The sequence below is a fragment of the Ranitomeya variabilis genome, chromosome 1 (genome assembly GCF_051348905.1).
Source record: "Ranitomeya variabilis isolate aRanVar5 chromosome 1, aRanVar5.hap1, whole genome shotgun sequence".
Lineage (NCBI taxonomy): Eukaryota > Metazoa > Chordata > Amphibia > Anura > Dendrobatidae > Ranitomeya > Ranitomeya variabilis.
In genome coordinates, this window is record NC_135232.1 from 270542312 (window position 1) to 270614400 (window position 72089).

General features: G+C 43.5%; 1 protein-coding gene across 1 annotated transcript; it reads left to right on the top strand.

Moving 5' to 3' along the window:
- Window positions 1-2695: 2695 nt before the first annotated feature.
- LRRC75B (leucine rich repeat containing 75B) lies at window positions 2696-28684 on the top strand. Its single transcript, XM_077293640.1, has 4 exons — window positions 2696-3216; window positions 3329-3457; window positions 19570-19682; window positions 24726-28684. Exons 1-4 carry the CDS (start codon window positions 2980-2982, stop codon window positions 25198-25200), a joined length of 954 nt encoding a protein of 317 aa, XP_077149755.1. The 5' UTR covers window positions 2696-2979; the 3' UTR covers window positions 25201-28684.
- Window positions 28685-72089: the final 43405 nt, after the last annotated feature.

Genomic DNA, 72089 nt, shown 5'->3' on the forward strand with positions numbered 1-72089 from the left:
ATGTGTCATCTTTAACTTTAGGACACCTGAAAACGCTTTGCTATCTTCTTATAGCTTTCTGCTGCTTTGTGGGCCTCCACCATTTTTATTTTCAGAGTGCTAAGCAGCTGCTTAGAAGAACCCATGGCTATTGTTTTTTGGCACAAGGTTAGAGGAGGCTGGGTTTTTATAAAGCTGGGAAATTTGCGTCACCTGGTCTTCCCTAACGATGATAGTGAACAAGCCATAACCCTAGCAGGATAATTAATGTCTGAAAACTTAGTCAAAGTTATCTGAGCACACAAATCTCCAAGGGTGCCCAAACTGTTGCATCAACTCATTTTCCTTTATGCAATTTTTAAAAATGTAAAAGATGGAAATATATACAGGGGTTGGACAAAATAATGGAAACACCTGGAAACATCAACAAAAGTTAGTTTAATATGGTGTAGGTCCACCTTTTGTGGCGATTACAGCTTCAATTCTCCGAGGTATGGATTCATACAAGGTGTGAATTGTTTCCAAAGGAATTTTAGCCCATTCTGCAGTTAACACCCTCCAGTTCTTTGAGCGGCGATGGCGGCGGAAATCGACGTCTAACTTGAATCTCTAAAATCGACCATAAATGCTCAATAATGTTGAGGTCTGGGGATTGTGGGGGCCAGATGAGATGCTCAACTTCATTAGAATGTTCCTCGTGCCATGCTTTAATGATTCTAGCTGTATGAATTGGTGCATTATCATCCTGAAAGATGGCGTTCCCCTCCGGGAACAATGATTGAACCATTGGATGCACTTGGTCGCCCAAAATGCCTCAATAATCTCGGCTGTTAATTCTTCCATGAAGGGATATCATTGGCCCGGCGGATCTTCACGAAATAGCACCCCAGATCATCACAGAACCTCCACCATGTTTTACGGTTGGGAGAAGGCAGTCTGGATGGAATGCTTCTTTCGGCTGTCTCCAAGCGTACACTCGGCAAGGAGGTTGAAAATAGGGTAAACGATGATTCGTCTGAGAATATCACAAGTTTCCACTGCTCGAGGGACCAATTCTGGAGGTTTCTACACCACTCTAAACGCTTGGAAACATTTGTCATTGAGAGCAGCGGTTTTCTAATTGCAGCTCTTCCGTGGAATCCAGATCTGTGCAGCTCCTGACGAACAGTTTTCGTGGAAACTGGGTTCTGTAGGTGTTCATTGAGCTCAGCAGTGATTTTCGGAGCCAAGATCTTGCGATTCTCTCTCACAATTCGCTTTAGAGTCCGACGGTCTCTCTCAGTCAAACTTTGACTTTCGGCCGGACCTGTGCTTTGCTGCGGACGTTTTTCCTTCTCTTTCAAACGCAGTCATTACTTTGGAGACAGTACCTCTTGACACGCCAAGCATTCGGGCACTTTCTGTTACACTAGCGCCTGCCACACGAGCACCAACAATTTGGCCTCTTTGAAAATCCGAGAGGTCTGCCATTGGTATCAGGTTCTCATCAATGTTCTTACAATTATGCAAAACAAACAGTTAATTTACATACACATATCACATAACACAAATAATCAACTACAAAACATTACCATATGTCACGGTTTGCATGCTTATCACATGTTCGAAGATTATGATGCCAAAACGTTAGGTGTTTCCATTATTTTGTCCAACACCTGTATATTGGCTTTTGCTCAAAATACAAAGGAAATGTGTCATCTTTAACTTTAGGACTTTTAGAGATCATTTCATCTTCAGCTCGCTTAACTGTTCACAATAACAGTAATTTTGACCAGGGGTGCCCAAACTTTTACATGCCACTGTATGTCACTAGTGGATATAACAGACAAACAACAATCAATGTCAATAAGTAAGCCTGCCTCACTTTATTGAAATGGGATCCCCTAACCAATCACATTTGTAGTTCATAATATATATTTTAATTTCTGCAATATTTATTTATTTACTGTTCTAATTGAGTTGTCATTTCTATATGTTTCTATTCCAAATTATTTGAAGTGGACAATTCCTTTAAGAGCTCGCTCACACTAACCTATAAATTAGATGAGTCACAGCCAATTTTTTCCTCTGGTAGCATACTCGGATGCCAGACGGAGTCACAGTAAAGCATGCAATTTTTATAATTCTGTAGCTTTTGTAACTGTAAATGATTAATAGCTGCTGATTAACAAATGGATTGTACATGGATGACAAGTAAAAACAAAAATTGCCCCAATTTTCTGGATGGAAATGGGACTGATTTTTATTCTGTCGTGTGATCTTAGCCTAAATCTCATTGTGGCTCATTGAAATAAAATAATATGACAATGTGGACCTCAGATCAAACATGGTGGACAGGTTATAATCCAGTTCTCCCAGCAACAAACATTGCAACTTGACAGAAGAGCACAGATTTGTATTTACTGCTTATTTTGGAGGGGCACATTCTCTGGAAATGGCAGCTACTGAAGAGATCTCTATGCATCCAGGCAGTGTGGGTGACAGAATGACACAATCGTCTTGGCATGGAGTGTAGACCTGTCTGGGTGACATTTCTATTGCCTCCATGTGTAAGAACATGTCACACCCTGCCAGTGCCTTCCCTGCTCCCTCTCCCTCAGACACAGCCCCCTCCACCATCCCAGACACATTGCTCCAACCATCCCCCACCCCGCACAGCTCTGATCAGGATTGGTCGGATTCTGGAAGCTGGAATATAAACAAACAGAAGACAGGCGGCTCCAGACAGACACAGATCGAAGATGCTCTGCAGCAGAGGCGGCTGTGGGCACAGTGGCAGCGCACAGAGGCGCAGCAGCTCAGCACCAGCCGCTGTGGACAGCTCCTCACGCCCTGCAGCAGGGGCTCTGCTGTCCCTGGAGAGTGGCTGCCAGGAGCCATGCTAGACTGGACCTAGTGTGCCAGTGGGCACTGTGGGGGCACGTGTAACTAAATGCTGCCAGCTGTGCCCATGGTGGCTACAGTAGAGTAGGTGTAGGGCACAGCTAGACTAGCAGGGTGATGGGAGGCCGGCTGAGCAGGCAGAGCAGCCTGGAAGATGAGCCTGACGATGGACTAGATCTGGGGCCCCGTGGGGAGTTTGCCCTGTCTTCGCTGATCCTGAGCTCAGAGCGGATCCTGCGCAGGAACAAGCCGGCTCCCTATGTGAGGAGAGCAGCCTGGATCCGGGACATTCAGGCGCTGCTCCGGGACCACAAGCAGGAGCGGGCGCTGCGCACCCTACAGCTGCTCCGCAAGGTGAGGAGCCGGGGCCTCTCCGCTCCGCACCTGGGCGCCTGCATATGCCTTATATAGCATGCCTAACCTTGGGCCAGGGTGTGCTGACCTCCCCCTTTTACTGTCTCTGTAGGACCTGGGCCTGGAGGGGACTTTCCTCAATGATATCCTATATAGGCATGCCCCATATCTCAACCTGGTGGATCCCATCTCCCATGAACTGCTGCTCAGCCTGGCCAGGGAACTGCAGTGTCCAAGGAAGGTAAGAAAACAACAACATAGCCTTCTTTCCATGGCATGACCCCTATACCCTTCATGCAATACTCTAACAGTCTCCCTGTATACAGGCTATGTCTTTGCATATGACAAATGCGTGTTTCTTATTTTTAATGTCATTTCCCTGGTTAGATTGCCCACGATATTGTTTTTCTTCTTTGTTTGGAGGGAAAACCTTCCAGAAACACCAGAGCTTGCACTGAATACCAATGATAGGAGCATGGAACTGGTAGTGAGGGTGGAGGCTGAGAGAGGAGGGAGATGACACAGAAAGCTGGGGAGGAGACATGGAAGGGGAAAGGCCAGCACAAACAACAGAAAGAAAGGCTGGGAAAAGTCCAAATCAGAGAAAGGGTGCGTCTCTTGAAAATAAAAATTAGAGCGACACATATATTTAGAAATTTGGCTTATGATTTGCTACTCATCTGCATTGGCAGCATGAAAATATTACCATACTGAAATAATAGTAGAGCATGGAGACTTACAACCCGTTGTTTTCCGTAAGACCCACCCTATCATTACAGGGACAGTGCTCTTGGCTCATTTACATCCATTGCAAATATACATTTAATTTATAGATCAAACCATAGAACAAATAGTTAAAATAAATCAGCTCAATAAGAAAGCAGTAAATGCAGACTCCATATAAGCACAACATACGTGTTGTCTGAGGCAGGAGATATGGAAGTGCCACCTTTCTTCAGAATTTGCATGATAAACTCTTGTAAAACCAACAATGCCAATACCCGTTTAGAAGAAAAATACATAAATGGCTTCGTCAGAAGTATGATCGTCTGTGTAAATGTATATATTTTATTTGGACATGTGTTATTGACAAAGGTAGCCATGGACACACAGATGTTGTTATAACACAGTCAGACATGATGTAACAAATGTGTGATATTGGGAACCATTACTGTAGAAAGAGATCCTCAATTCCTTTCACGCCTATAGCTTATTGTCAGAATCTGGTTATATATAGATATTTTGAAAAACACTAATATATGTACAACCCATCCATGCGTCTACAAAATGTCAGAGAGATGGAATATTATTCTGGACGTAGAATGAGCAAATTTTGATACTACTATCTTTAAATGATCCGCACCCCATATGGTGGAGTGGGACCTAACAGTGTCCATTCTGTGCAATTTAGAGAATTATTTTGTTTCCCTTCTCCCACAGTGAAGTGAAAAAATAAATTCTGATGCCAGGGTCACACAAGGGTAGATTCTCCTATGTGAGCAAATTGGATTGATTATGTAAATAAAAGTTTGATCTGAGTGAGTGCCAGCTTAGTGAGAAAATCATAGCACAGGAAAGGAGAAGATGCCTCCATCTTCTCCGTTGTGTGAGTCAGCAGAAATTGGACTGCACTCAGTTATCATCCGAGTGCAGTCCAATGTTTCACACGCACCCATAGACTTGTATGGAATTTGGAATTTTTGTGTGTAAGTAAAGGCGTATTTCTGCCCCCTCTTCCATAAATGCCACCTCTATGAAGTGTATGGCTTACTGTGGATGTATGAACAGGTACACCAGTCTCTGTTTGGGAACTCTGCAGCCCCTTCATGGTTACCTTTGGTCTCTGTGCTGCCTCTCTGGTTAGTGCCTTCCTTGCCCAGGCTGAAGGTTTTGGTGGGCGACCCTCTCTTGGCAGGTTTGTTGAGGTACCATGTTCTTTCCATTTGATGATAATGGATTTGATGGTGCGCTGGGGAATTATCAGAGATTGGGATATTTTTTATACCCCGACCCTGACTTGTACTTCTCAACAACTTTGTCCCTGACTTGCTTAGAGATCTCCTTGGTCTTCATGGTGGTATTTGGTTAGTGGTGCCTCTTGCTTAATGGTGCAAACTAATTGACTATGAATGACTACTTTGGCGCTCCTGATCATCCTTTTATCCCAGCTGCACATAATCCAACCAATCCACTTGTCGCTAAAATTGGAATAAAATATGAAATTGTGAACCTGCACTTAGGAGGAGGTATTGATTGGTATTATCTAAGTGCTCCATCTGACAGGGATTCTACAGGAATCTGTATAGAAACTACTCAACAGTGTGTTTGAAACGTGTTGATTGTTGAAATGACTGAACGTATTGCTGAACTATTCTCACCCAGCATTCCAAAGAGAAAGTGTGACGTCACCAAGCTTTGTCGGCGGTACACACATATCCAACCTCTCTCTATCAGACGGCTCTCTTCACACACTGTGTGAAATGCCAAAAGTAATGCCCTAAAAGAAGCAGCTGCTACCGCAAGTCTGCATAAGGTAAACGTGCTGGATTTGGACACCATCCTCCCACTGCAAGCCTCCACAAGGTAAAACCTGTTGGATCAGGACACTGTCCTTCCACCGCACACCGATGGTTGGTATTTAAATTCCTTTGCTTTCAGCGAATCACTATCGCCTGCAGTGCGGTCAATTGGAATAGACAAGGACAATAAAATGGACATATATTGCACTCCACATGTATAGTGTCAATGAACTATTGCACTGTGACTGTCCTTAGAAGATATCCTGCTAGTAACTTGATAATCACACCTGTTCATTACAGGGAAAAAGGGGATAACCACGTGTTCTTCCCATGCACACAGCACGTCTGCTATGAATTGTTTTTAGTGGGGAATACTACTAAATCTCAAGCCTGATTTTGAGACCATGTCATATGCAAATTAGCACCTCTTGAATTTGCATATAAGAAAATATATCCACCTGGGACTCCAACTTAGCACGGTGACTCAGTGGATAGCACTGAAGCCTTGCAGCGCTGGGGTCCTGGGTTCTAATCCCACCTTGGACAACATCTGCGAGGAGTTTGTATGTTCTCCCCGTGTTTGCATGAGTTTCCTCCGTGTACTCCAATTTCCTCCCACACTCCAAAGACATACTGATAGGGAATTTAGATTGTGAGCCCCATCGGGGACAGTGATGATAATGTGTACAAACTGTAAAGCGCTGCGGAATATGTTAGCACTATATAAAGATTATTATTATACTTGTGCTCTAAAGCCTGACATTTTCAACAAATATACATGCCTAATTTTATTCTTGTATGAATGCACATAAGACTACTAACCTATTCTGTGTACACTATTTTTGTAGTTTGAGTGGTTTCTATACACATTACTCTAGAATCCCTGTCAGAGGGAGCACTTAGATAACACCAATACCTCCTCCTAAGTGCAGGGACACAATTTCATATTTCATTCCAATCTTGCTTAATGGTGTTTAGCATGATCCCACAGCACTCTGACCGGCAGTACCGGGGGTAGTGTTACCGCGAGTCGCAGTCACAGCTGCGGGGTCACGCCGACATCGGACAGCATGATCCCGGAGCGCTCTGACTGACAGTCTTACTGGCGGTAGTGTTACTGCGGGTGACAGTCACAGCTGCGGGGTCACGCCGACATCGGACAGCATGATCCCGGAGCGCTCTGACTGACAGTCTTACTGGCGGTAGTGTTACTGCGGGTGACAGTCACAGCTGCGGGGTCACGCCGACATCGGACAGCATGACCCTGCAGCACCATTACCAGCGGTTGCGTTACCTCAGGTGACAGTCAAAGCTGCAGGGTCACGCTGACATCTGACAGCATGATCCCACATTGCTCTGACAGATGGTCTTACCGTCAGTTGCGTCACTGCACCTGTATTTCCCACGCTGTCACACATATGACAGGGTGGAAAACACCATAGGAAGCTGGTAAAACGCAAAACAAAAACTCAGCAAATCCGCAAACATTTTTATACCTGCGTATTTGCTTTGGATTTGACTGACTCAATTGAAGTCAATGGATGAAAAACGCTTCAGAATCGCACAAAGAAGTGACATGCTGCAGAAAAAATGCACTGCAAATACTCAAGGAAATTGAATTGAAATTGAAAACGCATCAGAAACACACTGTGTGCACATAGCCTAAGGGCTTGTGCACACGGTACAGATTTGGTGTATTTTTGGTGCATTTTTGCCATGCAGATTTCCTAGAAAACCTTGAAGCAATCCTGATGCCAACAAAGTGAATGCGAAACCTGAAGCGTCATGCAGACGTTGATTAACTGTGTCTTGCAGATATGGTGCAGAAAATCTGCAGCATGTCAATTCTCTGGGCGTTTTTGCCCTGCGTTTTTCACCATTCACTTCACTCAAATAAGTCAAAAACTTAGGCAAAAACACACCAAAAAGGCACATTTTTGCAGCTGCCACAACAGATGCAGAAATGGTGCACATAGCCTATCGATCACTGAAAGGCACCACCAACTGGACTCATCTGCTTACAAACATCAGGGATTTCAATGAATAAAATGGAATGTTTCCTGAAACTTTCCCAACAAAAATTTATATTAACCTGATCGGCTTCTCCTGCTCTGTAACATTTTGCCTGCAGACAAGAAGCCATTTTCACCATAATAGAATCCTTTTAAGGGTATAGGGACATCCTTAGTAAAATAAAATAGCCCAATAGTATATAGACGCAGATCCATACAATGCTGATCTGTTATCCCATCATGTGCACATGACATAGACATGATAAGTCTTTACCTAGCTCTGAAATTGTCCAAGAAATGCACTTAAAGCTTAAAGGGAATCTGTCAGCAGGTTTCTGATACCTCATCTGAGAGCAACCTGATGTAGGCAAAGAGAAGCTGAATCCAATGATGTATCTTTTACAGTGCCTACAAATAGTATTCAACCCCCTGCAGATTTAGCAGGTTTACACATTTGAAATTAACTTGGCATTGTGACATTTGGACTGTAGATCAGCCTGGAAGTGTGAAATGCACTGCAGCAAAAAAGAATGTTATGTCTTTGTTTATTTTTTTTTTTAAATTGTGAAAAGTATTTTCAGAGGGTCATTTATTATTCAACCCCTCAACCCACCAGAATTCTGTTTGGTTCCCCTAAAGTATTAAGAAGTAGTTCAGGCACAAAGAACAATGAGCTTCACATGTTTGGATTAATTATCTCTTTTTCCAGCCTTTTCTGACTATTTAAGACCCTCCCCAAACTTGTGAACAGCACTCATACATGGTCAACATGGGAAAGACAAAGGAGCATTCCAAGGCCATCAGAGACAAGATCGTGGAGGGTCACAAGGCTGGCAAGGGGTACAAAACCCTTTCCAAGGAGTTGGGCCTACCTGTCTCCACTGTTGGGAGCATCATCCGGAAGTGGAAGGCTTATGGAACTACTGTTAGCCTTCCACGGCCTGGACAGCCTTTGAAAGTTTCCTCCCGTGCCGAGGCCAGGCTTGCCCGAAGAGTCAAGGCTAACCCAAGGACAACAAGGAAGGAGCTCCGGGAAGATCTCATGGCAGTGGGGACATTGGTTTCAGTCAATACCATAAGTAACGTACTCCACCGCAATGGTCTCCGTTCCAGACGAGCCCGTAAGGTACCTTTACTTTCAAAGCGTCATGTCAAGGCTCGTCTACAGTTTGCTCATGATCACTTGGAGGACTCTGAGACTGACTGGTTCAAGGTTCTCTGGTCTGATGAGACCAAGATCGAGATCTTTGGTGCCAACCACACACGTGACGTTTGGAGACTGGATGGCACTGCATACGACCCCAAGAATACCATCCCTACAGTCAAGCATGGTGGTGGCAGCATCATGCTGTGGGGCTGTTTCTCAGCCAAGGGGCCTGGCCATCTGGTCCGCATGCATGGGAAGATGGATAGCACAGCCTACCTGGAGATTTTGGCCAAGAGCCTCCGCTCCTCCATCAAGGATCTTAAGATGGGTCGTCATTTCATCTTCCAACAAGACAACGACCCAAAGCACACAGCCAAGAAAACCAAGGCCTGGTTCAAGAGGCAAAAAATCAAGGTGTTGCAGTGGCCTAGTCAGTCTCCTGACGTTAACCCAATTGAAAACTTGTGGAAGGAGCTCAAGATTAAAGTCCACATGAGACACCCAAAGAACCTAGATAACTTGGAGAAGATCTGCATGGAGGAGTGGGCCAAGATAACTCCAGAGAGCTGTGCCGGCCTGATCAGGTCTTATAAAAGACGATTATTAGCTGTAATTGCAAACAAAGGTTATTCCACAAAATATTAAACCTAGGGGTTGAATAATAATTGACCCACACTTTTATGTTTAAAATTTATAAAAATTTAACTGAGCAACAAAACTTTTTGGTTTGTAAGATTTATGCATCTGTTAATAAATCCTGCTCTTGTTTGAAGTTTGAAGGCTCTAACTTATTTGCATCTTATTAAACCTGCTAAATCTGCAGGGGGTTGAATACTACTTTTAGGCACTGTACATTACTGGGTTCAGCCGTTCTGACACAATCAGAGCTTTTAGATTTAGCAATTAGGCAGAGCTGAGAAAGCAAGCCCCGCCCATACCAGGCTCTCCATGTACATTGTCTAAAGACAGTGAGCTGCTTATCACAGCAGGGGGCGTTGCCAGACCAGAAGGCATGGGTCACAGCAATGAGAAGCTCCTGGTGCTAAAACAATCATTGCAGGCAAACAACACCTGAGCTTGGTAAGAGAGCCATAGCTGAAATCTGTGTTTTAACCCCTACAGCATGCTGTCTTCAGATTACATAGCAAAAACCTGCTGACAGATTTCCTTTAAACTTGTCTATAACTGTGGTTATATGATTTGTACATCTATCAGGAGATTTGCCAGTTTTTATACCATAATTGCTGTGTGACTAGTGTCTTATTTAGCTCAGGGTATTTTTCACTTAGTAAACTGTGGATTATAAAGCAAACATAGGCTTCACTGTGTCATTTACTAGTGAATAAATAACTGTGAAAATTGACAGAAAATAAAGTTTAACAAAATTAAAACAAAGCTGCATCAATGAGTGACCACAAGCCAGAATATGTAGCGACCGTATAACGATGGATTCACACACAGCATGCTAATAACAGTACTTTTCATAACATTTTTAATAGCTCTTTGGGGGGGCTAAAAACTTTCTGACCAGAAGTTACTTTAACCCTTTAAGGACCGAGCCATTTTGTAGGTTAATAACCGAGACCCATTTTTTAAAATCTGACCACTGTCACTTTATGCAGTAATATCTCTGGAATGCTTCAACTTATCCCAGAGATTCTGTGATTATATTTTCGTGACCTATTGTACTTTATGATAGTGGTAAAATTTGTTCAATATAACTTGAATTTATTTGTGAAAATATTGGAAATGTGGCAAAAATTTAGAAAATTTTGCAATTTTCATACTTTTAATTCTTATGCCCTTAAACTAGAGAGATATGTCACACAAAATAGTTAATAAATAACATTTTCTACATTCTACTTTACATCAGCACAATTTGTGAAACATATTTTTTTTAATTAGAAAGTTAGAATTACACGTTGACCTGCAATTTCTAATTTTTCCAACAAAATGTACAAAATCATTTTTTTAGGGACCACATCACATTTGAAGTGACTTTGAGAGGCCAACTGTATATAATAGAAAATACCCAAAACTGACACCATTCTAAAAACTGCATCTATCAAAGTCCTCAATACCACATTTAAGAAGTTTCTTAACCCTCAGGTGCTTCACAGGAATTAAGGCAATGTGGAAGGAAAAAAAATAACATTTTACTTTTTTTTTTTTTGTTCACAAAATTTTAACCCCTTCCTGACATCGGACGTACTATCCCGTCGAGGTGGGGTGGGCCCCCATGACCACGGACGGGATAGTACGTCCAGCGCGATCGGCGGCGCTCACGGGGGGAGCGCGGCCGATCGCGGCCGGGTGTCAGCTGCCTATCGCAGCTGACATCCGGCACTATGTGCCAGGAGCGGTCACGGACCGCCCCCGGCACATTAACCCCCGGCACACCGCGATCAAACATGATCGCGATGTGCCGGCTGTGCAGGGAAGCATCGCGCAGGGAGGGGGCTCCCTGCGGGCTTCCCTGAGCCCCCCACAGCAACGCGATGTGATCGCGTTGCTGCGAGGGTCTTACCTCCCTCCCTGCCTGCTCCAGACCCGGATCCAAGATGGCCGCGGATCCGGGTCCTGCAGGGAAGGACCTGTAGGCACTGTGAAGCAGCCTGCACTTCTCTCAGATCGGTGATCTGTCAGAGTGCTGTGCAAACTGGCAGATCACCGATCTGTATTGTCCCCCCCTGGGGCAAAGTAAAAAAGTAAAAAAAAAAAATTCCAAATGTGTAAAAAAAAAAAAAAAAAAAAAATATTCCAAAATAATGAAAAAAAAAAAATATTCCCATAAATACATTTCTTTATCGAAATAAAATAACAAAAAACAATAAAAGTACACATATTTAGTATCGCCGCGTCCGTAACGACCCGACCTATAAAACTGGCCCACTAGTTAACCCCTTCAGTAAACACCGTAAGAAAAAAAAAAAAGAAACGAGGCAAAAAACAACGCTTTATTATCATACCGCCGAACAAAAAGGGGAATAACACGCGATCAAAAAGACAGATATAAATAACCATGGTACCGCTGAAAGCGTCATCTTGTCCCGCAAATAATGAGCCACCATACAGCATGATCAGCAAAAAAATAAAAAAGTTATAGTCCTGAGAATAAAGCGATGCAAAAATAATTATTTTTTCCATAAAATAGTTTTTATCATATAAAAGCGCCAAAACATAAAAAAATAATATAAATGAGGTATCACTGTAATCGTACTGACCCGAAGAATAAAACTGCTTATCAATTTTACCAAACGCGGAACGGTATAAACGCCTCCCCCAAAAGAAATTCATGAATAGCTGGTTTTTGGTCATTCTGCCTCACAAAAATCGGAATAAAAAGCGATCAAAAACTGTCACATGTCCGAAAATGTTACCAATAAAAACGTCAACTCGTCCCGCAAAAAACAAGACCTCACATGACTCTGTGGACCAAAATATGGAAAATTTATAGCTCTCAAAATGTGGTAACGCAACAAATATTTTTTGCAATGAAAAGCGTCTTTCAGTGTGTGACGGCTGCCAATCATAAAAATCCGCTAAAAAACTCGCTATAAAAGTAAATCAAACCCCCCTTCATCACCCCCTTAGTTAGGGAAAAAAAAAAATGTATTTATTTCCATTTTCCCATTAGGGCTAGGGTTGGTGCTAGGGTTAAGGCTACAGTTAGGGTTGGGGCTAAAGTTAGGGTTAGGGTTGGGGCTAAAGTTACGGTTAGGGTTTAGATTACATTTACGGTTGGGAATAGGGTTGGGATTAGGGTTAGGGGTGTGTCAGGGTTAGAGGTGTGGTTAGGGTTACTGTTGGGATTAGGGTTAGGGGTGTGTTTGGATTAGGGTTTCAGTTATAATTGGGGGGTTTCCACTGTTTCGGCACATCAGGGGCTCTCCAAACGCGACATGGCGTCCGATCTCAATTCCAGCCAATTCTGCGTTGAAAAAGTAAAACAGTGCTCCTTCCCTTCCGAGCTTTCCCGTGTGCCCAAACAGGGGTTTACCCCAACATATGGGGTAGCAGCGTACTCGGGACAAATAGGACAACAACCTTTGGGGTCCAATTTCTCCTGTTACCCCTGGGAAAATACAAAACTGGGGGCTAAAAAATAATTTTTGTGGGAAAAAATGTTTGTTTTATTTTTACGGCTCTGCATTATTAACTTCTGTGAAGCCCTTGGTGGGTCAAAGCGCTCAAAACACATCTAGATAAGTTCCTTAGGGGGTCTACTTTACAAAATGGTGTCACTTGTGGGGGGTTTCAATGTTTAGGCACATCAGTGGCTCTCCAAACGCAACATGGCGTCCCATCTCAATTCCTGTCAATTTTGCATTGAAAAGTCAAACGGTGCTACTTCCCTTCCGAGCTCTCCCATGCGCCCAAACAGTGGTTTACCCCCACATATGGGGTATCAGCGTACTCAGGACGAATTGTACAACAACTTTTGGGGTCCAATTTCTTCTCTTACCCTTGGGAAAATAAAAAATTGGGGTGAAAAGATAATTTTTGTGAAAAAATATGATTTTTTATTTTTACGGTTCTGCATTATAAACTTCTGTGAAGCACTTGGTGGGTCAAAGTGCTCACCACACCTCTAGATAAGTTCCTTAGGGGGTCTACTTTAAAAAATGGTGTCACTTGTGGGGGTTTCAATGTTTAGGCACATCAGTGGCTCTCCAAACGCAACATGACGTCCCATCTCAATTCCTGTCAATTTTGCATTGAAAAGTCAAACGGCGCTCCTTCCCTTCCGAGGTCTCCCATGCGCCCAAACAGTGGTTTATCCCCACATATGGGGTATCAGCGTACTCAGGACGAATTGTACAACAACTTTTGGGGTCCAATTTCTTCTGTTACCCTTGGGAAAATAAAAAATTGGGGGCGAAAAATAATTTTTGTGAAAAAATGTGATTTTTTATTTTTACGGTTCTGCATTATAAACTTCTGTGAAGCACTTGGTGGGTCAAAGTGCTCACCACACCTCTAGATAAGTTCCTTAGGGGGTCTACTTTCCAAAATGGTGTCACTTGTGGGGGGTTTCAATGTTTAGGCACATCAGGGGCTCCCCAAACGCAACATGGCGTCCCATCTCAATTCCAGTCAATTTTGCATTGAAAAGTCAAATGGCGCTCCTTCGCTTCCGAGCTCGGTCATGCGCACAAACAGTGGTTTACCCCCACATATGGGGTATCGGCGTACTCAGGACAAATTGTACAACAACTTTTGGGGTCCATTTTCTCCTGTTACCCTTGGTAAAATAAAACAAATTGGAGCTGAAGTAAATTTTTTGTGAAAAAAAGTTAAATGTTCATTTTTATTTAAACATTCCAAAAATTCCTGTGAAGCACCAGAAGGGTTAATAAACTTCTTGAATATGGTTTTGAGCACCTTGAGGGGTGCAGTTTTTAGAATGGTGTCACACTTGGGTATTTTCTATCATATAGACCCCTCAAAATGACTTCAAATGAGATGTGGTCCCTAAAAAAAAATGGTGTTGTAAAAATGAGAAATTGCTGGTCAACTTTTAACCCTTATAACTCCCTAACAAAAAAAAATTTTGGTTCCAAAATTGTGCTGATGTAAAGTAGACATGTGGGAAATGTTACTTATTAAGTATTTTGTGTGACATATCTCTGTGATTTAAGGGCATAAAAATTCAAAGTTGGAAAATTGCAAAATTTTCAAAATTTTCGCCAAATTTCCATTTTTTTTGCAAATAAACGCAGGTAATATCAAAGAAATTTTACCACTATCATGAAGTACAATATGTCACGAGAAAACAGTGTCAGAATCGCCAAGATCCGTTGAAGCGTTCCAGAGTTATAACCTCATAAAGGGACAGTGGTCAGAATTGTAAAAATTGGCCCGGTCATTAACGTGCAAACCACCCTTGGGGGTGAAGGGGTTAATTTAGTCCCAATTTTTTTTTTTAAAGTGCAACAGGAGAAAATGGACCCCAAAATATGTTGTGCATTTTCTCCTGTTGTTGTGGGAGAAAACTGCTGTTTGGTAGCACGACAGGGCTCGCATGGGAAGGAGTGCCATTTTTCTTTTTGAACGCAAAAATGGCTGGAATCCAGAGCGAACGCCATGTTGTGTTTGGAGAGCCCTTTATGTGCCTAAACAGTGAAACCTCTCAGTTTGCTGTGTAATTTCTCCTGATTTTACACCAATACCTCACATGTAATCGGGAAATACTTTTTAGGCACAGTACAAAGCTCAGAAGGGAAGGAGCGCCATATTACAGTGAAAATTTTACTGTTATGTTTGCGGGTGCCATGACCCACTGGAAGAGCCCATGAGGTGCCAGAATAACAGAACCCCCCATAGGTGATCCCATTTTACAAACTACACCTCTCAATGAAATCATCTAGGGGTGCAGTGATCATATTGACTACACTGGTGTGTCACATAATTTTATACCATAACTACTTTTTGGCCACAAAAATTTTGTTTTGGCCCCAGATTTTACATTTTCACACAGGGAAATGGGTAAATATAGCACCAGAATTTGTCATACAATTTCTGCTTAGCCATACAGCGCGACTCGGGAGAGATGGAGCGCTTTTTGCCTCCTGGAGTACAGATTTTTGTAGAATAGTTTGTGGACTCCATATACAGAGCCCCTAAGTGCTAGAAGAGCAGAGTGCCCCCACTTTGGAAATTATACCCCTGTCGAACATGTGAACGCTAAATGTGGTTTAGATACACTGTGGGGCTCAGAAGGGAGGGAGGCATTTGGATTTGGGAGCGCAGAATTCGCTGAATTTCTTTTTTTTGGGGGGGGGCAAGGAGCCGTTTTGCTTTTCCAGAGCCTTTGTACTACCAGTAGTGTGGAAGCCCCCTATATTTCCAATGACAGACCTGAGTAAGGGCTTACTTTTTTTGTGGATTGAGTTGAAGCTTTTGTTAGGAACATTTTACATAACATTTTGAATCAAATTTATCCTGCGCACTACACTGAGCACTTACTTCGGAGTTTCCATCTAAATCTCTGAGTGACGTGAGAAATGAAACCCCTGATGGATCCATTCACTATAATGAGGCAGTAGATTTACTCTGGACTCCATCTGGCCTCTGTTCAGCGGCGTCCTCTTCAGAAGTACACAAAACTGTGTTGGGCCGCGCTTTTATGCCTGTCTAAAAAAGGACCCCACCGGATCATAGGCCAGACAGTGTCCACAGTGCCTCCATCTACCTCATTATTGGTAATCTTCTGACGGGTGTTCCGTTTGAATCATGTGTTTCAGAGATTTACACGAAAAACCCCACAGAGCGCAGAATAGATGAACACTGCGATGGTTGTGAGACAGAATGAAAAAAATCAACACTAGGTGAAGAATTGATTTTATTCATTTTTTTACTCCGTTCCTCATGTGGTATAAGTGATTAGATGACTTTATTCTTCGGGTCTGTGCGATTACAGCGATAGCAGATTTATATAGTTTTTTTTCTGTTTGGCTGCTGTCACACACTAAAAGACGCTTTTTTTGTGAAATCAAGATTTTGCATCACCATATTTTGAGAGCTATAATTTTTCCATATTTTGGCCCACAGAGTCATGTGAGGTCTTGTTTTTTGTGGGATGTGATGGCGTTTTATTGGTACAATTTCCGGTCACATCACATTTTATGATTGCTATCTATTCCAATTGCTGGGAGGCAGAATGAACAAAAAAACAGCAATTCAGGAATTTTCTTTTGGTTTTTTTTATGCCGTTTCGCATGTGTTAAACTTTATAAGGCAGCTTTATTTTTTTGTGATCAATATGATTACAGTGATACCTTATTTGTGTTATTTTTTTATGTTTTAGAGCTTTTACACAATAACATTTTTTATAGAAAAAATAGTAATTTTTTCATCTCTGTATTCTGAAAGCTATAACTTTTTATTTTTGATGGAGCTGTATGACAGCTTGTTTTTTTGTGGGACAAGATGACGTTTGATCGCTTTTTCATCGTTTTATTCCACCTTATTTCAGCGGTATGATGAAAAACCATAGTTTGCCACTTTTTTTATGGCATTTACTAAAGGGATTAACTAGTGTGCCAGTTTTATAGATCGAATCATTCCCGATGTGGCAATAGCAAATATGTTTACTCTTTTTGCTTGTTTTTTTTTTTTACATTGTAATTTGTATTAATTAGTGTAATATTTTATGATTTTTTTATTTTGTATTTTTTTTAAGATTTTTACAATTTTTTTTAACTTTTTTTACTTAGTTCATGTGTGGGACTTTCACTTTTTTCATTTTTGTTTTCACTTTGATCATAAGTATCATGCATTGCAATGCATTATACCTGTACAGAAAGCTGCTTAGCCTTAGACCATGCTATAAGCATGGTCTAAGCAGCTTTCTGTAGCTTTGTGACCCAGGGGTCGTCATGATGACCCCGAGTCACCATGTCAACTATTGGGCCCTCGCAGGGCGCCGATCTGATGGCAGAGCTCTCTCCCTCTGCCTGCCTCATAAATGTTGCGATCACTCGCATTTACAGTCAGTCAGATAACAAGACAGAGAAGACGGACAAGCGAGACGAAGAGGAAAAGCCCCATGATGTGGTCCAGAAGCGTCAATAGAGTGAGAAGCCAAATAGCAGCCATATTGACATAGAAAACTCTCCTAAGAGGAGTAAGACGTGGAACCGTGGGTAGAAGTACAGTACTCTTGCTTGCTGGGCTGTAGTGCCTTCATTGGGGGACAAGGAGACTCCCGGGGTAGAGTACTGGGCTGTGTTGAGACAGAAGAGCTAAGAGAAGCAGAAAGCTAGTATATAGTATATAGTTCCTTAGTATAAATATGTATATTTATGGACTATGGCCTCTCTTATTGAATTCTGCAACACCTGACTGGATGAAAACAACGGCACCATGCGGTCTGCAAGGGCATCTCACCATCACAGCTAACCTCCACACACCCAGCCAGGACCCCATTTTAATATAGTGTGCAGGGCATAAAACACGAGTACCTTGCCAACGGCTACCGCCCTACACCACGTTACACTACTTTACCCAGATTCTGACTAAATGACATGAGTTAAACTTCCTTGATAAAAATGAGAACCGTAAATGAAATAGTTGAACAGCGATTGTTATATCGTGCACTGTGATCACTCGACGGATAATCTGTAGTATATTCGTGTTCAACGTCCAAATCCTATAAAAACTAAACTACCGTATTTATACTGAGTATATAAATTCATAAAATATTGTACAACATTTCCGTTGACACTTTTAATAAAATTAGCGAAGCGATGATATTTTTCCAGGATAACAATGATGCACTTGTTCCAAAGCCCCAACTGCTACTCAACTCTTTATTGCTTGGAACACGAATATCACTATTTAGGATTTAAATTTCCACACTTTTTGGTGGTAAAATCATTGAAAGAGCGAAAAATCTCCATTTACATGACAGTTTTCAAAAGTTGAATGAGAATTTTTTTTCCCTCGTCTAAACTATTTCATACATAATGAACGAGCATTTTTGGACACATAATTCAGACACTCAACGTATTCACATTACACAAATATCTTGAACGATGGGTCGTTAACCTTAGAATGCTATGGATTATCGGCCAATGAAAATGCAGCTTTACTACTGATTCTATAAGTTAAAGGGAACCTGTCATAAGGTTTTCTACCCCAAATTAATGCCATCTGTGTATGGGTACTGTAATGTTGATTACATTCATAGCTTTACTTTAGAAATCTGTGTTTATGAGGGATGAGTGCAGTGGTCAGCACTAGACTTATAGCTTTGCTGCCTCTTCTCCCTATACTCCCCATCCGCCATCTGCCTTCTGTCAGTAATTGACTGGTCACTTTCTTCAGTGTCCTGCCTCCTCCACCGACAATCTAGTACAAGCACACATCGTTCCTTGTGACGACGCATACGCAAACAGTTCCTGTAAGTGTCGGGTGAGATCTGCATAGTTTGTGGATCACGACAGACACTCACCGTCTTCTTCACTAGGACGACCAGCTCAGGAATGAGCAACATTTCAATATAGGTCACTTCCTCCATTGTGGTAGATTTTCTCTTTTTTGATTGGTGATATAGTATGTCGTGCTATGTTTCTATCAAGGAGTGGAACATCTTGCAAAAGGTCAAAGGACCTATTAAAAAATCATTAGGGTTTATAAGGTACCACTGGAACTGGCAGTGCAATGTGGTTTGTAAAAGAAACCACAACATAGATGTGACTTAAATGGTTTGTACCACAATTTGACTTTATCCTCGATCTGTAGGATAGGGAATAACTTGAAGATTGCCTTTGAGTGCTACTGCCGGTTCTCCCCTGTGATCCTAAAACAGGTTTCGAAAGAGCACCTTCCAAATAGAACGGAGGTTAAGCATTCCTACCTTTGCTTCCGTCATTCATTCAGGCAACGGGAAGGCTAGCGTTAGCCGGACTCAGGGGACTTACTCCGAGTGATCAGGTAGATATTCCCTATCCTACAGACAGGGAATAACTAGATAACTACAAATCTTGGTACAAACCCATTTATGTTGATTGAATCTGGTTATGAGTGTCCTTGCCTAGTGTACAACTTTGAAGAAAGGTTGAACGTGATGGATTTATGTCTTTTTTTTCAGCTTATATAACTATGAAGGTACAGTAACTGTGTCAAAATATATGACTACTATGTTTTCCCCAAAAATTTACATTTGTAGGAACAAGACCAGATGAAATCTACGGACCGCATTTGCCGGCAGCTACTCTACCATTTAACACCACACTCAAAATGGCATCGACACAGTCTACCTCGAAGGAAAAGTATGGCCTGGTGAGTAGGATATTAAAAGGGGACTAATTGTAGTAAAAGCAGAATATATAGATATATTGTATGTGCAAGTCCACTTCATTCTGGTAGGCTTGGGTTGTCCTTGTATTATGTGAATGGTCACTTATCTGAATTGCTGCAATGTAATCTATTGCTACATTTTACCTGTTGATTGCAGACTACCTGAAAGGAGTTGTCTCTGAACCTTAAGGGTTCATTTACACGAGCAGATAATCGACTAAGCGCTAAACAATGCGATTCAAACTCACAATTAGCAAACCATGTCAGACGAGTGTTTATATAGGATGAGAATCGTGCATGAAATGGTTGAACGGCGATGGTTACATCGGGCACTGTGCTCACACAAATAATCTGAATTTGTATTTGTGTTCAATGGTCAAATCCCATAAGTGGCACTATTTATACTGAATACATCAATTCATAGAGTATTGTACAAACATTTCTGTTAATACTATACTAAGAATATTTTATCAAATTAGTACTAAAATGTTCAATAATCAGTTTCCCAGTTCTACATGAACAGTAGCATTTGCAGTAATAACGATGAACAATATGACACGAGTATGTACTTGTTCCAAGCTCCAACTGCTCCTGAACAATTGCCTTGGGACACAATAAACCAATCACTGACAGCCATACCTACTCAGCATTTCAATTTCCACTTCTCGTTTTTGCAGATCTAAGCATTAAACCAGCGAACAATCTCCATTTACATTGCACAATTTTCAAAAGAAGAATTTGAATATATTAATTTGTATAAACAATTTCATACACAATGAATTAGTGGGTTTGGAAACATCATTCAGTCTCTCTACCCATTCACATTACACAATTATCGGGACTTATGGGTCGTTATTAGTGATGAGCAAACTTGCTCGGATAAGGTGTTATCTGAGCATGCTCGTGTGCTAACTGAGTGTCTTCGGTGTGCTTGAAAAATATGTTCGAGTCCCCGCAGCTGTTGCCTGTTTGTTATGCAATCCCTCCATGTGTTCTGGCTGTCGAACAGCCTCAAAACCTGCAGCCATTGTGACTCGAACATATTATTCGAGCACGCCGGAGGTACCATGTTAGCACCCGAGCACGCTCTGATAACACCTTATCCGACAACGTTCGCTCATCACTAGCCATTATTGTTAGAATTTAAAGGATTATCGGCCAGCGTAAATGTGCACTTATGGTATTACGTGTTTATTCAACTCGTTTTAAGGTTATATTTATTGGGCATTTACAGTCCACAGATGGTCAGATCCTACAGAAAGTTACCATGCATAGCCATAAATATGAACTTAATGTAAGGTTCAAAATGTGTAAGTGTTTCTTGGATGAACTCATCATTTTTTAAAAGATATCAGTAAAAATGAGGAGATTTTAATCCTCTGAATGCTGGAGAAATATTAGACACTAGCTGTACTACCCGGCTTCGCCCGGGGTAATAACTGCTGTTAGCAAAATAAAATGTGTTAACAAAAATTTATTCTGCACAAAAAAACCACAAAACAAATAGATAGAAATGTAATTATTAAAAGGCAAAAACTAAGCTAATAGAAGCATTTTACAACATATATTTCAACACCAGAGATATTACACACAGATTTAACTAAATTGGCCAAGTAATGTGAAGTAATCTTCTACTACTTATTCGAGAGCCTTTTGATAAACGACATTCTTAGTTTTTCCTTCAGGTGCAAAGACAAACAGATTTTTGGCTGTTCCAACTCTTGAACAGGCCACATAAAGTTGACCATGAGAAAAGCATGGAGATTGTAAATCTAAGCTAGCTGAAGAGCCCGCCGTTGCCTGGGCATAGTAAATATCTGTGGTTAGTTATAGCACCTCACTTCTCTTATTTTCCCATCACGCCTCTCATTTTCCCCATCACATCTTTCATTTTCCCCCTCACATCTCTCATTTTCTCCCTCACACCTCTCATTTTCCCCCTCACTCCTCTTATTTTCCCCCTCACTCCTCTCATTCCCCCCTAACACTTGTCATTTCGACCTCACATCTGTCATTTTCCGATCACTCCACTATTTTCCCTCACTCCTCTCATTTTGCACTCACACCTTTTCATTTTCACCTCACACCTCTCATTTTCAGGTCAGTATATACATGTTTGTCATCTCCCTTATATATAGTATACACCTGTATGTCATCTCCTGTATATAGTATATACCTGTATGTCATCTCCCCTGTATATAGTATATACCTGCTGTGTGTCATCTCCCCTGTATATAGTATATACCTGTATGTCATCTCCTCCTATATATAGTATATACCTGTATGTAATCTCCTGTATATAGTATATACCTGTGTGTCATCTCACCTATATATAGTATATATCTGTGTGTCATCTCCTCCTGTATATAGTATATACCTGTATGTCATCTCCTCCTATACATAGCATATACCTGTATGTCATCTCCTCCTGTATATACTGTATACCTGTAGGTAATCTGCTCCTGTATATAGTATATACCTGTGTGCCAGCTCCTTCTGTATATAGTATATACCTGTATGTCATCTCCTGCTGTATGTAGTATGTACCTGTATGTCATCTCCTCCTCTATATAGTATATACCTGTGTGTCATCTCTCCTGTATATAGTATATATCTGTGTGTCATCTCCTCCTGCATATAGTATATACCTGTGTCATCTCCCCTGTAAATAGTATATACCTGTGTCATCGCCTCCTGTATATAGTATATATCTGTATGTCATCTCCTCCTGTATTAGACCTCGTTCACACGTTATTTGGTCAGTATTTTTACCTCAGTATTTGTAAGCTAAATTGGCAGCCTGATAAATCCCCAGCCAACAGTAAGCCCACCCCCTGGCAGTATATATTAGCTCACACATACACATAATAGACTGGTCATGTGACTGACAGCTGCCGGATTCCTATATGGTACATTTGTTGCTCTTGTAGTTTGTCAGCTTATTAATCAGATTTTTATTTTTGAAGGATAATACCAGACTTGTGTGTGTTTTAGGGCGAGTTTCGTGTGTCAAGTTGTGTGTGTTGAGTTGCGTGTGGCGACATGCATGTAGCGACTTTTGTGAGATGAGTTTTGTGTGGCGACATGCGTGTAGCAACTTTTTGTGTGTCGAGTTGCATGTGACAGGTTAGTGTAGCAAGTTGTGTGCAGCAAGTTTTGCGCATGGCGAGTTTTGCGCGTGGCGAGTTTTATGTGTGGTGCCTTTTGAGTATGTGCAAGTTTTGTGTGAGGCAACTTTTGCATGTGTTGCAACTTTTGTGCATGTGGCAATTTTTCCGCGTGTGCAAGTTTTGCGTGTGGCGAGTTTTCCATGAGGTGAGTTTTGCACGTGTGGCGAGTTTTGCATGTGGAGAGTTTTGCGCGTGGCGAGTTTTGAGCGGCGACTTTTGTGTTTCAACTTTTATGTGGCGAGGTTGGTGTATGTGTGGTGAAATGTGCGCTGAGGGTGGTATATGTGTTCGAGCACGTGGTAGTGTGTGGCGCATTTTGTGTGTGTGTTCATATCCCCGTATGTGGTGATTATCCCATGTCGGGGCCCCACCTTAGCAACTGTACAGTATATACTCTTTGGCGCCATCCCTCTCATTCTTTAAGTCCCCCTTGTTCACATCTGGCAGCTGTTAATTTGCCTCCAACACTTTTCCTTTCATTTTTTCCCCATTATGTAGATAGGGGCAAAATTGTTTGGTGAATTGGAAAGCGCGGGGTTAAAATTTCACCTCACAACATAGCCTATGACGCTCTTGGGGTCCAGACGTGTGACTGTGCAAAATTTTGTGCCTGTAGCTGCGACGCCTCCAACACTTTTCCTTTCACTTTTTCCCCATTATGTAGATAGGGGCAAAATTGTTTGGTGAATTGGAAAGCGCGGGGTTAAAATTTCACCTCACAACATAGCCTATGACACTCTCGGGGTCCAGACGTGTGACTGTGCAAAATTTTGTGGCTGTAGCTGCGACGGTTCAGATGCCAATCCCAGACATACACACATACATACACACATTCAGCTTTATATATTAGATTTCGCTCTTCTGTTAATTTTTCCATTAATTTACTCTGCAGTTAAATGCTATCCATCGGTGCCTGATTCTATTCACATTGGGACGGGAATGGGCTAACTGTAGTTTTCTGAAAGGGTTAACAATGTGAGGTTAAAGAAATGCCTGCTCACATAATTTCTATTTTATATAATTTGTGTCCAGTTCCGATAACCTGTAGAAACTGTATATACTGAATTTATACTGTACATGTGAGCAATCTCAGATTTTGACAAGTCATCAGTCTTAAAGGGAACTTGTCACCAGGGTTTCCCAATATAAACTAAAGTCACCCCTCTTAACTATCCTATTACCTCAGTCCTGTATCTCAGCCCCAACTTCCCCTGCATATGCCAAAAAATACCTTAAATACTTCTGGCATACAGCACAGTTGGTCTGATATGCCTCTTTTTCCAGTGCCGCCTTAATCTCTGCAGCTGCCATCCTCCTTACTTGATTGATGGGGATGATGCATCCCACGTCCTCCTCAGATCACAGCGAATCTTGTACTTGGGCAGATGCGAAGTCTCATACCGTGCATGCACTAGCGCCAACTTCACTTACAGGTAAATAGGCGCTGGCACATTATAGAACTTCAACTACACAGGTGCTAAATTCACTGAGATCTGTTAATGATGTAGGATGCATCAGGAGAACTGCCGCTGCAGGGATTGAGGAGGTGCCAAGAAAAGAGACCCCTATTGGACCAAGCACGCCGTATGCCGGAAGTATAGGAGGATTTTTTTACATATGCCAGGGGAGTGGGAAGCTTAGGTACAGGTCGATGGACTGTGGTAATAGCACAGTTAAAGGTGGTGGCTTTAGTTTAAATTGTGAAGACCTGGTGACACATTCTCTTTAACTGAATTGCAGCTAACTTGATAAACTACATTTTATGCTTGAAAAGAGATAACTTGTATTTGTGGCTGTGAATTGTATAGAAATACAAATACTACATTTTCAAAGTTAACTCCTTCTCTTTTGGCAGCCTGAAAAACAGCCTGCAACAGAAGTCAAATATTGAGTCCCTGGATCTGTCTGGAATTCCTTTGACTCCCAGAGATGTTCAGCGTGTGATTCTTTACTTACAAAGCCATGGAGATAGTCTAACCAGTGTGGACTTAAGCTTTGCTGAGCTCACAGACAGTACTTTGAGCTTGGCTCTTCCTGCTTTGGCAGTTCTCCCCAATATCACGCACCTTGCACTTAATGGAAACCGACTTTCTTGTGCCACCCTGAAGGAGCTTAGCGAAGCCATGAAGGACAGTGCCAACTTCCCCTCGCTGGCCTGGGTAGATCTGGGTAACAATGTAGACATCTGCTCCATGCCCCAACCTTTGCTCTTGGGGCTGAGGCGGCGTCTGTGCCAGCAGAATCTGCTTCCCACCATTCCTGAGGCACAAGACAGTGACTTATCTGAGGGAGGAATTCCCATGTCTTTTCCTTTGCCTTGGGACAGGTGAGACCTCTTAGTCCAGTAGCCATGGAGACAGGGACTGACCACCTCTCCTTAAACCAATGTTGATGTCATCTAATATAAGAAGGAAGAGTGGATCTTACACTCACAGTGCCACAAGTAGTTGTTTTCAGCCAAGGAGGAGGGGCGCCAGATAAAGGTACCACGTAGCCCCACGCATCTTCACCCACCGGGCGAGGAGCCCGGAGACAAGGCAGTCCATCACAGCTCAGCACCGGCCTCATCACTGTGTGTTCTGTGGATTAATCTCTAAACAAAAGGAGACAGTGATCACAGCCAGACAGGAACAGAACTGCACTGTCAGGAAAACCGGAAAGGAGGGGGGGTGCCCAAGACCAAGAGGAGGGGGCATTTGCTGCCATAGAATGCATGATTTTGAGTGGACAAACAGCAAAAATCCTTAAAAACTTTATATAATATTTTTTAATCCCCAGCTATTTACCCTTTCACTCTTGCAACAGTGAGCAAAATGTAAAATAAATACCGCAAAGGGTTTACTTGGCCTGCAGAAGTTGAATATTGTGAAGCCCACAAAGGCAGTGTTGTATCTGGAAGGTTTCAGTGACAGCTAAAAGCTGCTCCTTGTCCTGAGAGCATGAGGAGTTCTCAGTGCAAGTGAATTTTTCGAAACACTGAATGTATATACAACGCCACGTTTATGTGTGTGTGTATACTGTAGATGAAAAACAGGATCTGGTTACACTATCAAGACTATTTAGAAAATCTCACCAATTCTTTCTTGTATCAGGAAATATTAATTTGCTCATTATGCATTTGTAAAAACATGGCTCACAATGACACGATTGTCTACTGCCAAGTTCCTCTTCAAAAATATAAAAACTGAGCTTCTCTGTAAAATGTCACAATGCGATATTAGCAAATTCATTGTCTCAAGCCTGTGAAGCAAACACAATGTGGAATTACAAAAACTCTACATGCATCCGTACACTATTGCCAATTATCAAGTTCCTCAAAAATGGAAGTGACACTGACAGCCTATTACTAATGTCACAAGACATGTTATTAAATTAATAGGTCTCCCCAAAGATTCTCTTACGTTTCCTATTTAAAAAGATAAAAAAGGATTTAACAAATTATGCAACTGAAAAAGGACTCAGAAATACAATGTTTGGTAATATTTCTTGGTACACAGTGTACTAACTTAATGGACTCATAAGACCACTTGGAAATGTATCTCTACAATAATTATTATGGGGACATGAAATGTAAAGCTTGGCAGGAGACTGACATTTCAGGGGAATAAAAGATAGCGTGTTACTGTCAAATGTGTCTTTTTTACAATTCTAAAGGTTCCAACAATATTAGATCACAGATTAATGATAAAGTAACTGTTGTACGTTATAGCACTGAGCATTACATGGCATTACATGGGCTAAGCATCGTCTAGATTGCTGCTAGCATAAATGTATAGTACTTTTGTAACTGTTTCTAGGAGAATCTTTTTTTATTAAGTACTCATTAAGAATTTATAATTCCGTCTACCTGGTTGTCAATAAGTGGTTGTAAATTCATCGTGATTCTCATTGTTTCATTCATTTAGGCACCTTATTGGCTTCACTCACGTCATTGGCCAAGGTAGATAGTCTGTGGAGGGGTTCCCACTTGACTAATACCAGTATCTACCCTACCAACCAATTAATGTGCATTATGAAACTAACTACTGTTAGCTGTTACTATTGTTGCATTAAACGACAAGGCACAAGCATTAACCATGTCACCATGTATAACTCAGAGTACAGTATATTAGCAAAAGTAAAGTTGTAGGCTATTCGGCACAAGGCTGTAATTAGTTAATAGATACGGTACTTTGTTTCCTCCTGGGTCACCTTGCTCACTAAGGCAAGGTCCACAGAATTTTACTGTACGTTCAATGGTTTCGTCAGTTCTTGCAAAACCAGATATGTGCGTATGCCCTGACGAGGCACTTACTACAGCTCTGGCAAAAATTAAGAGACCACCACAACAAAACCCTGTCATGGGCAGCCCAATCTACAGACCTGAAACTCATTAAAAACCTCTGGAATGTAATCAAGAGGATGGTGGATAGTCACAAGCCATCAAACAAAGAAGAACTGCTTACATTTTTGCACCAGAAGCAGTGTGAAAGACTGGTGGAATGCATGCCAAGACGCATGAAAGCTGTGATTAAAAATCATGGTTATTCCACAAAATATTGATTTCTGAACTCTTCCTGAGTTAAAACATTAGTATTGTTGTTTCTAAATGATTATGAACTTGTTTTCTTTGCATTATTTGAGGTCTGAAAGCACTGGGTTTTTTAATTTTGACCATTTTTCCTTTTCAGAAACAAAAACAACAAAAGTTATTGCTTGGAAATACGGAGACAGGTTGTCAGAAGTTTGTAGACTAAAAGAACAATTTACATTTTACTGAAAAATATACCTATAAAGAGAAAAACCAGACAAACTGACAGTTTTGCAGTGGTCTCTTAATTTTTGCCAGAGCTGTATAATGGTGGAAATGGAGTCAATGTGTACTCTGTTGTACATAATTTTCAGCCTTATATGCCTAGTTGAGGCTGGCAGCAAGACGTAGTCTACTACGTCTTACTGCCCTCTTTCAATAGGTGTATACGACTGGAAATGATGTATCACAGATCACTCAGTGATCCATTTACATCAATATAGTCAATGCCTCGTCAGAGCATATGCCCGAATATGCCAGCCTCAACTACACATATAAAGCTGAAAATTGTGTATGACAGAGCACACTGAGACTCTCATTACTGTCAGTGGCCCCATCAGTGCATATACTGTTTTGGGGACATTCAGACATAATCCCTGACAAAACCACTGAATGTAGAGTAAAACACTTTGAATAAATAGCCTGAGGTTGAAAAAACGTGTAATAATGAAAGTGATAGTTTCTTGCAGTAGGCAGTCAGACATGAGGACGGAGGTTTAATTTTTTAACATTGCAGATATAACTAGAGTAATATTAATGTTAGTTCAGGCCTCGGGCATTTTAATGAAAATGATCGTTGAAGGTGTAAACTTTTGGCATTATAGGACAATAGTCACACATTCAGGCCTTCTAATAATGTAAGGCATTGATGTCTACTAATATTTTAGCACAGCTTGGAAGATCAAGAGATATTTTCTTGGTAGCTGATCTTCTAACTGTCTTAAACATAGAATATGCAATGCAACTATTGTGAATGGTCTTTCCATTACATGGAAGCAGAACTTCTCACAAGAATGTATGCATTATAGATATACGTAGACCAGTGTTTTTTTGATCTTGTATTCTAATGTCTGAACACTCTTAATTTACGTCTTTTACACTGTCTCTATTTTGTAAGTGAAAGGTATGCATTATAGCTAATCCACTGTATGTAGGTATCACTGTCCTGACATAACAGAAAAGTGATTCCCCACTTGTAATGTCCTTTTATCCCATGTGTCAATAAAATAAAATTGCTAAGCGTCAACCGCAGGCCTGCATTTTTACTTACGCTGAACATGGGAATGGATCTGAGCAATGCACAAACACAGACCATATGCAAAATGATGGTTTTTATTGCTAAACACATTAAAAGTATTTAAGTGTATCTGTTACTAGGTTTTACAGCAAAAATTATATAAATTAATAGATATCTTAGACTATGAGGCCAATTTAATTACAGTACTTTGAAAATTAATATCAGAATGACTGTATTATTATAATTATAATATGTATTATTGTGAAAGCTTAACTCTATCTCCGATGACCTGGTATGATTAACCCCTTCACCCCCCAAGCCTGTTTTCACCTTCATTACCATGCCAAATTTTACAATTCTGACCAGTGTCACTTTATGTGGTAATAACTCTGGAACGATTCAACGTATTCTAGTTATTCTGCAATTCTTTTTTGTCACATATTGTACTTCATGACAGTGATTTGCGTTTATTTGTGAAAAATAACAGTGGAAAACCCCTACAAGTGACCCCATTTTTAAAACTTGACCCCTCAAGGAATGTATTTAGATACTCGAAAGGGAAGGAGCACCATTGGACTTTTGAAATGCAAAAATTGTAGAAATCATTGGCAGACACCATGTCGAGTTTGGAGAGCCCCTGATGGGCCTAAACAGTGGAAACCCCCACAAGTGATCCCATATTAGAAACTAGACCCCTCAAGGAATGTATTTAGATATGTGCTGAGCACCTTGAACCCTTCTTCACAGAAGTTTATAATGTAGAGCCGTGAAAATAAAAAAAATCACATTTTTTCTACAAAAATGTTCTTTTAGCCCCCATTTTTTTTTAGTTTCACAAGGGTAACAGGAGAAAATGGACATCAAAATATGTTGTGCAATTTCTCCTGAGTACACCGATATCCCATATGTGATCGAAAACTACTTTTGAGACACAGTGCAAAGCTCAGAAGAGAAGTAGCATCATATTGGAGTTCAGATTTTGCTGGAATGGTTTGAGGGTGCCAAGTCACATTGGCAGAGCCCCTGAGGTGCCAGAACAGCAGAAACCCCCCAAAGTGACCTCATTTTACAAACTACACCCACCAATAAATTAATCTAGAGGTGCAGTGATCATATTGAAACAACATGTGCCTCACAGAATTTTAGACCATTGGGCAGTGGAGAAAGAATAAGTAAATTTTTACCACTAACATTTTGTTTTAGCCCCAGATTTTATATTTTTACACTGGGAAATGGGTAAAAATGGCACCAAAAGTTGTCCCACAATTTCTGCTCAATGTAGAAGTACCCCGTATGTGGCCGTACAGTACTGCTTAGCCATACGACGAGACTCGGGACGAACGGAGGGCTATTTGCCTCCTGGAGCGCAGATTTTCCTATAATAGTTTACGGACTCTATATACAGAGTCCTTAAGTGCTAGTAGAGCAGAATCACCCCACATGTGACCCCATTTTGGAACTACCCCTTTGGGAATTTATCTACAGGTGTAGTGACGATTTTGACTACATGGGTGTTTTCCATTAAAAAGCAGCAGTGGATGTTGCTGAGTGAAAATTGCAAATCTGCAATTGTAGTGTCCAGTATGCTATGCCCCACTTGTTTTTCTGGCGACATGTACCTGTAAATTAGGCAGGCTGTTATCGTTACAGAAATGACAAACATGTGGACACTAAATGTGATTTAGGCACACTGCGGAGCTCAGAAGTGAAAGTGGCATTTGGATTTGAGAGTGCAGAATTCATTGGATTTCTCTTGGAGGGTGAGGAGGCATTTTACTTTTCCAGAGCCTTTGTGCTATCAGTAATATGAAAGCCCTCTATATTTCCGTTAACGGACCTGAGTGGGGACCTGTTTTTTTTGTGGATTGACTTGAAGCTTTTGTTGGGAACATATTACATAACATTTTGAAGCACATTTATTCTATGTTATATGCTGAGCACTTATTTTGGGGTTTTCATCTAAATCTCCAAGTAACATTCAGATGAAACCCCCGAGGGATCTATTTGCTATAATGAGACAGTAGAGTTACTCTGGACTCCATGTGGCCTCTGTTCAGAGGTGTCCTTTTCAGAAGTGCACAAAACTGTGGCCAACTGCACTTTTATGCATGCCTTAAAAGAAGGACACCGCCGGATTAGAGGCTAGACAACATCCAAAGTGACTATCTGCCTCATTATAGGTAATTTTCTGCAGGAGGTTCCATCTGAATCACATGTTTCAAAGATTTACATGGAAACGCTGATGTAAGCTCTCAATATAGAGCGCATGATAAATTTGAGCCGAGCATTACTGCGATCTTTTGGAGGCAGAATGAACAAATCAACAGCAGGTGAAGAATTGGTTTTATTTACTTTTTACACCATTCATCGCGCATTATAAGTGATTAGATGACTTTATTCTTAGGATTGATGTAATTACAGCGATGCCAGATTTATATTTGTGCTGTCCGTCCTACTCCGGCTTTTGCTGCAGCTCCCAGACACCAGAGGCTGCACACACTGCACACGTCTTCTGGCAATGCGCTTAGGGCATGCATGCCCCCGCTTCATAAAGGTGCAGCATGCACTCCGGAAGTGTCCCCAGCTTACTGCTGGGAGGCATCATGTATTTAAGCCACCCTCCCCTGTAGGGAAGTGCCTTAGCAACTTTAGTTTCTAGTTTGTCATCAAATATTCTAGTTTGTTGTCAGGTCCCCAACATGTCAGAACCAGTATTTGTTATCCTGAACCCGTCCTGTCTGAACCGGTACCTGTGATCCTGAATCTGTCCTGTCTGAACCAGCACCAGTATCCTTTCTGTCAGTGATGCTACCCCTGTCCTACCTGACATTCCAACCCCGTACCTGTGGCCCTGTCCCTTGGAGGAAGCTGCTGCGGTATCGGGGACTGCGCTGGATTGGGGAGTGGTATCTGGCAGCTACCTGAAGCAAAAACCTAACTCCACTATTAGGGACTGTAGTGAAGAAGTAGCCACTTAGTCACGCCCCTCCAGGACATGCCCGGCTCACGGTACAGTGGTTCCACAGCCACCAGTGTCACACTCGCCTGTATCTCTGAGACCCCAAACCATAGTAAGGAACATTAGATTTGCATCAAATTTATCAACTTTCCTGTCCAAGATTTAGTCATCAGTAGAATTGTAATTTCAGCAGATTCTTTCATACCTACAAATTATGAGTAAAGTTTACTCATCAAAGACCATTACCAGACTCTTTGCTCCTGCAATTACACATATAGTGCTATGGCTATTAGATATAATGGTTGTAAGTGGAGATGAGAAAATCGGTTAGATGCAATTCAGATTAATTTTTGTAAATTTACTGGACTTGGCAAATTTGAACAATTTGTGACTCGCTTTGTGCAAATCGCCAAAAATGCACGCTGTTACTTTACACAATTTAAAATATTGCATCAGCCAGAGAAGGCACACATGATCTAAATCATGACCAGACTGGCTTCCCAATTATGCCTTTCAGCTATCACATCACATGGATCACATGGTATAGCACAGCCTTCACATAGTATAGCCCAGCTTCAGTCACCGCTCAATATATAGCGAGTGGTGGCTATAACCAACCCCCCAGCGCTGACTGACAGCTGGCTCAGTAGTGCATCAGTGTTGAGCCAGTTGTCAGTCAGTGTTGGGGCATGGTTACGGTTGGCGCTCACAATGTACTGAACAGTGACTGAAGTTGCAGCGGCAGTTCCTCTAAGACTATTAATATGATAGTTAATTTCCTCCCGGTAGCTGTGCGGTCAGTGCAGAAGCTGCACAGATTTAAAACACAGTTAAGACCTTCAGATTAACCCCGTTTATACTCAGTTCCATAATACTTAATGTAATGGACTCTATGACCCAATTTTTTACCTTTTGGAATTCAGGAAAATTTGCTACAAGTTGGACCACTTACTGTGACCTAACATTGAGAAAGGTGTTTAATAGTGATGGGAGAGCACTAATGCTCGGGTGCTCGTTGCTCGGCGAGCAAATTGGAACACTCGGGTACTCGACTTGAGCAATGAGTCCAATGTAAGTCTATGGGAAACCAGAGTATTGTTGCCACAATCCCCCCCCCCGGGGGTCATTTTAAGGTCTAAAAACGTCTGAAAATTATGGAAACACTGCTCAAATGACACGGGAACATCATGGGGATCGCCCCTGGAAGCATTTCTGACTCCTAGGTCACAGCTGTAAGCAATGTTGTCAGAGTTTCACGCCATTTTTACAGGTGCACAAAAAAACATACAAAAACTAAACCAAAATGGATTTTGCTGGGAAATACAGTACAGACCAAAACTTGGACACACCTTCTCATTTAAAGATGTTTCTGTATTTTCATGACTATGAAAATTGTACATTCACACTGAAGGCATCAAAACTATGAATTAACACATGTGGAATTATATACTTAACAAAAAAGTGTGAAACAACTGAAATGATGTCTTATATTCTAGGTTCTTCAAAGTAGCCACGTTTTGCTTTGATAACTGCTTTGCACACTCTTGGCATTCTCTTGATGAGCTTCAAGAGGTAGTCACCGGGAATGGTCTTCCAACAATCTTGAAGGAGTTCCCAGAGATGCTTAGCACTTGTTGGCACTTTTGCCTTCACTCTGCGGTCCAGCTCACCCCAAACCATCTCGATTGGGTTCAGGTCTTGTGACTGTGGAGGCCAGGTCATATGGCGTAGCACCCCTTCTTGGTCAAATAGCCCTTACACAGCCTGGAGGTGTGTTTGGGGTCATTGACCTGTTGAAAAATAAATGATGGTCCAACTAAACTCAAACCAGATGGAATAGCATGCCGCTGCAAGATGCTGTGGTAGCCATGCTGGGTCAGTATGCCTTCAATTTTGAATAAATCCCCAACCGTGTCACCAGCAAAGCACCCCCACACCATCACACCTCCTCCTCCATGCTTCACGGTGGGAACCAGGCATGTAGAGTCCATCCGTTCACCTTTTCTGCGTCGCACAGAGACACGGTGGTTGGAACCAAAGATCTCAAATTTGGACTCATCAGACCAAAGCACAGATTTCCACTGGTCTAATGTCCATTCCTTGTGTTCTTTAGCCCAAACCAGCCTCCTCTGCTTGTTGCCTGTCCTTAGCAGTGGTTTCCTAGCAGCTATTTTACCATGAAGGCCTGCTGCACAAAGTCTCCTCTTAACAGTTGTTGTAGAGATGTGTCTGCTGCTAGAACTCTGTGTGGCATTGACCTGGTCTCTAATCTGAACTGCTGTTAACCTGCGAATTCTGAGGCTGGTGACTCGGATAATCTTATCGTCAGAAGCAGAGGTGATTCTTGGTCTTCCTTTCCTGGGGCGGTCCTCATGTGAGCCAGTTTCTTTGTAGCACTTGATGGTTTTTGCCACTGCACTTGGGGACACTTTCAAAGTTTTCCCAATTTTTCGGACTGACTGACCTTCATTTCTTAAAGTAATGATGGCCACTCGTTTTTCTTTACTTAGCTGCTTTTTCTTTCCATAACACAAATTCTAACAGTCTTTTCAGTAGGACTATCAGCTGTGTATCCACCAGACTTCTGTCCCAACACCATTTATAAGGCAAGAAATCCCGCTTATTAAACCTGACAGGGCACACCTGTGAAGTGAAAACCATTCCCGATGACTACCTCTTGAAGCTCATCAAGAGAATGCCAATAGTGTGCAAAGCAGTAATCAAAGCAAAACGTGGCTACTTTGAAGAACCTAGAATATAAAACATAATTTCAGTTGTTTCACACTTTTTTGTTAAGTATATAATTTCACATGTGCTAATTCATAGTTTTGATGCCTTCAGTGTGAATGTACAATTTTCATACGAAAAGATAGTCAACCAACAGCACTCAGGTAATCACAGTGCACGCTCCAAAGTCCATGAATCCAACTGGACCAATACTCACAGAAGTTTGAAGAAAAGAGCAGCATCCGTTTCCAGGTGAAAAAATATATAAAAAAGTCTTTATTCTGCCATTACACGATACAACGTTTCGGCCAACAACCAGCCTTTATCAAGCATACATTAGAGCCTAAGTGGCCATCTTAAATAGTGTAAAGCCCAGGCACGGACCAATCACTACAAAAGGGCGGCCTTTAATATATCTTCAAAATAACACGACAATATGTACATAAATTAAAAACAAATGCAGTATCAGCAATATAACATTTAACAACCTAAGTACCATATAGAAACTAAGCAGAATACATAAAAAGGACATCGGATACAGATATATCCACCAATCAGGGCATCGCTGTATAGTTGTCATAGCGACCCCTATGTCAATATGCCACAATACACATATAAGTCACCCAATCCCCGTTACAGATGATAAAGGCGCCATACCGCCACAACCAATCCCTCAGTACCTCATTATAGATGTCCATCGGTTCAAAAACGCCGGCGCATGCGCACATGACTCCCCACGTCACTGGTCACATGACCGCAACGCAGACGGAGCCCATGGCGCACGCGCAAACAGCGCAGAGCAAAAAACGCCTCCCCAGAGTCACCTGGTTTACAGAGCGGACCCGTGAAAGGCCGGGGGGCGCTGGAGTGTGTAGGCACCCAGACACACCCCCAGCCAATCCACAGGCCGCGCCGAACCCGTGCTCACGGGGAGGGCGCGGACCAGCCATTTCCATGGCAACCAGATCATATAAGGGTATATACACATTGTTATATCAAATAAAGCTTCATCCATATGGAGATTTGGCAAACAAGGAAAAAGGAGGAATAACAACGAGGCATATCATAAACAAGTAGTGGAAAAAATCCAAATATGCATATACAAATATCTTGTATCCTCCAGATGTCCCTGGATGTCAAATTCCAGATGTACTAAAAATAAAAGAAAAGAAAAAATACATAATTACACATGTAAAAACAGGAAGGGAATATAATACCATACGGTACGGAACATTTAAAACCCAATAGTACATATATACATAAATACAGAGAGGACAACCCACTGTACGGAGGAAGGGTTTCAGGGCAAACATATATGGAGGTTATATTCAATATTCAGCCCCCTTGGTTGTAAAGTCTCCAAAATGGAGATCCACCTCAATTCCTTTTGTTTTAATTTATGTACCCTATCACCCCCTCTCCTCAGCACAGGGACCCCATCGATAACCCTAAACCCTCAACTGATTAATGGAGTGTCTACATTCATTAAAGTGCTTCGGAATCGGTAAATCGAGCAATTTAGTTCTAATGGTGCTCTTGTGTTTGTTGATACGTGCCCTCACCTCCATGGTGGTCTCACCAACGAACATGAGACCACATGGACATACAATTAAGTAAATCACAAATTTGGAGGAGCACGTATAGCGTTCTTTAATCAGAAATTTCTTACCGGTCCGGGGATGACTAAAGCTATCCCCTTTTAACATATTGCTGCAACATGCACAATTTAAACAGGGAAAGTTGCCCATCCGTGGTGGACACAAAGTCCTTTGGAGAGCAACCTTACCTGTCCCCACATCCGATTTGACCAATTTGTCCTTTAGATTACGGCCCCCGTCTATAAGAAAGAATGGGACGTAAACTAAAATCCTGTATTAGGGGCATACCTCTATTTAATATCCCCCAATGTTTGTTAAGAATATTTGCAATCCCATTGCTGGCTGGGCAGTACGTCGACACAAACGGTATACGTTTCTGTTTCACCTTAGTCCTGTGTATGTTCAAATCACCGTCTGGTAGATTAATTACCTTATCCTTCTGGTTATTCACTTTCCTTCTAGGATAACCCCTGTGAATAAATTTCTCACACATCTCCTCCAACCTTGTATCACGCATCTCATTATCAGAGACTATCCTACGTACACGGACCAACTGACTCCACGGGAGTGAGTCCATCATCTTCCTTGGATGATAACTATCATAATACAAAAGACTATTTCTATCAGTCAATTTCGGGAATATATCAGTACACAAGCTGTCACCTTGTTTATACACCATGGTATCCAAAAACTGCAATCGATCCACCGAATGCATCACAGTGAATCTCAGTTCTGGATGTACATTATTCAGCTCAGTCAAGAAATTAGAGAGCTCATCACATGAACCCTCCCAAACACAGAAAATGTCATCGATGTAGCGCCACCAAGCCAGGGCATGGCACCAGAAGATGGAACTGTACACGAATTGGTCCTCGAGCACCGCCATGTAGATGTTTGCATAAGTGGGGGCCACATTGGACCCCATGGCGGTGCCCCGCAGCTGCTGGTAGTAATCATCCCCAAAAAGAAAAAAATTCTTCCTGAGGATGAACTCCAGCAGCGTGAGGACCAACTGTGCACAATCCGGAGCCACGTCCGAGCCAGATGACCCCACTGCTCGCTTTCAAAGGGAATTACAGCTTCTGATCGAGGACTCCCTGAGTAGTGGACTGATCGATCAGAAGCTGTCGGAATTTTTGTTTGTGGAAGCCCCTATTACACCGGTTCTTTATACCCTCCCGAAGATTCACAAAGATTTATTTAGTCCTCCTGGACGTCCTATTGTATTAGGGAGCGGTTCTATGTGTAATAAGGTGGCAATCTTGACTGGCTGTTACAGCATGGAACACATTAACCCTGGTGATCTAGTGGCGGAGAATGATGAGATGTGGAGGAAGGCCTCATTAAAAACTAGTCCCAATTTAAAGGAGAAGGTCTCCTAGACTTGTAATGCCCATACACTAAGGCTGGTTTCACATTTGCGGTTGTATCCGCAGCGTTTCGGCCGCATACATCCGCATGCGTCGTGTTTTCCTATCTTTAATGTTGTGGACGTAGGTACATACGTTTGTATGCTTTTGGCCGCGTTTGTCTACGCATGCGTCGTTTTGGCTTGTGCGGCTGGGCACGGTTAACTCAACATGTTGCAATCTTGGTGGCGGCAATTTGCCACCGCCAAACGCATGCGGACGCTTGCGAAAGGAATGCGTCGAAACAATTCATTACAGTCTAGAGGAACGCAGGTGTACGCAAGCACACGCGTTCTCTAGCGTTTTCGTACGCATGTGTTTTTCCACAGTAAACATGTCTAGACACTGATTAGCTACCCAGCACACAAAGATAGATGACGTGGTTAGTGCGCGCCCTCTGCCTGAACAGTCACTGCAGAGAGACGGAAGACACATGGCGCACGGCGGTGGAACGGGGACAGGTGAATATCGCAAGTGCTGGGGGCCTGAGCCAGTGGCGACACCGGCACCTGGCCCCCATAGCACGCCGGTGTCCCCGCCTGCTCAGGACACCAGCACCTGGCCCCCAGAGATGAGAGGTGAGTATGTATTTTTTTTTTAAATCACAGCAGCAGGGGGCATATTATTCTATGGATCATCTTATGGGGCCATCACCCTTTATGGAGCAGCATATGCGGCATATTATTCTATGGAGCATCTTATGAGGCCATCATTAACCTTTTCTGCAGAATTATATGGGGCATATTTTTGTATGGAGCATCTTATGGGGTCCATCATGAACTTTATGGAGCATTATATGGGGCGTATTTTGTATGGAGCATCTTATGGGGCCATCATGAACTGTATGGAGCATTATATGGGGCGTATTTTGTATGGGGCCCATCTTGAACTGTATGGAGCATTTTATGGGGCTCCTGATTCAATATGGATATTCAAAAACATTTAACCTACTGATGTCTCAATTAATTTTACTTTTATTGGTATCTATTTTTATTTTTTACATTTACCAGTAGCTGCTGCATTTGCTACCCTAGGTTTATACTCGAGTCAGTAAGGTTTCCCAGTTTTTTGTGGCAAAATTAAGGGGCCTCGGCTTATGCTCGGGTCGGCTTATACTCAAGTATATACGGTAATTGTAATTAAAAATACATGTTTGGTATACAATGCTTTTAAATCTACTCTACTGGCTTGACATCTGGTTTCTATAGAGGCATCAACATTAATCTAATGCCAGTGTTACTGGATTTACTGTTGTTGGACTTATTCCAGCACTTTGCTAGCCTTATAGCATGTACATTGATGTGCTGAGAAAGCTAATTCACAAATGTGCTGTTGGCATAAAGGAAAGCATCTGATGAGCAATGATATTCCAATATACAGTGCTGTCTAAACATTTACTCATTGCAAGGTTTTCCATGCACCTACATTGATATTAATCCACTGTCAACTTAAATTACTGTCATCTGAAAGATCAGCTGATGACCACGGCTTGTTATTCCATGACTGAAATGTCAAATGTTAGAGTACTGTAGAGTCTTGTGTCTTATTCTATAGAACATACTATGTAGCATATGTTCACAATAGCCTTATAACTGGGAAAACAAGTGACCAGGCTGAGTTTGTCAAAAATATTTTAAATGTTAACACCTTAAGCCCTGAGGGTGGTTTGCATGTTAATGACCGGGCCAATTTTTACAATTCTGACCACTATCTCTTTATGAGATTATAACTCTGGAACGCTTCAACGGATCCCGGTGATTCTGACTCGAGACATATTGTACCTCATGAAAGTGGTAAAATTGCTTTGATATTACCTGTGTTTATTTGTGAAAAAAACTAAAATTTGGCAAAAAGTTTGAAAATTTCACAATTTTCCAACTTTGAGTTTTTATGCCCTTAAATCACAGAGATATGTCAAACAAAATACTTAATAAGTAACATTTCCCACATGTCTACTTTACATCAGCACAATTTTGGAACCAAAATTTTTTTTTGTTACGGAGTTATAAGGCTAGGTTCACATTGCGTTAACAGCAGCCCGTTCAACACATGCGTTAACGGGCTGCTGTTAACACAAGTGCCGACATTCCATCGCACTAGCGCAGATAGAGCTAGCAGATGCTCTATCTGCGCTAGCAGTGACGGACCCGGAAACGCTGCAGCCCGCATCCCAGGGTCCGTCACTCAATGACGGCACATCGCTAGCGCACGCCCATTGTGGGCGTGCGCTAGTGATGCGTCCGACATAGGAAGTAATAGCGGCGTTAACGGACTGCACCACATCTTGTTATGACGCGGTGTAACGTAGTCTGTCTAACGGACGACTATAACGCTATGTGAACCCAGCCTAAGGGTTAAAAGTTGCAATTTCTCATTTTTACAACACCATTTTTTTAGGGACTACATCACATTTCAAGTCACTTTGAGGGGTCTATATGTTAGAAAATACCAAAGTGTGACACCATTCTAAAAACTGCACCCCTCAAGGTGCTCAAAACCACATTCAAGAAGATTATTAACCCTTCAGGTGTTTCGAAGGAATTTGTGGAATGTTTTAAAAAAAATGAACATTTAATTTTTGTTCACAAAAAATTTACTTCAGCTCCAATTTGTTTTATTTTACCAAGGGTAACAGGAGAAATTGGACACCAAAAGATGTTGTGCAATTTGTTCTGAGTACGCTGATGCCCCATATGTGGGGGTAAACCACTGTTTGGGCACACAGCAGAGCTCGGAAGGGAAGGAGCGCCATTTGACTTTTCAATGCAAAATTGACTGGAATTGAGATAGGATGCCATGTCGCGTTTGGAGAGCCCTTGATGTGCCTAAACATTGAAACCCCACACAAGTGACACCATTTTGGAAAGTAGACTCCCTAAGCAACTTATCTAGATGTGTGGTGAGCACTTTGACCCATCAAGTGCTTCACAGAAGTTTATAATGCAGAGCCGTAAAAATAAAAAATCTTATTTTTTCACAAAAATGATCTTTTCGCCCTCAATTTTTTATTTTCCCAAGGGTAACAAAAGAAATTGGACCCCAAAAGTTGTTGTGCAATTTGTCTTGAGTACGCTGATACCCTATATGTGTGGGTAAACCACTGTTTGGGCGCACGGCCGAGCTCGGAAGGGAAGGAGCGCCATTTGACTTTTCAATGCAAAATTGACTGGAATTGAGATAGGACGCCATGTCGCGTTTAGAGAGCCCCTGATGTGCCTAAACATTGAAAACCCCCACAAGTGACACCATTTTGGAAAGTAGACCCCCTAAGGAACTTATCTAGTCCCAACAGTAACCCTAACCACACCTCTAACCCTGACACACCCCTAACCCTAATCCCAACCCTAATCCCAACCGTAAATGTAATCCAAACCCTTACCCTAATTTTAGCCCCAACCCTAACCCTAACTTTAGCCCCAACCCTAACCCTAACTTTAGCCCCAACCCTATGGAAATATATACTTTTTTTAATGTTATTATTTTTCCCTAAGGGGGTGATGAAGCGGGGTTTTATTTACTTTTATAGCAGGTTTCTTAGCGGATTTTTATGACTGGCAGCTGTCACACACTAAAAGACGCTTTTTATTGCAAAAAATAGTTTTTGCGTCTCCACATTTTGAGAGCTATAATTTTTCCATATTTTGGTCCACAGAGTCATGTGAGGTCTTGTTTTTTGCGGGACGAGTTGATGTTTTCATTGGTACCATTTTCGGGCATGTGACATTTTTTGAATGCTTTTTATTCCGATTTTTGTGAGGTAGAATTAAAAAAAAACAGCTATTCATGAATTTCTTTGGGGGGGCGTTTATACCGTTCCGCGTTTGGTAAAATTGACAAAGCAGTTTTATTGTTCGGGTCAGTACGATTACATCGATACCTCATTTATATTTTTTTAATGTTTTGGCGCCTTTATACGATAAAAACTATTTTACATAAAAAATTATTATTTTGCATCGCTTTATTCTGAGGACTATAACTTTTTATATTTTTTCGCTGATGATGCTGTATAGCAGCTAGTTTTTTGCGGGAGAAGATGACCTTTTCAGCGGTCCCATGGATATTTATATCCTTTTTTTGATCGCGTGTTATTCCACTTTTTGTTCGGCGGTATGATAATAGAGCGTTGTTTTTTGCCTCTTTTTTATTTTTTGAGACGGTGTTCACTGAAGGGGTTAACTAGTGGGACAGTTTTATAGGTCGGGTCGTTACGGATGTGGCGATACTAAATATGTGTACTTTCATTGTTTTTTTTTATTTAGATAAAGAAATGTATTTATTGGAACAATATTTTTTTTTCCTTATTTAGGAATTTTTTTTTTTTTTTTTACACAAGTAAACATATTTTTTTTTACTTTTTTACATTGCCCCAGGGGGGGAACATCACACTATAGTGTCAGATCGCTGATCTGACAATTTGCACAGCACTGTGTCAGATCAGTGATCTGACAGGCAGTGCTCCTGGCTTACCAGCGCCTGCTCTGAGCAGGCACTGGTAAGCCACCTCCCTGCAGGACCCAGAAGCAGCCCCGTGGCCATTTTGGATCCGGGGGCTGCAGGGAGAAGGAGGTAGGAGAACCTCGGAGCAACGCGATCACATCGTGTTGCTCTGAGGGTCTCAGGGAAGCACGCAGGGAGGGGGCTCCCTGCGCGATGCTTCCCTATGCCACCGGAACGCTGCGATCATGTTTGATTGCAGTGTTCCGGGGGTTAATGTGCCAGGAGCGGTCCGTGACCGCTCCTGGCACATAGTGCCGGATGTCAGCTGTGATAGTCAGCTGACACCTGGCCGCGATCGGCCGCGCTCCCCCCGTGAGCACGGCCGATCGCATATGACGTACTATCCCGTCATACGGGCCCACCCCACCTCGATGGGATAGTACGTCTAATGTCAGAAAGGGGTTAAGGTTGAAGGAAGACTTTAAGTCCATCTAGTTCAACCCATAGCCTAACCTAACATGCCCTAAGATGTTGATCCAGAGGAAGGCAAAAAAAAACCATGTGACAAAGAGTAAGCTCCACATTAGGGAATAAAATTCCTTCCCGACTCCACATACGGCAATCAGACTAGTTCCCTGGATCAACGCCCTATATTGTGTCTGTTCGCAGGATTTATGTGCAGCCATCAGAGAAATGTTGTTCTTTTTCAATGGTTTTAAATGCTTACATGGTGAATGTTATTGTATCCTATGAATAAAACCATGAATTATAATTTCATTGGGTGTGCATACTATTTTATATGATGTCTATTCTCTAGTAATTGGTTATATTCCCGAGTCTAAAAAATCTATTCTATTCCTATTTCAGAACCAATGGTTTAAAAAAAAAGTATCTACGGTAAGTAATCGTGTGCTTTCTAGCATTGACAAGCTTTTCTGAACTCACTAACTCCGTACTGATAACATGCAACAAATGTAATATATAATGTTACTTTTGCTACTCCTTTGTTCTTCCTATAATGTTACCATGCCGTAAAACTTATCTTGTTAATCATATACAGTAATTCCTTAGACAGTTCTTAGAGATGTATGCTCTTGTCTAAAGGTTAATAGGTTTACATAATTCTATTTCTTAGAATTACACAGGATTTTCTACGGAAGTGTGTTTTGAAGAGTCATATGTGAGATGGGGCAGATACAGTTGTGCTCAAAAGCTTACATACCCCAGCAGAATTTTTGCTTTCTTGGCCTTTTTTCAGAGAATATAAATGATAGCACCAAAACTTTTTCTCCACTCATGGTTAGTGGTTGGGTGAAGCCATTTATTGTCAAACTCCTGTGTTTTTTCTTTTTAAATCATAATGACAACCCAACCATCCAAATTACCCTGATCAAAAGTTTGCATACCCCATTTTTTAATACCGTGTATTGCCCCCTCTAGCATCAATGACAGCTTGAAGTCTTTTGTGGTAGTTGTGGATAAGGTTCTTTATTTTCTCAGATGGTAAAGCTGCCCACTGCTCTTGGCAAAAATCCTCTAATTCCTGTAAATTCCTGGGCTGTCTAGCATGTGGAGAGGAGGAGAAAAAGATCTGTGCATACATGGCGCACACCCAAAATCACAAGACAATGTTGAAATTATGTGCAATATTTATTAGTAGACATAATTAAACCATTAAAAGACAAAACACATAGACAGAAGTCCCATATGACTATGACACAACAATACAATGTCAAGGCAAAGTGCAGCATATATATGTGTGCACACATGGATAATTAGTCCTGGAAAACAATATCAATGCCAATAAATCTTAAATCACATGAAGTCTCACATCGGGAATCCCCAGCGAGACAGAAGAAAAAGGAACTTAATGCAAGATCACAATAAATCCTGATATAGGACTATAAACCCCTCTTAGCAAGTAGAAAAGTGAGCAATTCCCTGGTTGTGTAAGAAATGAAGGAATGCTGAAAACAATTGCAAAAAAAGAGGGGAAAAGAGAAAAAAAAAAAGAGGACGTCCAGGATGAAAAAGCCGTCCGATTTACTAGATGCATCAGTGAAATGGGCGTCAGGGCACGAAGTCCAGGGGTCAATAGCCAAGGGACCGAGGCGATGTGGGGAGCCCCACACGTATCACTGCAACCAGCGCGCTTCGTCAGGAGAGTTTCTAGCATGAACTGCGTGCCCCAGAGTGGCTCAATGATATTGAGGTCAGCAGACTGAGATGGCCACTCCAGAACCTTCACTTTGTTCTGCTGTAGCCAATGACAGGTTGACTTGGCCTTGTGTTTTGGATCATTGTCATGTTGGAACGTCCAAGTATGTCCCATGCGCAGCTTCGAGATGCAACTTCATAAATAAATATTAGTAAATCCAAATTTAGAAAAGTAGCACAAATTGTATGGTTATGCTTGTTTTAGAGAAACTGGTGTTTTTATTTTTTTATTTTTTGTGGCAGCCATTTTTGCAAACGTCACAATAGAAAAGTGCAGACCTTAAATGGAAGGCGTTGGGACGCTGCCCGGAGCCAGAACAGATGCAGAGGAGTAGTGGAAATCCCACAAGTTTAGCGCCAGTGTGTCCCCTACTTTGGGCCGAATTTGATGTTCGTGCAGTGCGCTGCCTGGTGGACATGGGTTCACAGGTAACAACGATGCCAGAAACTTACTTCCAGTGGCATTTTCCTGAAGCAAGGCGGCCCGAGTGGGGCTCAGTGATAAAGCTGATTGCTGCCAACCAACTGTCCATTCCGGTCACAGGGGTGGCGTGGATGCAAATCTCCATATGTGGAAAAGATCGGGGACAAAAGGGTGTGGTGCTAACCCAGGGTGAAGTAAGCAGCGGACATACTGTCACTCTGGGGATGAACGTTTTGAAGGAATTTGGGAGTCTCTTCATCAATGAACCCTCTGATGAGACTCTGAAGCAATGGAGTCCACATGCGCCTCAAAGAGTATTTTAACAGTTAGTGCATGCAGCTCAAGGTCAAGAATTTTGCCGTGAAGGAGGAGTGTTAGGAAAAGTGATTGTTCCCGCTTCTTTCAAACTCATTCTACCACCCGGTGTCACGGGGAGACTAGGTGGGCAAGAGCTAATAACCCGGGCCCCTGCAATTTCCCTCAGACTAGGGAAATCCTGACTGACCCTCTACCTAGAGTTTACATTGATGGTGTGCATGTCTAGGCCTCGACCCTCGCCCTGTCTCCTGTTTCAACCCTAGGCTGAAACCACCGCCCACCACCCAGTGAAAAGATCATACACCAATACCCACAGTTAGAACAGACAAGGATAACGGAAAATATACACCACGCCGCAGTCACTCAGGAATACACTATAAATGCGCAGGGCAAAATAAATACAAATATAGGAAGGAGTAAATAAGGGAAATACACCACCAGCAACGATACTCCAACTTCTAGCTCACCACTCCAGACCGAGATAACAATGCACAAGACAGAAGCTATAATCGGAGACGCCCAATGTTCAGGAGAACTATTTAAAGGCAATGGGCATGGCCCAGCTTCCAATCCGAGCATCAGGTAAATTAACCCCGGACCAGCTAGATAAAATCTAGCCGGCGCCAATGAGCACATAGTGGTCAAAAGCGGAATTACCGCTGTCTGTCGAACGACCTGGTCTGAACAGCGTCCGACATGACACCCGGACAAACAATACTCACCTTGCCCATTCGAGCTCGCATCCCATTGAAGGAGTTGAAATTCAAATTGAGCCTACTTTTTCGGAGCAACTTACCTCGGGATTCTTGGTGGCACGAACATTGGCCACTGTGAGTGATGGGACTGTTCCTGTACACTGCATCAATTTAAAGGATCAGGACGTCACAGTTCTCCCCAGACACGAAGTAGCCCAGGTTGTGAGTATGCCTGAAGAGATAGTGCCACCTCAGACTGTACAATTGGAGGTTCAGCAAGGAGACCTCTGGACTGTGACAGTGAACTCCTCTTCGTCACTGGAGCTTCAACACATTCAGGATGGGCAATTTGTTCTGGAACAAATGCGGGCTGAATTGGCCGGACTTACTCATGCACAGGTGCAACAGGTGGAAGCTCTAATAGGACGATATAGGGACGTGGTCGCCTGCCATGAAGATGATTTTGGCTGCACCACGGCTATCACACATGAGATACCCACTAGAAATACTGGAAGGACGGGACTCTGCGTTTTTGTGTGGATTACCAGAAACTCAATGCTTGTACAGTGAGAGACTCATACCCATTACCCAGGATTGAGGAGTCCCTGTCCGCGCTTGGAAAAACCAAATTTTTTTCTACACTGGACCTCGCCAGCGGCTATTGGCAAGTGCCGATGTCTGAACAGGATCGAGCAAAGACCGCTTTTATTCTACTCATGGGTCTGTTCGAATTTAACTGAATGCCATTTGGCTTGACCAACGCTCCCAGAACTTTTCAACGTCTCATGGAAAGGTGTCTGGGCGAATTGAATTTTGAAGCTATGCTTATCTATCTAGAAGACATTATAGTCTATGCTGCTTCATTTGTGGAACATCTCCGACGACTAGAACAGGTGTTGAGTTGCCTTCAGAAGCACAGATTAAAGGTGAAATCTCAAAAATGTCAATAGTTCCGCACCCAGATTGAATAGTTTCCGCTGACAGGGTGAAACCATCCCGAGAAAAGATCGCGGTGATACAGGATTGGCCTACTCCAGAGACAGTGAAAGATGTTCCAGCATTCCTGGGATTAACCGGGTACTACCACCGCTTTGTGAAGAATTTTGCCTGCCGAGCAAAACCGCTGCTGGAGTTGCTTAAAGGAGTGCCCTCAGGCGTAAAGAACTGGAACATTCGTTGGAAGGAGCAGCAGGAGGAAGCTTTTCGAGATTTGAAGAAAGCAGTGATGGAAGCCCCTGTGTTGGCCTTTTCTCAACCGTTTATTCTCCACACCGACGGGAGTTTGCATGGACTTGGGGCTGTGTTGTCACAGATACAGTATGGGTGAGAGAGGGTGATCGCTTACGCAAATCAGTCCCTTCACAATTCCGAACATAATCCGGACAACTATAGTTCCTTTAAGTTGGAGCTGCTAGCATTGGTGTGGGCTATGATGGAGAGGTTCGCAGAATATTTGTCCGGTTCTGAAGTGCTGGTATGCACCAATAACAACCCATTGGCTCACCTGGAAAATGCAAGAGTGGGAGCTCTGGAACAACGAAGACAAGAGACTTCCCAGTTCGTCGGAGAAGTACCCTGTCCCAAGAGACTCTGTGGATTCTTCGAGAGTGGGAACGCCTTCAGATGAAAAATGGTTTACTATATCGGAAAGTGCAACTTCAGGCACAGCTGGGTGCCACCTGGCAAGTCTTAGTTCCAGAAACATTGCTGTCTGAGATATCCACCGAAGCACATGAAAAAGGAGAACACTTCGGTCAGGAGAAGACTTTTCAGTGGTTACAACGGTTCATTTTTCATCCTCGGTTAAAAACGGTCATGTAGGGCATGCCGGACATGTGAATTGTCTAAACCACTGGAGCAGAGAGCCCCAATACAGTCCATTGTGACATATGCCCCTCTGGAGCTGTTAATGATAGACTATCTAACCATCGGGCCGGCCCACCAGGGTTATGAACATTGTTTAGTAATGGTGGATCATTTCACGAAATTTGCTGTTGTGACTCCAACCAGGGACCAAACTGCAGAATCAGCTCCACACACAATTTGTAAAAATTTCATTCAACTTTACAGATGTCCAACAAGGATCCATTTTGACCAGGGCGCCTGTTTCTTGGGTAAAGTGATGGAAGAATTACATCATATGTACCGGATTGACAAGTCCCGCACCACACCATAGGGAAACAGCACCTGTGAGTGATTCAATCGAACGTAAATTCAAATGTTGAGAACCCTGGAAAAAGATCGGAAAGCCAGGTGGCCTGAGTATGTATCAGATTTGGTATTGATATACAATAATCGAGTGCACCGAACCAGGGGCTATACCCCCTATTCTCTCCTATTCGGCCGGGCTGGAAAGGGAATTATTATTATGTCTATGTCAGCTACCTGTGGCTAGCCAGACTACAGCTTAATACTAAAAATGTAAAACATCTCTTTACACTGAGCCTATTACACTTTTAATGCTTATCCTATACTATCACATCCTGTACTGTACATTGCTTACATTCCTTCATACATTACATAGTCAAACATCTTACACTTCACATGAAACAATATGCACACAAGACGCAGGACATTGTTCAGATTACAGATCACATTATACATAGCAATGATGTCACCAAGAGGAGTAAGGCAATATGTCCATCTTCTTACACTTACACACCAGCAAATGAAAATGGCAGCCTCCAGTGGCTGCAGAAAAAAAATAATAATTAAAAAAAGTTAAAACACGACATTTAACTTTTTGTTGAAAGTAATTGATTATATAATCAATAATTATTAATACAAAAACAAAAATCAAGACACAGTCCATTTAAATGGAATGCACCAAGATTTCAAGTTGCCACCTATCCACAGAATAGGTGAGAACTTGACAATTGCTGGGGCCTGAGCTCTAGGACCTCCACCATTAACAAGAATGGGGGTCAAGAGTTCATTATTTAAATGGAGAAGAGTTCAAGAATGCAGCTTGTATTTAAAGTGTATGAAACTGACAAAGAAATCAGAGCACTGTACTTGGTTATATCTTGTATTCCCAAAGACTTTGAAAGAAGTGGCAATGCACATTCTCAACTGCCCTACCCCAATTTAATTAGGGTACCTTTTACTCCGTAATTATAATAAAAGGAAGTCCAACTACTTGATCCATGATGACACAAGCTATTAACTATCCCGTAAAGCAAGCAGTGCATGCCAGAAATAAAAAATTCTATTTAATATAAAACAGCATTATTCTTTTGCAAATGTTGCAATATAAATAATGTAGCGCCGGTGTCCCTGCACGTTTCTCCCTTCGGCAAGAACGCCGACTCAGTCACCGCCGCGGCCCCTGTGCCGCATTTCCTCCTTCTCCTGTTCCAGCTGAAGCTGGAGTCTGCACATGGCGTGCAGATTCCCGGGGCACTGTGCTCGGGGCATGTGGGCTCCCTTTTTTTTTACAGGGACCATGCGCGCCGTCCTAAATTGTTCCCAGTCAATGGGAATTTATTATTATTTAAGGCACTGCCACCTGAATGGAGGTGCCTGACCAATGTGTAAAGTTAGCCCCTTGCACGCTTGCATGTTGTCAGTATCCATCAGTCAGTCTACCTGTCCAGTACCTGTCGGCCCGTACTTGCCTAGTCTTTCTGTATTTCAATCGTACCAGCCCCCACCTGCTAGTGCTTATTGGTATACTAGCTGAACCAGCCTGCACCTGCCAGTGCCTATCTGTATACCAGCCTGCACTTGCCAGTGTCTATCTGTATACCAGCCCGACAAACCAGCATCTGCCAGTGCATATCTGTATACCAGCCCACACCTGTCAGCACTTATCTGTATTCTGGCCGTACCAGCCTGCACCTGCCAGTGCCTATCTGTATTCCACCTGAACCAGCCTGCACCTTCCGGTGCCTATTTGCATACCAGGCTGCTCCTGCAAGTGCCTATCTGCATACCAGCCATACCAGCCTGCACCTGCCAGTTCCTATCTGTATACCAGCTGAACCAGCTTGCACCTGCCAGTGCTTATCTGGATAACAAGTGTACTAGCCCACACCGGCAGAGCCTATCTGTATACCAGTTGTACCTGTCAGCATCTGTAGTTCCTGTGTTCCTGCTGTAACCTCCTGTATCAGTTGTACTCTCCTACTGGGCTATTCCAGCTACTTGTCCCTTGGGGGTCAGCCACCATGCATCCGAGGTCTGTCCTGGAGTAGCTCCTGGTGTCCATCGGAAGCCAAGCCTAACCCCACCATTAGGGGCTCTAGTGAAGAGTCAGGTGGTCACCTAGTCACGTTCCTCTCCTTGCACCGCGGCACAGTGGTTACACCACTCCCATTACAGTTTGCTCAGGCCATGGAATCTGCTGGCTCTCAGGCTTCTTCTATCTCAGACCTATACCAAGAGGTCGCCCACCAGAAAGACCAGCAGGATAAAATCTTCTACTTGCAGACAGTGACCACCCATTTAGATATGCTGTCAACTCCGGCCGCATCCGCACCTACCTAAGCTGTGACAACCTCAGCCATGTTCCATCAGTCTGCTAGCTATATACCCTGTCTGTCAGCTCCTCCACATTATGGTGGTGATCCTGCCCTATATTGGTGGTTCATCAATCAGTGCACCCTACACTTCGAACTCTTGGCTCATCAATTTGCTTCAGATCGGGCCACAGTGGCTTTCATCATGTCTCATCATGCCCCATTTCACTGGCAAAGCTCTGACATGGCTAAATCCCCTATGGGAGAGGGGAACCTCTTGCTTTGAATCTCCAATCCTTTCTAGAAGCAACATCTGTGGCAACATCTATCTTGTCGTGTCGGCCTTTCTGGACTCTTGTTCCGCAGGAAATCTCATTCAACAGGCCATTATGGAGTGGTATCAAATCCTGATCAAACGTCTACAGGATCTGTTGGAGGTTTCATTGGTGGATGGAAAACCTTGTTCAGAGATCATCCTTTTTGTGACTGAGCTTGAGGAACGTCAGGTAGGAATGCTACACTCAGTAAAGATTCCTCTCTATGTGTTGTCAGGTCTGTCTCATCCTCTGCTTCTGGGTCTGCCATGGCTGTGAAAAACATGAGCCTGTCTTGGATTGGAAATCCGGATAAGTACTAAATTTACCTGGCTTGCCTGCTGCATATTGAAAGTACGCTGACGTCTTCTTCAAAAGGGGGACTGAGACGCTACCACCTTATATGCCGTATGACTGCCCTATTGTCCTTTTTCCTGGTGCTTCTCCTCCACAAACCTGAATCTAACCCCTTTCTCAGGCTGAGGACAGAGCCATGTCTGAGTATATTAAAGAGTCTTGCCAGGTGATTTATTTGGAAGTCTTCCTCCATGGCTGGAGCAGGATTCTTCTTTTTAAAGAAAAAGGACTGCTCACTTCGACTCTGTATCAATTATAGGGAACAAAAACCAAACAACAATCAAGAATAAATATCCTCTGCCTCTCATTTCTGAGTTTTCTGATTGTCTTAAAGGTTTCAGGACCTTCCTGTAGCTGCCAGCGGTCACGTGTGCCACTACTTAAGAGAAATGAATATTCACCTCTCTGGGCGTGGAGAGAGGTGAATATTATTTCTCTTAAGTAGCGGCAGACGTGACCGAAGGCAGTAGCAGGAAGCCGCCAGCTGACACTGTGTGCGAAGAAGAGCAATGAATACTTACTGCTCTCTGTGCGCACAGTTCCGGCATGGGGAGCAGTGAGTATTCCGGCAGCTGCCATGCGCTGCTTACAAGCCTAAAGCATCTGCTGGTATCCGAACAAGATGCTGCGAGGGCGACAGGGAAGGTAAGTGTAATGGTTTGGTTCTTAATGTTTTCTGATGGGGCCATACATACCAGGATGGGGGTATGTGAGGGCCAATCATAAGGATGGGGCCATGCATACCAGGACTGGGGTTGGGGGCCAATCATACCAAGACGCTATTAAAGAGAAATTAATATTCATTGCCCTCCATGCCCATTGGTGTGGAATGCAATGAATATTCATTTCTCTTTAGCAGCGGGCACAGGAGTTCGCAGCAGCCGCCGGCTCCAGCCTCCTGTGACCCGCTGCTCCGCAGATGCCGCTCTTCCACCTCCCCACCACAGCCAGAGTCAGTACGTCTGGACTCTTAGACACCCCCCCCCCATTTTCCTCCACATTTTTGGAGGAAAAAAGTGCATCTTAAAGTTCGAAAAATACGGTACTACAGACCAATGTTAAATACTGTGCTTTATATGCATAGTGGAAAGCACATACATTTACAGGGGTAGTCCTGTGAACAAAGTACATTTTAGATCTTGTAATAAAAATAAGTTCCACACTTAGATGTGTTCCTCTGCTGAGATAATCAGCAAAAGTTTTACCTAACAGAAAGAATCAACTGCTATATTGTGCTCTCCTGCCTGTACACTCTTTTTTTGCATCCTCAACTGCCCAGTAGATGTGATATGTTCAGACCATGTTCCTGCATGTTTGACACAAGCATTACACAGTACTTAGCAGGTGCACACTTATAAGGTTATATAAGACTTCCCTGAAACTAACAAAGCCACAGTGCATCCTGGAAAATTGGATATATAACATAACTTAAAACCCCAAAAATGATCTGGACAAAATTGTTGGTACCCTCAACTTAATATTTGGTTGCACACCCTTTGGAATAAATAACTGCTAGTGATAGGCGAGCACTAAAATGCTCGGGTGCTCATTGCTGGGGTTGAGGAAATTGGAATGCTCGGGTACTCGACCCGAGCAATGAGCCCAATGTAAGTGTATGGGAAACCCGAGTGTCAGGACTCTGAACATTTTTATTACCTTTAGTGCATTACTGTCCTTTTCCAAGATGGCGTCTTTGGTCTCATGTGCACTGTGTCTTCCTGCTATAAAACTTCACCCCAGCCTTCAGTCTGTGCTAGAGTATTCTGCCTTGCATCCAGCTCCTGACCTCTGATTACTCCCTGGCTATATACCTGCTCCTGTGAACCTGTGTGGAGATCCTGCTACTCTGCTCTGAGTTCCTGCTGCATACACTAGTTTCCAGTAATCCTCCTTCATCTGCTGCTCGTGTTTACTCCCAACTGCATTTGCTGGACATGTAAGCTGTTGCTGCTCTGCTTAAACCTGAGATTATCACCCAGGCCTTCCTGGTTGAGATAAGACATTGCTTGAACTGCCTTATAAGCATATCTATCTATGTTTGGACTAAAACAAGGATTTATTCGTGTCAAGTATCCTCAAGAATAACTGTGCTTCATAGACTTTCTGCGTGATTGCATTTTCCTCTGAAGTTCCCTATAGACTGCTAAGCTGCGTTTAATATTTACACCAAGTGTTGTGGACTTGAGTTTCTCTCTGCACCTGTTTGAATCACCGTGTTATAATATAGACTTTACCATTTATAAGACTGTGTCCTGTAGTTGTCTTGTTCCACGCAAAGAGTCTCCTGAGTTATCTGCTATAATTATTACACCGAATATTTTTACCACGATCCCCCCCCGGCAGGCCTTTTAGGGTCTATAAACGTCTGAAAATGATGGAAACACTGCTCAAATTACACGGTAACATAATGGGGATCGCCCCTGGAAGCATTTATGACTCCTAAGTCACAGCTGTAAGCAATGTTGTCAGAGATTCACGCCATTTTCACAGGTGCACCAAACATCATACAAAAACGAAACCAAAATGGATTTTGCTGGGAAATATGTTAAGGTACATCCTTCCCAGGGTAATGACTTGTATATAAGGCAAAATAATTAACCCCAGACCAAAATGTTCCTCCACCACTTGGGATATGTTCACACGCAGCGTTTTTTGATGCGTTTTTCAACTTTAATATTGCTTTCAACCGATACAAATGCATTCACTGGGAAATGTCATTGTAACATTTAACAACCCTAGCTGGCCATGTGTTGTGTGACACATAAGGAGACACATCTTCTTTCATTTATGAAAGATGGACTCTTAAAGTCACAAAGCCTATTTTTAGAGGGGCATCAGGCGGCATTAATATTCTTAAAGGGCCATTATTAAACAGTGGGTCTCCTATGCTGTTATTGTCTATGCAGTGAGCGGCTGGGCTGCCAAGAATTACAACGCTCCCGAATCCCCTTTCACGAGAGGTACAGGAGGGCTTCCTGAAAAAATGTTGCAGTGAATGGAAGGCCTGCCCTGCTATCAAGTCATATGCACCCCAAGAATCCTTTGAACCCAGGCACTGGATGGCCACAAGAAAATCCACTTCACATTATTCAGTTGGTCCTGCCATACTGTTTTCTAATGTATTAACAGCAAGGCCTGCCCTGCTACCAAGTCATATGCACCCCAAGAATCCTTTGAACCCAGGCACTGGATGGCCACAGGAAAATCCACTTCACATTAGTCATTTTGTAATCCCGTACTGTTTTCTTATGTATTGACTGCAAGGCCTGCTCTGCTACCAAGTCAAATGCACCCCAATAAGTCTTTGAACCCAGGTACTGGATGGCCACAGGAAAATACACTTCATATTATTCATTTTATAAACCCATACTGTTTTCTTATGTATTAACTGCAAGGCCTGCCCTGCTACCAAGTCATATGCACCCCAACAAGGCTTTAAACCCAGGTACTGGATGGCCACAGGAAAACCCACTTCACATTATTCAGTTGGTCCTGCCATACTGTTTTCTTATGTATTAACAGCGAGGCCTGCCCTGCTACCAAGTCATATGCACCCCAATAAGCCTTTGAACCCAGGTACTGGATGGCCACAGGAAAATCCACTTCACATTCTTCAGTTGGTCCTGTCATACTGTTTCCTTATGCATTGAATGCAAGGGCCGCCTTGTCCCAAATTTGCACACAACACAATCCCCCCTTGGAAGAAACATGGAGGAGGGCCTCATAAAAAAACTGTCCCATTACAAAGGAGATACACTAAGTGCATGGGCTGACAAACATTTCCCCATGGGGGGTACATTTAAAAAAAATATTTTATGGGCATCATAGAAACCCTTGCCAAAAATTGGACTGGCTGTAGCAGCATGGAACACGATAACCCTGGTGATCTAGTGGCGGAGAATGATGAGACGTTGAGGAAGGCCTCATTAAAAACTAGGCCCAATGTAAAGGAGCTGGTCTCCTTAACTTGTAATGCCCATACACTAAGTGCATGGGCTGACAAACATTTCCCCATGGGGAGTAAAACATTTTTTGGTTTAAAATTATCATAAAAGCACCCTTGCATACAAAAATGAGTGACTTTTGCATCACAGAATACGTTCACCCTGGTGTCCGTATGGTTGTGGATGATGAGGATGAGGATAAGGAGGAGGATAACACCAAACAGACCAAATCAGGAAGCATATACCCATGTCTAGTTGTGAAGAGGTCCATAAGAATACACTTCCACAAAAAAAGACAATGTATTTGAGGTTATATTTCCCTGTTTTCATTCGGTGGTGTACAGATGTCTTGCCCAATCCACTCCTTGTTCATTTTTATAAGAGTCAGCCTGTCAGCATTTTCACCTGACAGGTGGATATGCGCTTATCTGTTATAATTCCACCAGCGGCACTAAAAACCCACTGACAGAATGCTAACAGCAGGGCAGGCCAGGACATCCAAGGCATAGAAAGACAGTTCATGCCACGTGTCCAGCTTGGATACCCAATAATTAAAAGGTACAGAGGAATCACGGAGGACGTTTGTACGATCAGCAAGGTACTCCCTCAGCATCTTCCCAAACATTGCACTTCTTGTGACAGCACCCCTTGCCTCTGTGTCGGCACAATGGGAGGGTCTGAGAAAACAGTCCCAGAACTTTGCCATTGTTCCACTGCCTCAGCTGGATTGTACTTCTGTCTCTCTCACTTGAACTCCTTGGTTGTACAACAAACTCTGACGTCTGCTGCCAGCGTTCTCACTTGGGAATTTTTTTTAGTAATTCCGCTACAAAGGCCCTCTAGTACTGCAACATTTTAGTACACCTGTCTGCCTCTGAAAGAAAAGATTGAAAGTTCTCCTTGCAGCGTGGGTCTAGAAGTGTCACCAACCAGTAATGAGCGTCACCGAAAATTTTAATAATGAGAGGGTCACGGGAAACGCAGCGCAACATAAAGTCAGCCATGTGTAACACCCCAGAAATTGGGAAGTTACAGTGGTGTTGCCTTCCTTTCGGGGAGGGTGATGCCATGCCTGGGAGCCAGGTGGTACGCACACATGCAAAATGTTCAGATTCCAGACCAGAAGGGGAGCTCCGAACCCGGTTTCAGGGGAGCTTCCCCAGACATATTCTGGCTTGGAGGAGGAGTTAGGGAGTTGGTCCAGGGAGACCAGAGAAGGAAGTTGGCAGCAAACAGGGGAGGAGAGAGGACTGAGAGCAGGAGAGCTGGGGCCGTGCATCCACGTGTGGAGCTGCAGCTCCAGGACAGAGAAGAGAAGCAGATTGGTTGCATTGGTAACACGTGCCAGAGGGGAGAAGCACAAGAGAACAAATGAGCTGGAGGAGAGCTGTGACTGGGCTCCCTCCAAGCTGAAGCACAGGAACCAGGCACTGGAGCCCGAGGCTGTGTGGTACTTTATGTCCCACAGCAGAACCAGAGGGCAGAAGGTTTTCTGCCCACATCTACACCCAAAGGTACAGCAACACATAGAGCCCGAGTCAGGATAGAGACCCTGTAAAGAGGCTTGTGTTGCCTATCATATGGGTACTGTCTTAGGCTGGTTTCACATTTGCGTTTGTTGCCGCAGCGTTTGTACCGCATATAAACGCATGCGTCGTGTTTTCCTATATTTAACATTAAAAACGCATGCGTTTTTTTTTGTTCGCGTTTTGCCGCGTTTGACGACGCATGCGTCGTCTCGTCGTTTGTGGCTTGGCGCGGAAATGCAACATGTAGTAATCTCTAGAGGCGTCTATTTGCTGCCAGGAAACGCATGCGGTCGATTGCGCAAGGATTGCGGCAAAAAAACGCATTGCTGTCTATGTAAACGCATGCGTTTTTTTGCACATGCGTTTGGCTGCGTTTTTGAACGCATGCTTTTCAATTGAGAAAAACATGTCTAGACACTGATAAGCCACCCCCCACCATCAAGGTGATAAAAGGGAGGGTGTGGACAGTTGCAGGTCACTTCTCACCAGACTCTGAAGCAGACGGGACACAGACAGGCTACATCTTGGAGGAAAACAAGACCCTGAACAATGTGAGTATATCCTAGCCAATGCCTTCATTTTCTATTTTCTGTCTCTACATGTCCTAATTTCTGCCATTTCTTTCTTTCTACATGCATCAGAATGTCTTCTTCGGATTCTTCATCTGGTGAGGAGTTTCGGCCAGGACAGTCGGAAGTGGAGCATGTCATTGAGGTGAGTACTTTGTCTCGTCAGATTGGTAAGTATTCACTGTCACATCGACACATGTGACAATTTGTTTTTTTCTGTTTTTTAGAGCTCTTCTACTGCGGAGACAGACGGCAGCGGGTACGTATACAAGGCTGACTGTCCTCAGTGTATTATTCTTGAATCTTCCTTTCTTTCCATTCGCATTTCTTAACTTTTTTCTTCTGGAATCCTTTTGTATGTTGACTTTCCTATTCATGCCATTTCTCAGCATCTTTTTTCTTTCTTTTCCTTATGTAAATTGAGCAAACTTTAATGACTTTCTTTAATTTTTAGGTTTCACAACGGGAGGATGACCTAATTGAGAATGACCTCCTTATCACCCTGGTCCAGGAGCGAGACCCGTTGTGGGACACCCGGGATCCACTGCACTCGAACACCGTCACGATCCGGCGGTTATGGAATGAGGTGGCCCAAGCGATGTGGGATGGCTGGGACAACGCCCTGACACGGGTCCGAGCTGCATTTGGTAAGTATTGCACTGCAGTGTGAAGTAGCAGAGACCTTGGCTGTGCTCACTCGACTGTGTGTGATGAAAGAAACTCTCAGGAGTTTCTCTCATCACACACAGTTGTGTGAGCACGGCCAAAAGTACTTTTTCTGACCACAATTTTTTTTTTAACAGTAGCCAAAGTCAAAACACGTTGGCGTTCGATGAAGGACCGCTTCAACAAGGACCTGTGTCAAGAGAGCCGTGTTCCCAGTGGTTCAGGAGCAAGGATCAGAAGATACAAATACCATCGAGTTCTGGCATTTTTAAGACCGGTCCTTGCCCAGAGAACGTAAGTATTTATCACGTGCATTAGGTTGTATTGTATTGCCATAATCTGTATTTTTTAATTCCACAGAATATTGCGTCTGGTAATTTTTTTTATATTAATTATCTTTTTCCTTTTTTCACAGCACATACAGCACGACTGTCGGCCCAGGTTCTGGAGCGGTCCTTCATCCGACAGCCATGGACCCGTCCCAGCCATCCACCAGCGCAGCAGCAAGTGGGCCTTCCACACTAACTGGAGACCAGGGAGCTGGTCCATCAGGTCTTCCCCTTTCCCAGTCCTCTTCCACTGCCCTTTTTTTTGGGGCTCATCCCGGCAGCGGCAGAGGGCTTCGGACAGGTCACTCATGCCCGAGTTTTTGCACTTGAGCTCGGTTTTACATGATGCGATCAAGGCTTTGGGTGACCGAATGGATGCTTCGCATAACCTCTTAAATGCACGTATCCAGGAGGTCAGCAAAAGCCTTGATCAAGTGAAAGCAGATCTCCAGAGGCCAGCACATAATTTTTTTAATCAAATTGAGCAGGGCATGTCGGAACACCTTACTCCTGATCTCCAGCTGAGTGTCATGCAGGCCTGCAATGCTGCTTACGTACAGGCTATGCAGCAGAGTCGGTATTTTCAGCTGACAGTGGGGGCATATCCACCTGTGCCTTCACTGTCACACTTGATGTCCACCTCTGCTGCATCCCACTGCACGGCCACCTCAATTCCTTCCACAGCTGGACACCACTACAGTACCACAACCATGCCGAGTGCAGTTGGACATCCCACCGCCACCACCATGACATCAGCTGCTCCTGCTTGGACCTCCTCCACAATGCAGCAGGACCCTGGCATGGCCTTCCGTACCGCCTCCTCCACGATGCAGCAGGACCCTGGCATGGCCTTCCGTACCGCCTCCTCCACGATGCAGCAGGACCCTGGCATGGCATTCCGTACCGCCTCCTCCACGATGCAGCAGGACCCTGGCATGGCATTCCATACCGCCTCCTCCACGATGCAGCAGGACCCTGGCATGGCCTTCCCCTCTACGAGCGCTATGGACTGTGGCATGGCTGCACCCTCTACGAGCGCTAGGGACTCTGGCATGGCTGTACCCTCTACGAGCGGTATGGACTCTGGCACAGTGCAGCCGGACCCTGACAGGTCACCCGCCACCACGCCACGCCATATGAGCCCACCAAGACCTCCCACAACCAGGCAAGCCAAAAAAAGGACCAAAACCTAAAAAACCGAGGACTCTTAGCATTCCTCCCCTTCACCTCCCAATGTGTCTGTAATGTCAGGTTTGTCTCACCCTTCCAGTGCGTCTGAAGCCTCTCATGTGTCAAGCCCCATCCCCGAACTTCCAGACCCATCTAGTTTCATTGCCCCTTCTCCTGCCACCTCTGCGTCGTCCACGGTTATCCAGGCCTCAGTACTTCACACCCCCCATTTACATCACTCTACCCCAAGCCGGCGCAGTAAAAAATAATTTTTTTTCAGTTGTTAACAAAATAAAAAAAATTTGATTTGCCACAATTATGTTTGGTTTATTGTGTCTTCTGCCGCCGGCAACAGACACCGTGCGCTATGAAACTTCGCCACACACTATTTTTTTGGGCCACATCATATCTCCACTAGTTAAAAATAAAAAGACTGCAGCTTTATGTGTCTTTAGTATACAGATATGAGGTGGCCCAAAAAATGTAACATGTATCTCCATAATCTCTTTTGGTCTGTGCTTAGTGTGCCACTCTGAAGAGAAAATGGTGGAAATACAGTGCAGACCTCTACTAAACAGGTCAGGTGTCAAAAACTCTTTATTTCTGACACCTGACCTGTTGATTAGAGAAATACCTTGTATAACCACCATTTTCTCTTCTTATATTACACACAACTTGAGGGACAATGGTGGTCTATGCTCACCTGCACAGGTGTCAGAAATAGTGAATTCATGAGCCTGTATATGTTTATCATGAATTCATTATTTCTGACACCTGACTTGATGAGTATAGATTGTGTGACAGTGATTGTCTCTTCATCTTGTGTCCAATGGATACAGGAGAAGAGAATCATGACGCAATGACGTCAACAAGCTTACCAATAAAGCAACATGGCTGCCACTACTAGCAGTATGTGGCCAGTGTTGTATATCAGTATTTGTAAGCCAAAACAAGGAGTGGAAGCATTAGAGTTAAATTATGATATTAACGTAATAACTAGCACTTCTGCTTTTATCACCCACTCCTGGTTTTGGATTATAAAAACTGATATTACATACAGATCAAATATTGGAAGTTTAGGACACCCTGGGTTTGGAGAGGAAAAAGATAGGAGACACGGTCAACTCAACCAAAACTAAAGTTTATTAATGAGAAATATTATAAAGTTTATTAATGAGAAATATTATCATTGTAGAAAATAACTGGTCCAGATAGAATTACAACAGGACATTTACACTACATTGTCCTGCCATGACACACGTCCAATATCTGAATAAAAAAAGGCCGCAAATTGGTCCCGCATTTGACCAACTGCTGCTGTTGACCGCAACGGGTGATGCTGGAAATCGGGCAGTGGGTGTGCAACTGGTTCATCAAGTTCAATGTGGGGTTGCTCCTTAACCATTATATAATTATGCAGAACCACAGAGGCTTTGACCACCTCATCGACTGTTTCCACTTTTAGATTTATGGCTGATGCAAGAATGCGCCATTTAGCGACCAGAATGCCAAAGGTACACTCTACAGTTCTTCGGGCCCTGGTCAGTCTGTAGTTAAAGATCCTTCTAGTGTGGTTCAAATCCCGACTGGAATAGGGCTTCAGTAGGTTTTCACACATCTGAAAGGCCTCATCCCCAACCATAACAAATGGCATCGGTGGACCTTGAGTGTTGGGAAGAGGTTGTGGTGGGGGAAAATTGAAATTTTTGCCATACACACGGCGGCCCATATTCGAGTTCTTGAAAGTCTGGGAATCGTTGCCACGGCCAAAAGCTCCAATGTCCACGGCGATGAAGCGACAGTTCGCATCGGCTATTGCCATGAGCACAACAGAAAAATATTTTTTTGTAGTTGAAATACTCCGATTCTGTTCTGGCAGGTTTGATAATGCGGATGTGATTTCCATCCACCGCTCCTAAACAGTTGGGGAAATCACACACACTCCAGAATTTCTCTGCAATTTCTAGCCACATGTCCAAGGTGGGTAGGGGTATAAACTCTTCCCGGAGTACATTCCACAAAGCCCGGCAGGTGTCCGCAACTATTCCGGACAGGGTGGATATTCCAAGCCGGTATTGGAAGTGGAGGGATGATAAACTCTCTCCGGTGGCCAGAAATCTGTAAGGCTACGTTCACATTTGCGTCGTCGACGCATAACGACGCATGCGTCATGCGCCCCTATCTTTAACATTGGGGGCGCATCGACATGCGTTGTCATGCGTTTTGGTGCGTTGCACGTTTGGCCGCACCTGGCGGGGCGCGGTCGACGCTACATGTTGCAGTTTTGTAGCGTCGTAAAAACGCGTGCGTCGCACTTGCGTCGTAATTGCGTTACAATCCCCATTGAAAGCAATTGACAACGCACGGGACGCAAGTGCATGCGTCGTGCATGCGTTGTGCGACGCATGCGTCGTTAAATAAAATTTCAGAAAAAGTGTCTAGACTGTGTCTAGACAGTGGAAAAACATCCCCCATACATTAAAAAAATGTTTGCATTGTTTGTCACTTTTCAGCAGCATACGACAGAGACCAGACCTCATCATCTTGCTTTCAAGAGATGTAAGTATAGAATGATTCTGCGCATTTTCTTAATGTTTTTATTTTGTTTATTGTAAGTTGTGTCTGTTTATTTCTGCACTGTGGTTGTGTAATGGACATTGGTGTATTTTTATTCTGGTTGTGATGTATATTTCTGGTGTTATATGATGGCGTTTCATTGTCTCCGGCCTTGTTGGTTTTATTGTAAAGTATGGTGGTCTTTCCATGATTGACTTTTCTTTTCCATTTTTTTGGGGGGTGTTTTTTTATTCTGGTTGTGATGTATATTTCTGGCGTTATATGATGGCGTTTCATTGTCTCCGGCCTTGTTGGTTTTATTGTAAAGTATGGTGGTGTATCCAGGATTGACTTATCTTTCCTTTATTTTTTGGGTTGTTATTTTTTTTTCTGACATCTATTGTGCTGTTTATTTTGGGTTGTTGTGTGCATGCGGTTGTTCCAACGTGTTTTTTTTTAAATAGAAATGTTTTCTTTTTTAGTCAGGTTTTGATGAATTTCAGGGCTTCATATGTAGCCGTACTCTTTTATTTATTTATTTATTTTTTTCTATTGTAATGTATGGCGGTATGGTTTGCCTTTTCTTGTGCCTTTTGGAAATCAATGTTGTAAAAATTTTGTTAAAAAAAAAAACTGTGTCTTTTTGGATTAGTACATAGGGTCTGTTGTTTACTTGTTTTGTTATCTTTCCTGGGACTGGTATCATGCTTTTGCTATACTCTGGCATTGTGCCGTCTCTGCCATTGTTTTTTATTTCAATGCATGGCGGTGTTGTTTGCTCAGCGCTTGTTCAGTTGGCATTGTACTATGAATGCACTGTTCGTTGTGGTCGTAATGTTAATGTATGGATTTTTGGATTTTTTGATATTTTCCTATATGTGCCTCTGTATTGTGCATAGCAAAATAATTACATTTTTTTCATTTCAGAATTTCATCTTGTTATTACAATGGCCAGCGACTCGAGCCACACGACACCGCTGGGGAGTCCGGTGAGTACATGATCTACTGTTGCTTACTATTCGGTGTCATTTGTAGACGTGTCACTCAATTTTTAATCACTATTTTCCAGGCTTCTTCAAGTGAGGAGGAACAGAACCAGCAGGAGCAGCGACCTCGGGGCCAAGCTGTGGTGTCAAGACGGCGAGTAAGTATTTTTTAAAACAACCTAGTAAATTTTTTTTTTTCTTACATTTTTTTTTTTTTTGGGGGGGGGGGGGAGGAGGGAGGGAGGCCAAATTTTATTTATATTGCAAACATTAATGTTTTCCAATTATTCTAGGTTTCACAACGGGACCAGGATGAGGGCATAGACATTGACATCATGGTCGCCTCTATCCAGGAGCGAGGCCCGTTGTGGGACAGCCGTGACCCCCGGCACGCGGACCAGGTGGTTTTGAGACGAATGTGGGCTGAGGTGGCAAAATCGCTGTGGGATGGCTTTGACAGCGCTTCACCCACGGACAAATATAAATTTGGTAAGTATTGCCGAAATGCCGCTCTGACCCATCATGCCAGGATACCCAACCGTCTGTGATGTATTCTACTTTTGTAGCATCGCACACGGTTGCGTTATCAATTAAAAAAAAAAGTTTTCTCACCTTTATTTTTTTGTTTGCCTTTTTCACAGTCAAAAAATTGAAGACCAGATGGCGCTCCATGAAGGACCGTTTCAATCGGGGCCTGCGGAAGGAGGGACAGACTCGTAGTGGTGCTGCTGCGGCAGGGACATCAACATACAAGTACGGCAGAATTCTTCAGTTCCTGAGACCGGTCCTTGCCCGCCGACAGTAAGTATACCTATTCCCACATATTGGGTATTGCACAACATGCATATTCACGTAGTATATTCCCCAGCCACGTAGTTTATTGCCCAGCCACTTATTATATTGCCCAGTGACGTAGTATACAGCACACAGACACATAGTATATTGGCCAGCCACGTGCAATATTTCATAGTGGCGTAGTATATTGCCCATCCAGGTTTATCACAGTTTCCAATAAAACATTAACATAATAGACACGGGAGACCTTGTAGTCCACGGCAGGTTGTTCCCAGGGTGGGTCTGATCGCAGGACCTGTGGTGACGTCTCGGTCACATGACCGTGACGCCATGGCAGTTCCGACGATAACCGTAAACCATGGCGGCCGTTACAAACGGCAACCATGGGTGAGTATAGCATGGTCATTTTTAAAAAAAAAAAGTTTTAAATTTTTAATATTGATGCGGCATAGGCAGTGTCAATAGTAAAAATTTACTATTTACTTACCGCCGGTAAGTGTTTATCGATGACAAAGGGTGGAGTATGCGGGCGTCAGGCATTCACTGTGGGGAGTAAGGAGTGGCCATTTAATTCAGGGCTGTGCCCGGCGGTGATTGGTCGCGTCAGCCATGACAGGCAGCTGGCCGTAACAATCAGCAAATAATACCGTTAGGACTGACAGACGGAAGTGACCCTTTACAGTGTGTGATGCAATGTTAACTTTTTATTACACACAGGAGGTGGCGAATGTGAAATGTTATATTTTATATACTAATGTTTTCCTTATGTTTTCACAGAACACACAGCAGCACCCTCGAGCCTGTTCGGCCCTCTGGAGCGGTCCTTCGTGAATCGCCATCTGACCCGTCACAGCCATCCCACAGCGAGAGCAGGCTTGCACCACCATCTGGAGAACCGGCAGCCGGTCCATCAGATGTTCCCCTGGCCGAGGCCACTGGCGCTCCTTCCTTCGGGTATTCCCGACAGCGTCAGCGGGCCTCGGACAGGCCGCTACTGCCCGAATTTCTGCATTTGAGCACGGTGTTCCAGAATTGTTTCAAGGCGCTGGGCGATAGAATGGACACAGCTCTGTCCAATATCGACCGGCGCCTTGAGTCCGAGCTCTCGAGGCCGGCAAAACATTTCTTTAGTGCCATTGCAAAGGGCATGGTGGAACATCTTACGCCAGAACTCCAGATTTCGGTGATGCAGGCCTGCAACAAAGCCTACGTGACTGCTCTGCAGCAGGCTCGGGTCATGCAGTCAGCGACTACAATGCCCGTAGTACCATCGCTGGCTAGCATGACTCCGACTCCTGCTGCAGAGCACCCACACAGAGCTCCGCGTGCCGAGGGCCACCGCCGCCGCCACCATAGAACCGAGCCCCAAAGTCCTGCTCCTGCCAGGCCTTCAAGGACCCAAAGACGCCACGCTGAACAACACCCAGAGGGAGAGAGGAGAAAACGGCCAAAAACTACTACAGCAACGGCGGCTCTGGCTGCTCCAATACCAACACCGAGCTCTCGGCCGGGGTCTAGCCGGAGCAGGAGTAGCCAGAGCCAGTCCACAGGGCCAAGGAGACTGGTCGTGCCTCCTCCCTCCCCTCCTGCATTGGCATTCTCGCCACCGTCGACCACAGGGTGGTCAGACGTCGGCATACCTTCGAGTATTGTACAGTATGGTGGTTCCTCCTCCACCCCCCCTCCACCCACTCCCAAACTGGTGGATATCAATCACCATTAATTGCAGAAGTTCCTACCCCTTAGAACCTTTCCCCATTTTTCTTTTTGTGTCACCCTTAATAAAATTGGTTTATTATGATTTCAAAATCTGAGTTTTTTGGTCTAAAATAAAGTTTGCACCAACTCACACCGTGCGCCGTACACAAATCTTGTGTTTTTAACACCTCATTTATCTGCAATGTGTGACACAATTTTATCCAGTTATTTAGTTGTAATTTTTTTTGGCCTGTCTCTCATTGTACTATGAGGTGTTAAAAACACATAAAGAGGATTAAAAAATATATCAATTTTCAAACCTACTGTAAAGGTACCATCACACATATCGATTTTGTTAACAATATCGTTGCTTTTTATGATGTAGCAATGATATCGTTAACGAAATCGTTATGCGTGACAGTGACCTACGATCAGGCCCCTGCTGGGAGATCGTTGGTCGCTGCGAATGATCAGGACCTTTTTTTGGTCACTGATCACCCGCTGTCATCGCTGGATCGTCGTGTGTGACACCGATCCAGCGATGTCTTCACTGGTAACCAGGGTAAACATTCGGTTACTAAGCGCAGGCCCACACCTAGTAACCCGATATTTACCCTGGTTACCATTGTAAATGTAAAAAACAAACAAACACTACATACTTACATTCCGGTGTCTGCCACGTCCCTCGCCGTCATCTTCCCGCACTGACTGACACTGAGTCCCGGCCGTAAAGTAAAAGCAGAGCACACCGGTGACGTCAAAGCTGTGCTGTGCTTTAGGGGCGGCACAGTGCGGGAAGCTGACGGCGATGGACGTGGCAGACACCGGAATGTAAGTATGTACTGTTTTTTTTTTTTTACATTTACAATGGTAACCAGGGTAAACATCGGGTTACTAGGTACGGCCCTGCGCTTAGTTACCCAATGTTTACCCTGGTTACACGGGGACTTCGTCATTGTTGGTCGCTGGAGAGCTGTCTGTGTGACAGCTCTACAGCGACCACACAACGACTTAAACAACGATCACGGCCAGGTCGTATCGCTGGTCGTGATCGTTGGTTAATCGTTTAGTGTAACTGTACCTTAAGGCTATTGGTCAGGTGAGGTGGTAGCAATGTTCACGTGGCCAAGTGTCGCCACTATTTGACTCAGGACGTATTCCAGCATCCTGAGTTCAATAGTGTTAAATCACTAGAGTTGAGCGATCATGATCGTCTCCCTCGTTGTCAAGCAAAACACTTGCAGACTAGTAGCATATGGGCCCCGGCTTCATGGAGTGCGGATTATGATCTGCAGCCACATGTTCAGAGGCTGTGTGACAGGCCGAACACATGCACATCCAAGGCCTATTTGTTGGCCTCGCCATGCATGTGTAGTGCCTGCCACACTGCCGCGGCACATGCAGCGGCAGAAAACCTGCTTCAGCCATCACGCTCCATGATGCCAGGTTCCATATGCAAATAGTCTGCAAGATTAATTGCTTGACAAGGTGGGAGCCGATCATGTTCGCTTTTCAAACTATGGAACACACGGCTATGTGAACAATTGGGTTGTTTGGTCAGAGTCAATTTGGGAACTGGTGCTCACATTACTACATTTTGTGGGACACACAGTTCTAGAACATTGGATTTGTTTTACCTTTTTTTTATTGGCAACAAATAACATAGGGGAGCCTTTTTTTTTTTAAATGGAAAAGCACAATAAAGAACTTTATTTCAAAACACAACACAGTAGAAAATCACGGTACATTACAACATTTAAAGAACATGACATTAGGCTGGTAAAATGTCATGGACTCAATAGTGTTTAATTCTTTACATGACAGTGTTTAGATTTTTATTAATCACAATAAATTTACTTACAGTTACAGCAGGATAAAGTACTGTTTCTACATTATACCATTTGATCTTGCCATGACACACGGCCAACATCTGAAACAAAATATGAAGCAAATCGATCCCTCATCTGAGCAATTTCCAAAGTTGTCCTCAGAGGATGATCTTGGTAATCTGGCAATGGGTTTGGTATGGGTTCATCTAGTTCCACGTTGACTCTCTCTTTGGCAATAACATAATTGTGTAGAACCACACAAGCCTTCACCACCTGATCAACTGTCTCAATTTTCAGATTTATAGCGGATCCTAAAATCCGCCATTTGGAGACAAGGATTCCAAAGGCGCACTCCACAGTTCTTCTGGCCCTAGACAGTCTATAATTAAAAATACTTTTTGTGTGGTCCAAGCCACGACTGGAGTAGGGTTTCAGTAGGTTGGCACACATTTGAAATGCCTCATCACCAACAACCACAAATGGCATTGCCGGCCCTTCGGTGTTGGGAAGAGGTCTTGGCTGGGGGAAATTAAAATTGTTCTCATATAATCTTCGGCCCATATCAGACTCCTTAAATGTCCGTGAATCATTTGCACGGCCAAACGCTCCAATGTCCACAGCGACAAACCTGCAGTCCGCACCTGCAATTGCCATGAGCACGGTGGAAAAGTATTTTTTGTAATTAAAAAACAGAGATCCACTTCTTGCAGGCTTTGTAATCCTAATGTGCTTCCCATCCACTGCTCCAATACAGTTAGGGAAAGAACACACTTGGTCAAATTTATTGGCGTTGGCCTCCCATATTTCTGTTGTAGGGAGGGTTAAAAATTCATCCCGGAGATTATCCCACAAAGCGCGGCAAGTGTCGGCAATAATTCCAGAAAGAGTGGAGACTCCAATCCGAAACTGGAAATGCAGGGATCTCAAGGTCTCTCCGGTAGCCAGGAAACTGCCAAGAAGAAAAATAAATAAATTTAATTAAAGTACATTGTTATTAAATAAAATTACATTTTCCATCCCTCCCTCCACCCCCCCCCCCAAAAAAAAAAAAGTTTATTTAAAAAAAGGGCAGAACATAGAAAGTCCTTCAAATAGCTACATTACGTACCGTAGAGTCACCAGCAGACGTTCCTCGGCGGAAATTGATCTCCGGAGCTGCGTATCCTGCCTGGTAATGGCTCCTTCCGCCAGACGCAGCAGATAGCGGAAGCTGTCTTGAGACATCCTGGTATACTCAAAATATTTTTCCAGGTTGTCATTTAGCTCGCCAAACAAACAATGGTAGGCTCCACGGCTCTCTCGGACTTCCACTATAGGGTGTAGCCAAAAGCGCCGATGACTCCTTCTCCGTTGTTTATCTCTTTTCCTTTGTTCATGAAAGGCAATAGCGTAAGCATTAGCCATGGCCAAATCCAGCTCCATATTGAGGTAGATACTCTCCATGGGACGCTCCATCTTGATGCTGTATAAAAACACGCAAAATGGGAGGAATTTTTATGTATGCCGGGGTATATATACTAAAATTCCATTATACCCTCCCTCTTCTATCCATTGGTGGTATTATCTAGTGTCTAGACACTAATGGGGCTTTGCTTCATGCTATATGGTGAATAGTGACATCATTGTTTGACAACGCATGCGTCGGAAAATGCGGCGTTTTTTGCAAAAACGCAGCAAAAACGCACAAAAAAATGATGCGTTTTACGAAGCATGCGCTCAACGCATGCGTCGAAAACGGTGCGTTTTGTGTGCGTTATTAATGCGTCATGCGTTGCGTCGACGACGCTGCGTCGCAAGACGCAAATGTGAACGTAGCCTAAGAAAAACAAACACAAAAACCATTACAATCTATTCTTTTTATGGTGTGATTACGCTCAAGAAAGAAAGGAAAATAACCAAAAAATACATGTCAGAAAACACTAAATTTGGACTGTCATTGGTTTAGATTTTGAACGTACCTTAATGTAACCAGCAGACGTTCCTCGGGTGGAATAGCTTTACGGAGCTGGGTGTCCTGTCGCCGTATGGCTCCTTGGACACGAGACAACAAATCCAGGAATGAGTCTTGCGACATTCGTGTGTATTCCTGGAATTTCTCCGGGTTGGCATTAAGCTCGGCATAGAGCGTGTGGTAGGCTCCACGGCTCTCACGTAGTTCGATAATGGGGTGCCTCCAAAAACGCCTACGTTGTCTCCTTCTCCATCTTTGGCGATTTCTGTCTTGCTCCCAAGCGAAAGCACAGGCAAGAAACAGCTTGAAGCTGAAATCCAGGTTGAAATAAATGCTCTCCATGCGAAGATCCATCATGACACAGGATACAGTAGCAAACTGTAAAAATTTCAGTAGCCCTAGGGTCTATATATAGAGATTCCATAACACACGCCCTCTGTAGTCCCATTGGCGGTGTCTAGCTATCTTTATTTTTCTCTTGTGAAATTTCTCATCATGCGCACCAAAAACGCAAACGCAGGAAAAAACGCATGTAAATGCGTACAAACGCGGAGTTTTTTTTTTAAAAAAGCTGCGTTTGTACGCGTTTACATGCGTTTTTTCCATCACTTGCGGATGCGTTTTAAACGCTGCGGATTTAGACGCAAATGTGAAACTAGCCTTAGGACAGGGACAGCGAGGACCTTGACAGAAGCCACAGGCAGCAAGGGACTTCCCTCAAAGAGTGAGAAGGAAGGATTACGAACTTCACCTGAAAAAGGGATCCATCATTGCTTCCAGGCTGACTGGACCTCACCAACACCTGTTGCTGGTACCCTGGACTGTGGCTTTCTATCATCAGCAAACCATGTAAAGAGACTGCAGCTCTGTGTCCTCTGATTATTTTCGGCACCACACCATCCTTGCCAAATACATCGGGAGCCCTGGGGACCCAGCTTCACTGTTCTCAGGCCATCCACGCTGAACAGACAGTATGACAGCTTTGTAGTACCGTCTATAGCGCATGAAAGTAGCTCCTGTTCTTCCTCATCCAGTTCCTCATTGTCTACCAATCCACGTTGAGACGACATGAGGCTGGGCTGAGTGTAATCACCCTGTATGGTTCCTTGCTCCATGTCATCGTGCTCCGCCTGCAATGCATCCTCTTTAATTGTGAGCAGAGAGGTTTTCAGAATGCAGAGAAGCGGGATAGTGATGCTAATTATGGCGTCATGGCCGCTCACCATCTTGCTGCAGTACTCAAAGTTTTTGAGGATGGTACATATGTCTGACATCCATGTCCACTCCTGAGGTCTTATGTGTGGAGTCTGAACTGAATAACGACGGCCTTGTTGATGCTGGTAGTCAACAACTGCCCTCTTCTGCTCACAAATCCTTCCAAACATATGCAGTGTAGAGTTCCAACATGTGGGGACATCACACACCATTCAGTGAGCCGGAAGTTGCAAACGCTGCTGAAGCATGGCAATGGCAGCTGAACCTGTAGCTGACTTTCTAAAATGGGCAGACAGGCAGTGTACTTTCACTAGCAGATCCAGCAGCTCCGGGTAGCTTTTGAGAAAATGTTGAACGACGAGGTTAAGCACATGGGCTAGGCAAGGTACGTGTGTGAGCTCGCCTTGCCTCAGAGCCGCCACCATTGTCACACAAGACCATGTCTGGCTGTAGGTTCAGCGGTGTCATCCAAAAATCTGACTGCTCTTTCAGCACTGTCCACAACTCTTCAGCATTGAGCGGTTTGTCACCTAAGCAGATTAGCTTCAGCACAGCCTGTTGCTGCTTGGCTGAGGCAGTCCTGCAGTGCTTCCAGCTTCTGACTGATGTGCTCAATTCAGAGATGGAGGCTGAAGAGGAGGTGCAGGAGCTGTAGACTGTGGGGACAACCCTGATTGATGTAGGGCCCGCAATCCTCGGTGTGAGGAGGATGTGTTCTATCCCAAAGTCCGACTGGGTCCCGGCTTCCACTATGTTAACCCAGTGTGCCGTCAGTGAGATGTACCATCCCTGCCCACAAGCACTTGTCCACGTGTCCGTGGTTAGGTGGACTTTCCCAGAAACAGCATTGTTGAGGGCACGGGTAATATTGTGGGACACATGCTGGTGTAATGCCGCTACGGCACAGCGGGAGAAATAATGGCGACTGGGGAGCGAGTACCTTGGGACGGCCGCCGCCATCAGCTTGCGGAAAGCTTCTGTCTCAACGAGCCTAAAAGGCAACATTTCAAGCACAAGCAGGCGAGAAATGTTAGAATTTAGTACTGTGGTCTGTGGGGCGTTGGCTGGGTATTTCCACTTGCGTTCCAATGACTGGGGTATAGGGCACGAGGCACCTTCACATGCACCTTGGACTGGGGATTGGCTTCTACGCAAAACAGTGGAAGAAGCAGTGGTGTCACCTGCAGACAATGTTCCTGGAGCCTGGGGTTTGGCCCACAAAGTCGGGTGCTTTGCTGCCAGGTGCTTGATCATGCTGGTGGTGGTCAGGCTGGTAGTTTTGCTACCCCTGCTGATGCAGGCATGGCAGGTGCTGCAAATGGCCTGTTTGGGTTTATCGGCAAAGTCTTTAAAAAATAACCAGACTCAAGAAGATCTAACAGTTGGAATGACACCTTCCATCATGTTGATGTTACGGGCAATGGATGCACGCCTTCTGTCTGTGTCCACCACACTGCTTCTTCCTGCCTGTCGGGGTGCTATGCCTCCTTCCTCATGTGTGCTGCTGTCCTCACTCTGCATGTCCCCCTGCCAGGTTGGGTCAGTTACTATGTCATCCACCACCTCGTCTTCCACATCCACACCCTGCTCCTCCTCCTGACTTTCTGGTAACTGTGTCTCATCATCGTCCACTTCTTGTGACACTTTCCCACCATCGCCTTCGTGTGACCGTGGCTGTTCAAATCTTTGGGCCTCACTACATGCGATCTCATCTGGCCCCACTTCAAGTTGACCGTCCGAGAGTCCGGAATCTTTAAAGGGAAAACTGAACAGCTCTTCGGAGTGTCCAAGTGTGGGATCAGTTGTCTCAGGGCACTCAGCATGGTGGAAGGAAAGAGGATCAGGGTGAGTAATATGCGGTCCACACTCACGGCTACTCAGATTTGACCATGTGGAAGATGTGGTGGTGGTGGTGGCTAAGTGACTGGAAGCATTATCCGCTATCCAACCAACAACTGTTTCACACTGCTCTGGCTTCAATAGTGGTATGCTGCGGTCTCCTAGAAACTGGGACAGGAAGGTCGAGCGAGAAGATGTGGGTCTTTGTTGTGGCTCACTTTCACCTTGGCCACGGCGTCATCCTCTGCATGCACCATCAGCATCACGTCCACTTCTTCATCCCTTGCCTTGCCCATTTTAAATGGACTACTTAAATATTTGAAAAGTTCAATACAAATGGATTAATTTTCAGAAAACTTATATATTATCAGTATGTCTGAAGAGCAAGTATTTGGAGACCACCGATAGACCAGGCACCTGA

Coding starts and splice junctions, on each gene's coding strand:
- LRRC75B (XM_077293640.1), top strand. CDS start 2,980: ATGGGAGGCCGGCTGAGCAGGCAGAGCAGCCTGGAAGATGAGCCTGAC. Junction 3,458..19,569: donor AACTGCAGTGTCCAAGGAAG/GTAAGAAAACAA, acceptor TTACATTTGTAG/GAACAAGACCAGATGAAATC. Junction 19,683..24,725: donor CGAAGGAAAAGTATGGCCTG/GTGAGTAGGATA, acceptor CTCTTTTGGCAG/CCTGAAAAACAGCCTGCAAC.